Source organism: Amblyraja radiata, chromosome 3 (genome assembly GCF_010909765.2).
Source record: "Amblyraja radiata isolate CabotCenter1 chromosome 3, sAmbRad1.1.pri, whole genome shotgun sequence".
Taxonomy (NCBI): Eukaryota; Metazoa; Chordata; class Chondrichthyes; order Rajiformes; family Rajidae; genus Amblyraja; species Amblyraja radiata.
Genome location: NC_045958.1, coordinates 73,705,252 through 73,774,159, shown reverse-complemented (window position 1 = coordinate 73,774,159; position 68,908 = coordinate 73,705,252). Strand labels below are relative to the sequence as shown.

General features: G+C 44.3%; 2 protein-coding genes across 4 annotated transcripts; both read left to right on the top strand.

The window, feature by feature from the left end:
- Positions 1–8,403: 8,403 nt before the first annotated feature.
- Positions 8,404–35,013, top strand: fktn (fukutin). 2 transcript variants are annotated; one of them, XM_033018068.1, is made up of 10 exons: positions 8,404–8,482; positions 10,886–11,019; positions 15,442–15,501; positions 16,300–16,497; positions 20,741–21,018; positions 23,209–23,341; positions 25,787–25,916; positions 26,814–26,947; positions 29,583–29,707; positions 32,656–35,013. In XM_033018068.1, the coding sequence occupies exons 2-10, from the start codon at positions 10,915–10,917 to the stop codon at positions 32,867–32,869; spliced, it is 1,377 nt and encodes a 458-aa protein (XP_032873959.1). In that variant the 5' UTR covers positions 8,404–8,482; positions 10,886–10,914; the 3' UTR covers positions 32,870–35,013. The 2 variants fall into 2 exon arrangements, with proteins under 2 accessions (XP_032873959.1, XP_032873960.1); XM_033018069.1 differs by lacking the exon at positions 8,404–8,482 and adding an exon at positions 9,528–9,623 and having other exon boundaries at positions 32,656–33,605.
- A 23,926-nt stretch (positions 35,014–58,939) lies between these two features.
- tal2 (TAL bHLH transcription factor 2) lies at positions 58,940–63,088 on the top strand. Of its 2 annotated transcripts, none has more exons than XM_033018066.1 (2): positions 58,940–59,072; positions 60,867–63,088. In XM_033018066.1, exon 2 carries the CDS (start codon positions 60,881–60,883, stop codon positions 61,328–61,330), a length of 450 nt encoding a protein of 149 aa, XP_032873957.1. In that variant the 5' UTR covers positions 58,940–59,072; positions 60,867–60,880; the 3' UTR covers positions 61,331–63,088. The 2 variants fall into 2 exon arrangements, with proteins under 2 accessions (XP_032873957.1, XP_032873958.1); XM_033018067.1 differs by having other exon boundaries at positions 60,848–63,088.
- Positions 63,089–68,908: the final 5,820 nt, after the last annotated feature.

Below are 68,908 nucleotides of genomic sequence, written 5' to 3'. Positions count from 1 at the left end.
TAACCCTCCATTCCCTTCTCATCCATATGCCTATCCAATTTATTTTTAAATGATACCAACGAACCTGCCTCCACCACTTCCACTGGAAGCTCATTCCACACCGCTACCACTCTCTGAGTAAAGAAGTTCCCCCTCATGTTACCCCTAAACTTCTGTCCCTTAATTCTGAAGTCATGTCCTCTTGTTTGAATCTTCCCTTTTCTCAAAGGGAAAAGCTGATCCACATCAACTCTGTCTATCCCTCTCATCATTTTAAAGACCTCTATCATGTCCCCCCTTAACCTTCTGCGCTCGAGAATAAAGACCTAACTTATTCAACCTTTCTCTGTAACTTAGTTGTTGCCATGTTACCATGGTTGTTACAGGCTTAACTGACAGCTCATTGTGTTTAAATGAGCTATGTGTTTATATGAGATCTACTAAATGGGTCTGAAGAAGGGTCTCGCCTGAAAACGTCACCTATTCCTTCTCTCCAGAGATACGGCCTGTCCCGCTGAGTTAAGGGCCTGTCCCACTTGGGCGTCATTTGCGCATCACGCAGGTGGCGCACGAAGATTTTGTGAATCCCAAAATCCTGGGGCGCCGCACGCGACCGCGCTTCACTGCCTACGTCACCACGCACCATGCGCACGTAATGCACGCCATGCGCGCATCATGTGCGAGTCACGACGCACGCGTCGTGATGCATAAATGACGCGCAAATGACACCCAAGTGGGACAGGCCCTTTACTCCAGCTTTTTGTGTCTATCTTCGTGTTTTAATAGCCTGCAGGTATGCACCCAGTAATCAACACGGATAATTGAAACTTGGAAAAGCAGTTAGCAACAAGTGTCTGCATTTTCAGATGAGCTAGTAAAGAACGTAAAGAACGTGATGTTTTTAAGACCAGATATTATGCAATTGACATTTCCTGCCCTTAATTACTTGCTCTGACGTCCTATTGTGAAGTTGCTCCAAATGAATTACCTTTCTAAGCAAAGAAAAAAGATAGTTCCATTGACAATTGGCTCGAGTCAGTGAACAATAAAACCTGTGCCACATCCTGTCTTCTCTGTGCACAGAACTCTTTTAAAAGTTCATTCTCAGAGAAGCAAGTAGGCTTATGTAACTTGAACTTCTCTTCTGAATAACATTCCTCACCTTTACAAAATCAACTCTGAGCTTTCAGCACTTTTTGTCTGTTCTGAATTATTCACCTATCAGCCTGGATTGCTGATAATAATTGACGATAAATGAGGCAGTTCAAAAACATTCATATTCGCAGATGGCAATTTAAGGAAAGCCTACTGTGCCAAATGGATTTTAATTTATTGTTCTATTATTTGGACCGAGTTGGTTCATGAAGTTACAAGCAATAGGTGAAAGCACTTGGGTTTACATCAAATGGACCACACATATTTAACTTGTTCTTGCCAAAGTTATTATATTCAATATACCTGTACCAAGAATACTGAGAATAAATGTACCAGGTGTGACAAGAAGCCTGAAATATTGAAAGATATAATTGATTTCTTCAACAACCTAAAATCTGATGATTGATCCCTATCACACCTCTACCTTCCAGTCTGTCAACATTGTATGTTTTTCTCTATTTTATGTAAGAATCATGATCAGAGTTGCTCTGAACTCTCTGTAGATACAAGGAACTGCAGATGTCGGTTTACTAAAAAAGACACAAAGTGCTGCAGTAACTCCGCGTGTAACAATTAATTTGGAGCAACTTTTCAATAGGACGTCAGCGCAAGTGATTTATGGCAAAAAATGTCAATTGCATAAGATCTGTTTTTTAAAACATAACTAGACCAAGTGCAGACCCGTTGGGTCTGCTCCCCCAACGCACCCGTTCCCTACCCGTAGCCCCCACGGAAGGCGTGGTTCTCCAACTCAATCTGTTCCCGAATGTAAGATTCCAGCACTCCCCTTGCCTTCCTCAGCAGTAATCTTAAAAACAAATTCCAAAGCGCGCCCACGGACAGAAAATCCAGGGTTTCTTCCAGGATGATACCAACACCAGGAACATGTGGGATGGCATCCGGGCCATAACAAACTACAAGGCCCCTCAGATGTCTTGTAAGAATGACACAGACTTTCTAAATGAACTAAATAATAATTTCGGCAGGTTTGAGGCACTGAACACCACTACAGTGAGGAAATTAGAGCCACAACCAGGAGAACAGACACTGTCTTTTGAAACTGCTGAAGTCCGCAAAATCCTGGAGGGTATTGACCAGCGAAAGGCAGCCGGACCGGATAACATACCGGGGCGTCTGCTTAGGGGATGTGCCGACCAGCTGGCTCTGGTTCTGACAGACATTTTTAACATCTCCCTGAACCAGGCCATTGTTCCATCATGTTTCAAGACAGCCACCATCATACCAGTTCCCAAAAAGTCTACAATAACCTGCCTGAATGATTACTGCCCCGTAGCACTCACACCAATAATAATGAAGTGCTTTGAGAGGCTTATTAAGCAGCACATGGTCTCTAAACTCCCCTCCAGTTTTGACCCGTTCCAGTTTGCTTATCGCCCGAACCGCTCCACAGAGGATGCTATTTCCTCTGCAGTCCACCTGAGCCTACAACACCTGGAGGAGAGGAACACCCACGTGCGGATGCTGTTTGTTGATTTCAGCTCAGCATTTAACACGATAATCCCCCAGCATCTGGTGAGCAAACTGGCACCCCTAGGTTTCAATACCATACTATGCAACTGGATCCTGGATTTCCTTTCTGAAAGACCCCAGTCTGTGCGGGTGGGGAAGAACACCTCCTCGGTCATCACACTGAGCACCGGCTCCCCTCAGGGCTGTGTCCTGAGTCCGCTGCTCTTTACATTGATGACACATGACTGTGTCGCCAGGTCCACTACTAACCATATCATCAAATACGCGGATGACACAACAGTAGTAATAATAATAATAAATTTTATTTAATGGGCGCCTTTCAAACATCTCAAGGACACCTTACATAGTATATCGGAATAACATATAATCGGAATAAAACAAGTAATAAAGACATCACAGAAACACAAATTAAAAACAGGATTCAATCCAAAAACAGAAAATCAAAAACACAGTGTGAAGAGGGAGCAGCGGCAGCCAAAGCGCGCCAGCGTTCACTCTCTCTTCACGGCAGCCATCTTGGACACAGACCTACAAGACTACAATTAGACAAAAAAAATCATCCCCCCACAGTGGGTAGCACTGTGGGGGAAGGCACAATGTCCAGTCCCCACCCCATGTTCACCCCAAAGTCAGGCCTATTGAGGCCACCGCAATTGCCTCTACGGAGGCCCGATGTCCCTGGCCGTTCTCACCGGGTGGTCTTGCCCCGGCGTCGGGAGAGTCCTTTCGGCAGCTGGGCCACCTGGAACGGCCGCTTCCTGGTTGGAGCCCGCGGCTGCCGAAGCCGACAAGGCCGCGCCGGTTTGGTGCTCCCAGGCTCCCGATGACAAAATCGGCGCCGCCTCTCCGCTCCGCAGACCCGCAGCCCGGAGTTGTTGCTCTCGGCGGTCCAGCTCGCCAAGCTCCAGCGCGTCGCTCCAGCGCGGCGACCCAGGCAAGGGATCGCCCGCTCCGCTCCAGCGCTCCAATGCTGTGCCGCCGCCGAGGCCGAGGTGCTGGGCGGTTCCCGCCAGGAAACGGCGCTCCAAGCCCGCAGGTAGGCCACGAGGACGTGTCGACGGGCAGCCCGGAGAAAAGGCTGCCTCACCGACCAGGTAGGGACCTAGAAATTAAGTTTACACCTACCCCCCACATTAAAAAGACCATATCCCCTACAAACAAAAAACAGGACTCACTAAAAACTATTAAAAAAAACGATTTAAAACGGACGGCTGCTGGCTAGCAGCCGTTCACCAAGATGGCTCCTCCTCCATAGTGGGCCTCATCCGCAATAACGACGACCAGGCATATAGAGAGGAGGTGGAACAGCTGGTGAGCTGGTGCAGCAGGAACAACCTTCTCCTAAATGTGAACAAAACCAAGGAGATTGTCGTCGATTTCAGAAGGAAAATTCAGCCCAGTCACACTCCACTTTGCATCAACAACTCAGCAGTGGAGCAGGTGAAAAGGATCATGTTCCTGGGGGTGCATATAACGGACACCTTAAACTGGTCCACAAACATTACATCTCTGGCAAAACGGGCACAGCAGCGGTTGTACTTCCTCCGCAGGTTGAGAAGTTTACACCTCCACCCTCCCATCCTCGCCACTTTCTACAGAAGCACAATTGAGTCGGTCATGACCAGCTGCATCTTTACGTGGTGTGGCAGCTGTACAGCTGCGGACTGGAAGTGCCTTCAGAGAGTGGTGAGGACAGCGGAAAAAATCCATAAGATTACTGAACAATCAACAAAACCGAGGCTAGAACTTTTTAAATATCGACACTTTTTAAAAAACTTTTAATATATATTTATTTTACTGAACCATGCACATGAGGCATTTTTATGGACGCACCTAGCACTTTTACTTTTACTATTTACCTGATTGGAGAGTCAAATGCAACGAAATTTCGTTCAAGGTGCACTGTGTCTAGGTGTATATCTGAATGCCAATAAAGTTTTCATTCATAAAGTTTTCATTCATTCATTCATTCAATTGCACTTGCCCTGCGTGTTGCAATAGCAATTTGCCCTCCCCCTGATAGTCGAGCCGTTGTGACGTCATCTGTTTGGTTTGAAATACAAAGACGTCATCATTTGAAGCTGGTCGGTTTGAAATTCAAGGTAATTAAACAGTAATGTCGAAAAATAAAGCATAAAATGTTCAGTGAAATTGACTCTCTGCCTCGAGGGGAAAAAAGTGAATCAGAATATGTAAATATCTTGTGAAAGTTTGCCTTTTTAAAGCTTTAATCGCGAATATCGTGTCAAATATAGGATGAAATCTTCATTGAGGCTTGTCTGCTAGCTGAGCCATTGTGACGTAATCATTTGAAGCTGGTGGTTTTAATTTCAAAGTCTTTTGACTTTTTTAGATTTTTAATCAGAATAGGTAGAGAAATAAAGCATGAAATGTACAGATAAGGTGATCCTGGCCTCGACGGGAAAAATGTCAACAAGAATGTGTAAAAATGTAATTGTTACCGCGTGGTGTTTTAGCGAAGATGTAAAGACATCCACATATACACAAACATATACACATATAGACACTAACAAGATCAAAGTTTAAATAAGTACTAGACCAAGTGCAGACCCATTGGGTCTGCTCCCCCAATGCACCCATTCCCTACCCGTAGCCCCCACGGGAAGCGTGGTCCTCCAACTCAACCCGTTACAGAACGTAAGATTCCAGCACTCCCCTTGCCCAAGCTACCCCACCCCAGGTTCTTTCCCCTGCAACTGCAGGAGATGCAACATAAAACATGCAAAAAGAGGTATCATAATTATGCAAGGCAGACAAAAATTCTGGAGAAACTCAGCGGGTGAGGCAGCATCAATGGAGCGAAGGAATAGGTGACGCTTCGGGTCGAGACTCTTCTTCAGACTTCATAATTATGCTATGATTTTCAAGCAATACATTAAAAGTACATCTCAATTACTTTTTCTAAATTTCAATGGGAAAATATTTATAAAGACAGATACCAACACAGCTGCAAGTTCACATTGCTTTATTAAATATCATCAGTTCTCCCTACTCAGCTACAGAAATATCCACTCAGACTCTGGAGTGAAAAACAGTTAATGTTACCGATGCTCCCTAATCTGCTGAGTATTTGAATGATTATCTAATTTTGCTCACTTCCTGGTAAAATAATGCAAAAAACAATTTATGTACTCCTCCCGGTCTAGCGTTCTACATTTACTACTCACTGTGTTATCCCCTAAACTCTGGGGAAGGCTAAAGCAGAAAGATCTGACCAATTTGCAGAGAACCCTCCATTTCATCTGCAAGCAAAACACTGATCTTTCTGTCCTCAACCTCCACACTGTGATAGTTCCCTATTATTGAATTGAATACTTTATTGTCATATGTGACAAGTCACAGTGAAATTCTTTGCTTGCATACATAGTTGGCGCTTGGTTACAAATTCCTCCCCCGTGCCAGGTCCCCCTTTGTTTCCCCTCTCCCCCGATGGTCCCCCCCCCCCCCCCCACACTGGGTCCTTCATTGTCCTCCCTCCCTCACAGCGGTCTCCCCACGCTGGGTTCTCCTTTGTTCCTCGGCAGCGGCGTCCTCACTTCCACGTGTCCATCCTCGTCCGTCGGTGAGCGCCATCATCGACCTCCGCAATAACCTCTCCACTAACGCTGCCGGGTCCTCTCCAGGAACAGCACCTCATCTTCTGACCAGGCATATTACTGCCTTTCAAACCTGGCATTGAGTTCCACATTTCAGATAGTTACCATTTCTAGCACATTCATTTCATCTTTTCATCGTTCAGTTTTTTCTGGTAATTTCAGATAATTAACCTGCTCCTCACATTTATACCACCAGACTGACTTTTATTCCCTTGATCAATTGCCATCTTATACATTGGACTATATTATTCCTTCTGTCATTTGATTGCTCCTGCTTTCCACCGAACACAGACTTCCCACCTCTTCTCTGTAAGTTAAAACATTTTTCTCTAACTTTTTTAATTTCTTAGGAAAGGACATTAATCAGAAAAGTTTCTCACTACACATTGTTCAATAGACAATAGACAATAGGTGCAGGAGTAGGCCATTTGGCCCTACGAGCCAGCACCACCATTCAATGAGATCATGGCTGATCATCCACAATCAGTACCCCGTTCCTGCCTTCTCTCCACATCCGCTAACCCTAAGAGCTCTATCTAACTCTCTCTTGAAAGCATCCAGAGAACCAGCCTCCACCGCTCTCTGAGGCAGAGAATTCCACAGGACACTCTGTGTGAAAAAGACCATTAGCCACTCCAAACATCTCCAAGCTCCAAGATTCAGACCTCTGTACCTACATTTGCAACTGGATCATTGACTTATTCATCAACAGACTTTAGTCTCCTCCTCATTGATCATAGGGGGGTTGCACACAAGGTCATCGGGTCAAAGGGCGTGACACAATGAGCAACTCAATCCTTCTGGAGGACATGGCAGCTTCCGGCATACACTGTTAACATACGAAACGGGTACTTTCTTACCTGTTAACAAGTGCCGAAATGGTCAATTTTTGCACTGTAAATAATTGTGACGGGTGACTGAGCGCTCTGAACCAAATGCTCTAGTATCTTTGCTCTGAACCCGAGCACCAAGGTGTAAGCGGCCGAAGGAGCTCTCCCCCTGAGGTCAGCGCTGTCCGGCCACGGCCGCCCTCCGCTTCGTCTCCCCGTGCGGCTGCACTATCACGGGCTGTGGGTCGGCAGCGCACACACACAGGGCTGGGTGGAACGGGGACGAAAACACACGGGGCAGCGGACACATGGGGACGAAAATCCGGCAACGCCCCGTCAGCTGCAGCAGAGTTGGGGACAGTATGGTCCCTCCGCCCACCCAGTCACTGACCGCACTGCACCGGCGCCCCTCCCCCCCCCCACTAGCACCCCAATCCCCCCCGACCACCCCCTCCCCACTGACAACCTCCGACCAGATGGTGGGGATGCTTGAAAATTAATGCCACTTTCTTGGGGCAGCACCTCATGTAGGTACTTTCTCTGGTGTGGTGGACTGCGCCCATGATGTACCAGGCTGAGTCCACCACTCTTTGCAGCCTCTTACCATATATGGAATTACCATACCAAGCCATGATGCAATGTCAGGGTACTTTCTACAGTGCATCTGCAGAATTTTGTCAGAGCATTCAGCAATTTGTCGAATTATTTTAAACTTCTAAGAAAGTAGAGGCACCAGTGCTCCGCCTTCTTGATTGCATCTGCTGGGCCCAGGACTGATTATCTGAGATGTTAATGCCCATAAATTTCATAGTTCACGTTCTTAAGTGATAGGAGCAGAATTAGGTCATTCGGCACATCAATTCTAATCTGCCACAGTGAATGGTAGGGCTCAGGGTGGTGTTTTAGAGCAGAGAGATCGTGGAGCGCAGGTGCATCGCTCCCTGAAGGTGGGAGTCGTAGGTAGATCGGGTGGTCAAAAAGCCTTTTGGCACGTTGGCTTTCATCAGTACGGGTGTCAGGGGTTATGGGGAGAAGGCAGGAGAATGAGGTTAGGAGGGAGAGATAGATCAGCCATGGTTGAATGGCAGAGTAGACTTGGTGGGCCGAATGGCCTAATTCTGCTCCTATCACTTATAACCTTAAGGCTTAGAGTAGAGTTGGGTGCGGCTGGAGGAAGCTGCCCCCCTCCCCCCGATAAACAATGAGCTGGAGGATCGAGGCAGTAGATGGTCTGGAGCAAAGATCATGGAGCGGAGCCTAGAGCATCTTTGGCCTGGAGTCACGGCCCAGCCTCGCGTCAACGTCTGCGTCAACGTCAACGTCTGCGTCAGCGTCAACGTCAACGTCAACGTCAGCGCCGGGCCTGTTGCCGGGCAACGGGCGGCGGAGGCTGGTGCTGGGCGACAGAAGGTAAGACATGGCGAGGGGAAGTTGTGTGTGGGCCGGTGGTGGCCTAGTGGACAGGACACGGCTCGGGGTGAGCTTGGCCGCAATGCGGGCGTGAAACGGCCAAACGCCGCGTTGGAGAAAAGCCGGGGGGCGGCGGCAGCAGCAGCAGTGTCCCAGCATGTCCGCAGGCCCACTCCCTCCCACTCTACCCCCCTCATCCCTCCCTCCACACCCCTCCCTCTCCCTTTCTCCTTCCCTCTCCCTCCCTCCCCCTCTCTCTCTCTCCCCCTCTCTCTCCCTCTCCTCTCCCTCCCCTCTCCTCTCCCTCCCTTCCATCCCTCCATCTCTACCCTCCCTCCTCTCTCTACCCCCCCCTCCCTCCCCCTCTCTACCCCCTCCCTCCCTCTCTACCCCTCTCCCCCCTCCCACCCTCTCTACTTCCCCCCTCCCTCTCTCTACTCCCCCCTCCCTCCTCACTCCTCTCTCTACCCCCCCCTCCCTCCCCCTCTCTACCCCCTCCCTCCCTCTCTACCCCTCTCCCCCCTCCCGCCCTCTCTACTCCCCCCTCCCTCTCTCTACTCCCCCCTCCCTCCTCCCTCCCTCTCTACTCCCCCCCCTCCCTCTTTACTCCCCCCTCCCTCTCTCTACTCCCCCCTCCCGCCCTCTCTACTCCCCCCCCCCTCTCTACTCCCCCTCCCTCTCTCTACTCCCCCCTCCCTCCTCCCTCCCTCTCTACATCCCCCCCTCCCACCCGGCCCTCCATCCCTCTCCACCCCCCCCCCCCCCTCCGTCCCCCTTCCCCTCCCTCCGCATCTTTGTCCCAAACATGATGGAGGACACTGTATGTGCCTATCTAAAAGCCCCTTAAATTCCACCATCATAATATTTGTTTCCACTACTTTCAAGCACCATCACTCTCTGTAAAAAATCTTACCTTCCACATCTCTTTCACACATTGCCCATCTCACATGAAAGCAATAAGTTTATGTTGGCTCAACAAATTTACAATTATACCAATCCAATTTACCTACACACCTGTACGTCTTTGGAATGTGTGAGGAAACCGAAGATCTCGGAGAAAACCCACGCGGTCACAGGGAGAACGTACAAACTTGAAGGATGTGATTGCACTGGAGTCAGCGCAAAGAGGATTTTCCAGAAGGTTGCCTGGGATGGAGTATTTCTGTTCAAAGAGAGACTGGATAGACTGAGTTTATTTTTCTTGGAGCAGAAGGAGTGGAAGAGTGCATACCATAGCTGTAAAGAGAATTATGAACAGAATAGGGGGAATAGTAGGAAATGTTTCCACACAGCAGAACTATCTAAAACTAGAAGGCTCTTCCTTACTCTTAGTGCATTTCCAATTTTTTCCAATTTATTTGTTATAGCTATATCTAAATCGTCGACACATATACCTAAAAACTATTAGATTTTCACCAGGCCAAGCATAACCACAGGAGTTTCTGTTTGCAGGATATTAATGCAATATAATTTTGGTTTGTATTTGGTGATTGAAGGCTAAGGATGGTATTCAAAGTCAGAGAACTAAGATTGTTCAGGGTAAGAGGTTTAGAGTAAATTGTTCAGGGTAAGAGGTTTAGAGTAAATCTGAGAGGAAAGTTAGTTCACCAGAAAATATTAGAAATTGGAATTTGATGGGGTGGTAGAGGCATGAATTCTCTACATTTAATTATCTTGACCAGCACTTGAACTGCTGAGAAATGGAAGGCTGTGGGCCAAGTGCTGGGTCAGTAGAATTAATGTAGATGTTTATTTATGGTCAGTAAGCATTGTGAGCAGAAAGGCTTCTTTCTGTTCTATCTGACTCCATGTCACATCTGAGCCCCCTCAAGGTCCTTGATGCCTTTTATAAACACATAACTCATTATTTCACTACTGGGAGAAACAATGTTTATTAAGATTTTGTCAGGTTCCTTGCTTTTGTGCTTAGTACCTAATGCTTTTATACATCCTGGAATTCCAGCTTTTTTAACAGTTGCATCAATTTATCCTCCTTTGTGCATCCCTGTGCCTTTTTCCATACTTTTGGAAAGAAATCCCTTAATTCAGTTCTCTTCATTTTTCTTTTCAGAATGTATTTTGCAGATAAGTTTATCTGCCACATGCCGCCCTTTTCAGCAATTGGTCCTCCCGAAGTCGGTTGCTATTTTTCCTTACTCTTAGTGCATTTCCAATTTTTTCCAATTTATTTGTTATAGCTATATTTAAATCGTCGACACATATACCTAAAAACTATTAGATTTTCACCAGGCCAAGCATAACCACAGGAGTTTCTGTTTGCAGGATATTAATGCAATATAATTTTGGTTTGTATTTGGTGATTGAAGGCCAAGGATGGTATTCAAAGTCAGAGAACTAAGATTGTTGGAATTGTTGTCATCATTGAATGTTATATTTTTCCAGGGACTGGAAGACAGCACAAACGGTGACCAATGCCTCGAATTAGTAGAACTGTAATATTGATTCTGCTCTCTGTGACGAGTTCAATCTTTCTGTTGTTTCAACTGTATTATTACAAAAAATACTTTTCATCAAAAGTAAGTATATCATATTTCCTTTTCTGGTTATTTTCACTCTATTATTGTTGTGAAATATATACACTGAATTTTCACACAGGAATCTTCCAACAATTTTAGATTCATAATTTTGTTCCCCGTCCCATATTTTTTGGTACATAATCTACAAATCTTATTAAATTTTTCATCACATATTTCAAACAATCTGTGGTTATACAAACAGATTTATTGTCCTTGGAAAAATAGTTTGACCATTTTACGAACTTTAAAAAAAAAACTCTTGCTGAGATATATACTTACACATCAATAATGTTGATTAATTATATTAAAAACAAACTGGAATCTCCTCAAATCATGTTTAACCATTATACCAATTTTTTTTTAAGCAAATACCTTATTCTTAAAGTTCTCATCCTTGTTTTCCGTTTCCTCCATTGGCGCACATCCTTCTCAAAATCCTCAGTCATGTTGGAAATTGTCGTGTTTCCTCTCAAATTCCTCTTAGTCATGTTTCTTAATTTCTGACCCTTTGATCATTTCATCCTACTTGCTTTACTTTGCAATTGGCAGCCACATCTTTAGTTGGGTGGGTCCTCACCGACAAATCACTGATAATGTTAACACCATTACCAGTGGAATTCCCTCCAAACTTCCGTGCTTCTCTATGTCTTCAAAGTCTATTTATTTTGTCAAAACCGAGTCTGCTGGCTTATTACTATCTCCGGTGGTTCCCCTGAAGTGCATTGGATCTTCTTACAATATTAAAGTTATACTAAACTAATGGAAGTGGAGATCATTTGAGGAAAAAAAAGAACTTTTATGTTGATGTACCTAGGAATCACCAACAATCACTGCCACTGGTTCCTTGATTTTCTGACCCATAGACCTCTATCAGGGAGAATAGGTGACAACACCTCCACCACAACAATTCTCATCATCAATGACCCACAAGGATGTGTTTTCAGTCTCCTTCTATACATTCATGACTGGATGGCCAAATTTGGCTCTAATTCCATCTACAACTATGCAGATGCCACCACTGTGGTCGGCTAAATCACAAACAATGACGAGATAGTTGAGGAAAGAGATAGAGAATTTAGTGATATGGTGTGAGGACAATAACATCTCCCTCAATGTCAGCAAGGAGCCTGGTGGAAGCAGGAAACATGGAGTACATGCCCCAATCAATGGTGTGGAAATGATTGTGCGCTTCAAGATCCTAGGCGTTAATATTACCAGTGATTTGTCGTAGACTAACCACATTGATGTGGCAACCAAGAAGGCACATCCAGGTCTAGTTCCTTAGGAGGCTGAGGAAATCCGGCATGTCTCCAGTGACAGTTGCAAATTTGTACAGATGCATCTTAGAAAGCATACTGTCAGGTTGCATCACAACTTGGTTTGGGAACAGCTCTGTCCAAGACTGCAAGAAAGTGCAGGGAGGTGTAGTTGTAGCCCAGCCCACCACACATACCAGACTTTTAACCATTAACTCCATCCACATTTCATGCTGCCTCGGAAAAGCAGCCAACATAATCAAAGACTAGCCCTGCCCGATAATTTCTTCTCCCTGCTCCCATCTGGCAGAAAGTACAGAAGCTTGAAAGCAGGCTCCACCAGACTCAGGAATAGCTTCTTCCCCTCTGTTATTAGGCTTTTGAACGGCCCTTCCAAAAGCTAGGGTATCATCTGATTCACCTTTACCCTGTTGAAGACATTGGACTTTGTGGAACTGATGCGCTACAATGCTGAGAACTACATTCAGCATTTTGTCTCTTCCCCTTTGCTCTACCTATTGTACTTGAGTTTGATTTGATTGTATTTGTATATCTGATCTGGTTGGATAGCATACAAATCAAAGCTTTTCACTGTATCTCAGTGCACATGACGTTAAGAAACCCAAACCTATTAAAATTGCTTTTTATATTTATGGTTCAATCATTAATGCAGATAGAGTTACGAATGAGTCTGCTGCATGCACTGCCATAAAATGCCTTGAATGAGAACTAGCTAGAAACCCCAAATAGTGTGTCCACAGATATAGTTTATCAGATTGGCTTGCAGAATATGTATTCTAATATTTAATATACCTTTCATTTCCTTGGACCAACAAAAGTGACTATAATTTTCACATCTAGATATACAAGGGACTAAATTTCTGATAATTTAGCAAGTTATGCTGATCAGAGTAAAATATTTATGAAGGACAGTTATGTAAGAAATTAGCTTACAGATTGGATGAAAAAACAAGGCTCCTTTGTAATATTTGGTAAAAATGAAAGCTGCCACTAGAGGTCGCAGTGGTTAAGCTGAACAATGAAAGTCAAATATTGTAAAAGAGCTGGAGGTACACAAAATTTCTGGGGAAACTCAGCGGGTGCAACAGCATCTATGGAGCGAAGGAAATAGGCGACGTTTCGGGCCGAAACCCTTCTTCAGACTGATGGGGGGTGGGGGGGGGAGAAAGAAGGAAAAGGGGAGGAGGAGGAGGAGCCCGAGGGCGGGCGGATGGGAGGGTGGGAGGAGACAGCTAGAGGGTTAAGGAAGGGGAGGAGACAGCAAGGGCTAGCAAAATTGGGAGAATTCAATGTTAATGCCATACGGACGCAAGGTCCCCAGACGGAATATGAGGTGCTGTTCCTCCAATTTCCGCTGTTGCTCACTCTGGCAATGGAGGAGACCCAGGACAGAGAGGTCGGATTGGGAATGGGAGGGGGAGTTGAAGTCCTGAGTCACCGGGAGTTCAGGTAGGTTATTGCGGACTGAGCGGAGGTGTTCGGCGAAACGATCGCCCAACCTACGCTTGGTCTCCCCGATGTAAATCAGCTGACATCTAGAGCAGCGGATGCAGTAGATGAGGTTGGAGGAGATACAGGTGAACCTTTGTCGCACCTGGAACGACTGCTTGGGTCCTTGAATGGAGTCGAGGGGGGAGGTGAAGGGACAGGTGTTGCATTTCTTGCAGAGCTTGTGTATTTTGATTCTGAGCCATACTACAATGTAGAGTCCTGTCCAATAAGCTTTCTATATTTGTAATTAGGGGTTTCTGTTGCATCAAATTGTATTCACGTTGTATACAACACATGGAATCACTATTTTAACTTCTCTTCCCATTCTCTTATTGACCTTTCTGTCCTGGGCTGCCTCCATTGCCAGAATGAGGCCACACACAAACTGGAGGAACAGAACTTCATGTTCCGCTTGGGTAGCATACAATTAAATGGTATAAACTTTGAATTCTCCAATTTTAGGAGACCACTAACTGACCTCCACCCCCCTCCTCTCCTCTTCTCCTCCACACCCCATGTTTCTCCACTCCCCTGTGTCTCACCTGGACTCCCACCTAATTATGGAGCATGGAGAACCAGCTGGGAATAGACTTCGCAACCTCCTCAATTCACTGTTGCACCAAACACCACAGCCCCACCCGGCTCGGACCTGCCCCGCAAAGAGTGGGTCGCCCTGAACCGGCTCCATACAGGGGTCGGCCGGTTCAACGGTAACATACATCGCTGGGGGCTACGTTCATCAGCAGCCTGCGTGTGTGGAGCAGACAAGCAAACTGCGCAGCACATCATTTTCGACTGCGCTGTCTTCTGCCCCCCTTGTGGCGGAGCAGACCTCACGGCTCTCGACAACAGCACATTGAATTGGCTACAGCGCTTGGAAGGCATTATATAACTTCTGCTGCCTTAAACGCAAGAAGAAGATCCCCTCCTTTCTGCTACTCTCTTTCCTCTGAATCATAATTTGCAACAATTCAATCCTGTCTCATACATCTGCTTTTAGCTCTGACCTTTGTTCCAACCATCTGCCAATCAAAAAATACCCCTCACATTTGTCCAGCTATTACCTGCCCTACTTAGTCCTGCCCTTCCCCTATTCCAGCTTTCTTCTCTCCCCCTACAATCTGTCTGAAGAAGGGTCTTGGCCTGAAATGTCATGTATCCTTATTCTCCGGAGATGCTGCCTGATCCACTGAGTTACTCTAGCACTTGTGTCCTTACATGGAATTGATATTTCATTCTTACTTTCAAATCTCTCAGTGGGTTTCCCTCTCCCTGTATCTGTAATCGCTACCGCTCTTCAACCTTACAAGATTTCTGCAGTACCTCTTGCGCTTCCCTAACTTTCAATCTTAGCACTATAATTTTTCAAATTCCAAGACCCCAAAAATCTGGATTTCTCTCCTTTCTCTTATTATTGAATTTTTTTAAACTACCTCTTTAAACATGATTTTGGTTACCTCTTATTATACTTCCTTGTAACACATTGTTAAGTTTCTGGTTAACACGTCTATAGTGCATCTTGAGAGTGTTTTGGTATATAAACGTGCTGTGTAAATACAAGTTATTTACAAGTTGTAATACAGTGACATCCACATGGATGTGGATGTGCTTGTCATTGTTTTTTACAAGATTGTTTTGTTTTGGCTTATTTCAGAATGAAGCCGACATTTCTGATTTCAAAGGAAGTTATTCCTTGGAAGACAGTGTGCCCTGGGTATGTATGTTATTGGGACAAGCCACTATTACATTTCATGATTGTGTACTGTCAGTCTGTACCAATGTTTTATCACTTCAGAAAACCTGTTATTTGTGGGAACGTGCATTCTTTGGTCAGCATTTTCCTATTTTAAAGACCAATCTTAAGACTTTGTTGGCTGGAAAGTGGTGATAAATTGAAATTGAATTAAATTGCAATTGAAATGAAAATATTTGAGGACATTTGGAAAGATTTGATTCTGTAAAGCAAAATATTAAAATGAATACTGTTTAAGAAGGAACTGCAGATGCTGGAAAATCGAAGGTACACAAAAATGCTGGAGAAACTCAGCGGGTGCAGCAGCATCTATGGAGCAAAGGAAATAGGCAACGTTTCGGCCCAAACCCGAATATGGTCAGTCTGAAGAAGGGTTATGGCCCGAAACATTGCCTATTTCCTTCGCTCCATAGATGCTGCTGCACCCGCTGAGTTTCTCCAGCTTTTTTGTGTACCTTATTAAAATGAATACATCTGATTGTTAAAATCTGATTCCTTATTCTGAAATGGCTGCCAGTCTTGATGCTTGTCTGTCTCAGTGCTTGCTAGTTGTTGAACTTGGCAGTAAAATGCACTATCTTTAATTGGGCATAAATATCAAGTTTCTCTTAAATTCACACCAGGTGGAGTATGAGCTAGTTGTTTAATGGACATTAGTTTGTTCAAGGAAGTTGACTTTGATGTGCAGAAATGTGCTTTAGTTTCTATGGCTGGTGGGCTGTTATATTGCTATTAATGCAGATATCTGTTTTATCCTAGAAAGTGGTCAAACAATTTCTTGGTTTGGTATCGGCCCACAACATTCCTTTGTATCTCATCGATCCTTTGGTTTTGGGACAAATGAATGAGAATATCCATCAGGACACAAGTACAGCCAGAGCATTGAACTGCCAATATTTGTGTGCTCCCAGGGAGTTTACCACTTTTGCACTGTTGGGCAAATTCTGGAAAAATGAAGTGAGTGCTGGTAGATAATATAATAAGAACAATGCTAAAACATCTTTAATGGGCTTCTTGGGATAATCAGCTACAAGAAGAGATTTTTGCCTCATTTTTATAAGGTTTCAAATACAGAATTTGCAAATAGGCGGCGGCTTAGAATTCTAGGGATTTATTTTGATATTTCTCATTGGAAGCTCTTATTTATCTTCATAATTGGGAGGGGGAGGTAATGGTCACTCGGTGAAATTTTGAGTTAATAAAGGAGTACACTTGGATTTAACAAAATAGATTGAATTTTGTGGTGAGGAAATGGAGAAGATTGAAGGGAGTGTAGTAGATGTTGTGGCGGATTTTTAGAAATTGTTCAAGAAAGCCCCACACTAAAGATTAGCAACATTTTTGGCCCATGGAATTATAGTTGTGCAGCAGCATGGATAAGAACTTGGCACAAAAGATGAAAATACACTCATACCTTGCGAACCTTCATTGGTACATACACCTGCTACTTTGGGATAGGTATAGAAATAGAAATATAGAAATTAGGTGCAGGAGTAGGCCATTCGGCCCTTCGAGCCTGCACCGCCATTCAATATGATCATGGCTGATCATCCAACTCAGTATCCCGTACCTGCCTTCTCTCCATACCCTCTGATCCCCTTAGCCACAAGGGCCACATCTAACTCCCTCTTAAATATAGCCAATGAACTGGCCTCGACTACCCTCTGTGGCAGAGAGTTCCAGAGATTCACCACTCTCTGTGTGAAAAAAGTTCTTCTCATCTCGGTTTTAAAGGATTTCCCCCTTATCCTTAAGCTGTGACCCCTTGTCCTGGACTTCCCCAACATCGGGAGCAATCTTCCTGCATCTAGCCTGTCCAACCCCTTAAGAATTTTATAAGTTTCTATAAGATCCCCTCTCACTCTCCTAAATTCTAGAGAGTATAAACCAAGTCTATCCAGTCTTTCTTCATAAGACAGTCCTGACATCCCAGGAATCAGTCTGTTGAACCTTCTCTGCAGTCCCTCTATGGCAATAATGTCCTTCCTCAGATTTGGAGACCAAAACTGTACGCAATACTCCAGGTGTGGTCTCACCAAGACCCTGTACAACTGCAGTAGAACCTCCCTGCTCCTATACTCAAATCCTTTTGCTATGAAAGCTAACATACCATTCGCTTTCTTCACTGCCTGCTGCACCTGCATGCCTACTTTCAATGACTGGTGTACCATGACACCCAGGTCTCGCTGCATCTCCCCTTTTCCTAGTCGGCCACCATTTAGATAATAGTCTGCTTTCCTGTTTTTGCCACCAAAATGGATAACCTCACATTTATCCACATTATACTGCATCTGCCAAACATTTGCCCACTCACCCAGCCTATCCAAGTCACCTTGCAGTCTCCTAGCATCCTCCTCACAGCTAACCCTGCCCCCCAGCTTAGTGTCATCCGCAAACTTGGAGATATTGCCTTCAATTCCCTCATCCAGATCATTAATATATATTGTAAATAGCTGGGGTCCCAGCACTGAGCCTTGCGGTACCCCACTAGTCACTGCCTGCCATTGTGAAAAGGACCCGTTTACTCCTACTCTTTGCTTCCTGTTTGCCAGCCAGTTCTCTATCCACATCAATACTGAACCCCCAATGTCGTGTGCTTTAAGTTTGTATACTAATCTCTTATGTGGGACCTTGTCGAAAGCCTTCTGGAAGTCCAGATACACCACATCCACTGGTTCTCCCCTATCCACGCTACTAGTTACATCCTCGAAGAATTCTATAAGATTCGTCAGACATGATTTACCTTTTGTAAATCCATGCTGACTTTGTCCAATGATTTCACCACTTTCCAAATGTGCTGCTATCCCATCTTTAATAACTGACTCTAGCAGTTTCCCCACTACTGATGTTAGTCTAACTGGTCTGTAATTCCCCGTTTTCTCTCTCCCTCCCTTCTTAAAAAGTGGGGTTACGTTTGCTACCCGCCAATCCTCAGGAACTACTCCAGAATCTAAAGAGTTTTGAAAGATTATTACTAATGCATCCACTATTTCTGGAGCTACTTCCTTAAGTACTCTGGGATGCAGCCTATCTGGCCCTGGGGATTTATCGGCCTTTAATCCATTCAATTTACCCAACACCACTTCCCGGCTAACCTGGATTTCACTCAATTCCTCCAACTCCTTTGACCCACGGTCCCCTGCTATTTCCGGCAGATTATTTATGTCTTCCTTAGTGAAGACGGAACCAAAGTAGTTATTCAATTGGTCCGCCATATCCTTGTTCCCCATGATCAACTCACCTGTTTCTGACTGCAAGGGACCTAAATTTGTTTTAACTAATCTCTTTCTTTTCACATATCTATACTATCATTCTTTCACGTATCTGCTTAGGCTATATGGTCTGCTGGGATTCTGGATGCCAGGAGCCCATACTCTCCCTGTTGATACAGTGCTGGGAACTTGGCATTCTTGTAGCAACGAATTACCCACACTAAGTGTAGGGGCTGCCTGTGAGAGCCAATGATGAGTGGGCTTTGGCAAATCATGTGGTTGCTTAACATTAAGACATGGGGCTAGGAGCTGTAGCCTGGCCTTTCCACTGAATGCATGGAAGCTGCTGTTTCTTGGAAAACTGTGCTGAGCTAATTGCTGTTGTTTTTGTTACATTAATGACTTAGGCATTGGGTATGCAGGATAAAACTTCCAAATTTGCAGATGAAGCAGCTTGAAAATCTGATAAACAGAGAGGAAGATGGCTGTTGACTTCAGAAGACCTAATGGGGAGATGTACGGTCAGTCAGATTTGTGAAGAGAAATACAGAAAAATGTGAAAAGATATACATTAGGAGAAAGAACATAGACTAAATGGCACAGTTCCATAGTATGCCCATGAAGAGTATGATCTGGGGGTACATGCGCATATATTTGATGATGGTTAGTAAAGGTTATGGAATTTAGATATATAGCAAGGACGATCATTTGAACGTATAAAACATTGGTTCGTCCACAACTGAAGTCTACACCTAACTTTAAGATAGAGGGGTATTTTGATGGGACAAAATATATTTCTAGACATTTCTAGTAATTGCAAGACTAAAGCAGTTCAGCTTTTAGGAAGTTCAGCTTTTAGCTGTAAGATATGTCAGAATTGTAGCTACCTGACCTGCAACGCCACCCCCCCCGCCCCCCCACCCCCCCCCCCCCCCCCTACCCTGTGCCCCAGCTGGATGCCCACACATCTCTCCCCTTCCACCTATATCTCTTCCTCTAGCCTCACAATTCGCACTTCTTTATACTTATCTCACACATTTTGACTTTTCATCTCTGACCTTTGTCCAACCACCTGCAAATTGACCCCCTCACCTGCATCCACCTATCACTGGCCATGCTTTGTCATTCCCATCTTCTGATCCAGCCTTCTCATTCTCTCTTGTCTGAGTATTTTAAGGGCCTATCCCACTTGGCGATTTTTTTCGGCGACCGTCGGCATTATTAACTGACGTATCAGGTCACCAAAAAAGTCACGCCGTGATGCAGCTTGACGACGTATTGACACGTGGTGTCTCCTCAAGTATTGCAACTTTTTTTTTGTAGCCGCTGGATTTTGAAATGTTCAAAATCTGTCAGTGATTTGATACGTCAGTCAATGACGCCGGCAGTCGCCGAAAAAAATCGGCAATTGGGACAGGCCCTTTAGGGCATTTTATTTCCCCCCCCCCCCCCCCACCTGGCAAGAAATTCCTGTTTGCTTCAAGGTGAACCAATTGCCTGAACTAAATATGTGGGTAGGAACTGCAGAGGCTGGTTTAAACCGAAGATGGACACAAAAAGCAGGAGTAACTCAGCGGGACAGGCAGCAGATGCCGCCTGTCCCGCTGAGTTACTCCAGCTTTTAGTGTCTATCTTTGACCTGAACTAAATATATTGCTTGGCAGTCTTCAGTTCACTTGGGCTTTGGGGAAAATATAAACTTTGAGTAACTATAACTTGCTGAAATTATTTGGCAAATTGGTTTCTGATCTAGTTTATACTGGTCAACTTATTTACATTTTTTTACTTCTGTATAATTTTGTTTATGAAATATTTAAGTTTCCGTGAAAACATTTTGTTTAATGGTAATCTCTGTGGATTTTGTGAATGAGCCAGAATCCCTTGCACGTGTTTTTTGGCATTCCCTCTCACATGGTGTTTGAAAAATCTCTTTAGAGAGTTGGACCGTTACTGTCATTATTAAAAAACGTTTCTTTCAATTCGTTGAGATGTTCCTGAAGAGAGAGGCTGAGGAGCTGGGCTTCCAGTGGATGGAACTGAGTGGCAAAGACCCGCGACTGGCTGGAATGAATGGTCTTTCTGGCACCGAGATCCCACTACATTATATCTTCAAGCTTCAGAACCACGCCATCCACCTGGTGGTATTTTATGAGAGGAGTGGCAACTACCTTTGGCACGGGCAGCTGCGGCTCAAGCAAAACGTAGACAAAACGTTCATGCATTTCCGAAAATTGCATTTTGGGCGTTACGCTGGAGCCTATAACAAGTAAGAGAAACTATATGATCAAAGACTTGTACTATTCATCAAAATATAGATCCCCTGGTGAAATTCAGAGTAATTGCTGTGGCCTTGCGATTATTTTCCTCACAACTGAAAGAATGCACTTACATTTCTTTTACATCTTTCATGACCTGAGAATATCCCACAAGATTTTATAACTGCATTTTATTGAGAATTAGTTATAAGGTTACCAATGCAAGAGTGAATACAGCAGCAAAAGCAATCATTTGGAATGCTGTAGTTGAAGTAAAATATGAAGAGAAATCTCATCATACTATCCAATTAGATTTATTTGAGCTGTATATTTAAATATATATTTGCATGGATTGTGATCCAGTGGGCTTCAATGTAATCATCTGGAGCCTCATCTTCTAAACCTTTTTCATTGTGCAAAACCAGACCTGGTCATACCAGATAATATCAGTCGAGGAATCCTGTTGTCAGGCATGTCCATTATGTTAATTGTTATAATAATCACATGTACTGCATCCGGTGTTCCCGATGTGGCCTCTTGTACATTGGCGGGACAAAGCATAGACTTTGCAACCGTTTCACTGAGCACTTGTGCTCGGTCTGCCAAGGCCTGCTGGATCTCCAGTTTGCTAAACATTTAAACTTCCCTTCCCATTCCCATACTGAAATTTCTGGCCTGAGCCTCCACCATTAACAGTTATTTTCTTCCAGTTACCAGTCCACACGTAAACTGGAGGAACAGCAGTCCATATAAACGAGTTCAATATTCCGACTGCGCATTCCCAGGTCATAGGTCACTAGCTATAAAATAGTCTTGGCAACGGTGGTGCTGCATTGTGTGCAGGCTTGCGTTTCGTCCGTAGTCGGGTCGGGGTCGGCTCTCCGTCGCTGCTGGTGCTGTTGCGTTGCTATTGGGGCGTCCCCATCCCCTCCCCGGTGTCCCATCCCTGTTCGGAGGTGTCCAGGGTGGCCCTGGGCTGGCGGAGAATCCCCGGACTTGCAGCCGGCGCTGCAGCCGTTGGCTCCAGCTCGGTTCTGCCTATCCTGCCGGGTTGGTCCCGGCAGCCCTCCACCACCCCCTCAGCCCTGCTCGAGACTGGGCGACTCGGAGCCGCGGCTGCTGGAGTCGTCCTGGTCGGAGAGATAGTCTGGGTATGGGCTCCTGCTGGCCATGACGCATGCCGGGCACCTGCTGGAGCTGCGGGTTCTGTTGGTGATGGTGGTGCTGGCGGCAGCAGCAACCGCCCCCCCTTGCCCAGCCCCAAGCCCAGAGTCCAGGTCAGCTCCAGCTCCAGGTCAGGGCTGAAGGCAGCCCACAGCGCGACCCAGTCTAGCGCCAGGCCGGATGAGGCTGAGCCCAGGCGGGCGTTCTGGCGCAGGCGAGGCCGGGGCCATCACTCCTCCTCGGGGTTGTGGATAAAGGGGCAGCGGGTACCGTAGGGTCAGACGCTGGTGGTGTGCAAGGTACGGCTTGTACTTGGGGTGGAGGCTGAGGCCGTGGGCGAACTGGCACTTGTCGCGGTAGCGTCCCACCAGTGAGCGGGTTCCTCTGGAGCTGGAGTGGGGTTGGGCTGGAGTTGGCGCTGGCTGTGGGTCTGGGGCCGCTGGTGTTGGGGTTGGCACTTCCCCGCGCTGGGCCTGGGGGCCGGTGTCCCGTCGGTCCGGACGTCTCTAGTGGGGGGGGGGGTGAACCGGAAGCGCTTGCGGGTCTCCTCCCCGCCTGGTCTCTGCAGCCCTCCCCCCAGAATACTGAGCTTGTTTACTACCTTGGGTAATTTACAACCCAATGGTATGAACATTGGGTTGTAAACTGTGCCTCACCTGGAATTCCACCTGTATGTGGGCATATGTTAGGATATCACAATAATGCCACTGATGGTGATTGTGTTTCAGTTCCAAAGACCAAGGTTTTATTCACACATCAAGTTGGTCTCCAGAGCTTACACATTCTCCCTGTGATTGCATGGGTTTCCCCTGGGTGTGAACGGGCATGTTTGGAAGAATAAGTAGCAAGGAAATATGAAAATTGATGGGATTCCTCAAAGAGCTGGTGCAGACACAATGGACCAAATGCATAGCAAATAACAATTTGTATTTCCTTTTAATGGCAAAAGGAAAGATGAAATGATAAAAACTGTTTTAAATGGAAGAGAGAAATGAATCCAATTACTAAAAGTGAAAACATATTTCATTTTCTATTAGGCCTGAACTACATCTAGCTTTAATTGATGGACTGCAAATCAATGTGCCTAAGGAAATAACCCACTTTCTTGAGGAATTTTCTCACTCCAGATTTGTTGAATGTAGATACCAGGAAGCAAAGATGTTTTATCAGGTTTGTCCGATGAAAAATAATACAGTATACCCTCGTGATAACAGACCATAGGGGAGGGGAGGGGAATGGTGTCCATTATTGCCGATTGTCTGCTATAACTAAGTACTGTATTATTGCATTGTATGTAGTAGAAACAAAGAACTGCAGATTATGGTTAATAAGCAAAAGAACACAAAGTGCTGGAGTACCTCAGCGGATCAGGCAGCATCTATGGAGAATATTGAGTCTGTTGAGTAAAGGGCCTGTCCCACGAGCATGCGACTCCATGCGGCAAGCGTGACCTAACGTGGTCGCTTGAGCCGTACCGCCTCGCGGGGCCGGCCCTACTTCGATCGTCGGAGCCGTATGGAGTTGTGCGGAGCTGGTCCCGACATCGCGCGGGGCTCCGAAAAACTGACCGTGTTCAAAAATTCCGCGCGGCAACGGCCTGCCGGCCCGCAGCCGCCTCGACGTCGTACGCACCACCTCGACGGGCGTGCACAGCGTCTCGATGCCGTACGCGGCGTCTTGATGCCGTACGTCACGCGCAAACTTCCCGCGGACTTCGCTCGAACTTCACGTCACTCACTTGACCTCCGCGCGGCCCCCCGCTTCCGGTTTGGTCGCGCTCGCCACATGCTGGTGGGACCGGCCCTGTACGGGGATCACTCGACCTCCGCGCGGCCCCCGCTTCCGGTTTGGTCGCGCTTGCCGTATGCAGGTAGCATGCTCGTGGGACAGGCCCTTTACTCCAGCACTTTGTGTCGTTTCACCTAAAGACTGGGTATCGATGCCGCTCTTCTGTACCATCGAACCTTTCTGCACCAGCAACACCCAATCCGGTTAATGCGGTTGTTGTTGCAGCTCACATTGCAGCCCTTGGCCGTCAGCTCTCTCTTCGGGCCACTGCCAACGACAAGACGCGCTTGGTCACTATGGGACTCCCTCCCTTCTCACCAGCTGCCACTTCTTCCTGTCGGCCATCGCTTAGTCCAGTCCCCACTTGACTGCCGCCTCCTCCCTCTTCCTGCAGTCTCCGATGACTTCCAAAGGTGATGTCGGCGAATCTGGGTGGGGGTGGGGAGGAGGAGGAGGAAGAGGAAGAGGAAGTGGTGGTGGAAAGGGGAGCGGAGGCCAGGTAGACAGAACGACGGGAGAAGGAGGAGGAAGCGGGGAGTGGACAATCGACGGCCAATAGGAAGAAGCATCAGCTGGTGAGAGGAATGAGCCCCACAGTGACCGATCAATTTCTATTGGATACGACGGCTAGATGAAAGCACTGTCCCTAGGGGCTACAACGTGAGCTGCATTGTCCATTTAAAAAAAAAAGTCTTAATGGATTTCTTTTTGACCAGAAGGTATGAATTAAACCAATTAACTGTTTTTGTAATAGTAAATGAAAACTATTTAAATCAAATGTGCACTTTGAAATCTTTTGAGTAAAGTAGTTATTGAAAGCTTTGAGACTGGACATTTGAGATTTCTAAGCTCTTAACTTGGAAATGGGAATCAAATAATAAGTAAACATTAGTTTTCTACTTGCGTGCTTATTTGGATATTGGTGCACAGCTTTGTAAATTTATATGCTTGGGTGAGTCTTTGGAAAGTCACTGGGCAGACGTATCCAATCTACAAGGTGCAAGTCAAGGGAAGGATGTGCTTATCTCCATTTGCTTGGAGTGGCGCACTCGCCTGAATCTATCCATTATAAAGCATCTTACTTTTCCTTAATCTCAATTACTACCCTCACCATTTACTCCCTCCATTACCTACATCATTGCTGCAGCATATACAATATAGGTAAAATGCATTTACGGCTACTTTGTAACCACTTCCCAAAGTCGAAACTGTACCGCCAAGTACAAGAGTAGCAGTATTCCTCCAAGTGATATACCGTGTTGTAGAAATATATGGACATTTGATGAAAATCCTGGAGCTTCCCACATCCGTGACAGCACCTTTACCAGAATAAATCCAGCATTTCAAGAAAATGAGTTGCTATCACATTCTTTATTCCAGCTACGATGGACAGTTACTATTTTCCTTGCCAGCCCTAAACAAAATGAAGAAATGAACCAAGCTATTCAGAAATGTGTGTGAATTAGATCATTTTGACCATTGTACATTAGAAAAAAGAACAAAGTGTCAGGTTGGGGGAAAGGTGGTTACAATGCTATAAAGCAAAAATGTCAGTCATATTTCACGGAGCAGTATATTTTTCCTGTTCAGGTATAATTCCTTAATGTTTATTGTTTGTTGAATTTTGCTCTGTTGTGATTTAATTGCTATAATAATTGCCTTTAGTCAGTTTAATTATTGTTTATGTGTACATTGTATCAATTAGATTTTTGGGGGGGATGTCATGTTATGCAAAATAGTCTGAATTCTCAAGGGTACATCAGTTTTAAAAAGAGGAAAGTTCGGTTTTTCCTAGTGAGTATCCTACATGCAATTCATTCATAACAGGTATACCCTGAGGACACATCCCAAGATGCCATGGATTTTAAGAAAAAGGCAAAGCATTTGATTCATCTGGCTGCAAAGACATTAGATAAACAGAAGGTGCCATTCTGGCTCAGCAGTGGAACATGTCTAGGTAAATATCTTGTGCACATTTTGGAATAGCTTTCTGAAAATGTACTTGGGATTATACCAATGAAGTTAATTGTTATTGTGTATTAGTCTATTTTAGCGATAGGGCATGGAAACGGGCCCTTCGGCCCACCAAGTCCATGCCAACCATCGATCACCCATTCACAAAGCAGAGAGATTAGAAATAGATGTGTTTCTAGGGACTAGGGGAGAATAAGTGTTCGGCACGGACTAGAAGGGCCGAGATGGCCTGTTTCCGTGCTGTAATTGTTATATGGTTATATGGTTTAGCATGCCTACACTCTTAAGTTACGTGTTCTTGTGACTTTAACTTGGAGTCAATGGACTAGGTAAATCTCAGGAATGACTAAGCAACCATAAATTCCTTGACATTTCTGGTAATAATAAGGGGAATTCATAAATCAACCACCCAAAAGTTTGAGAAATGGATAACATTCACTCTCCTGGAATTCATGTGCAGGAAAGAAAATTAGCAACATTTTGATTTCAACTCTCGTTTTGTGATGCACATGCAGATGATCCACCTTTGCATTTATAGACAATTATGATATGGGCCGTTTTATAAGAAAGCAAAGCCCTTCCACACACTCCCCACCCCCAAGGGTGTATTAGTAGTGTCGGGTAGTACTGGTGGAACAAGAAACTAGTCATGTTTGGGGTCAGTGACATTTTCAGACATTTTTATGGTAGCTGCAATAGTGGAACGGTCCAATGAGATTTTGCTATTGCATTGAATCAAGTTTTACAAAGCAGTGCTAAATTGTTATTAATCCTTGATACCAAGTTAAAGTGCTGACTTTTGTTGATCTTTCATTTGTTATGTTTTAGACTTTGGACCGAGTATGTTGTTGCCTTGAATTTTGATTTCTGATTTTTCTAGGATGGTTCAGACAATGTAATATCATCCCATATAGTAAAGATGTGGATGTGGGAATAATGATAAAGGATCATAAGCCTGATATCATCACAGAGTTCCAGAAGTCAGGACTAACGCTGAAACACAAATTTGGCAAAGTGAGTTAACTGATAATTTGCTCTTTCACACATATTTTATATAATGAAACAATTTTGCTAAATAATTATTTACTTTAATAATATAATATCTTCTTTGACATCAGCATGAACCATTAACTCAAATATCTGCAAAATTGGTCACAGCATTGTTAAGTGAGTTATGCTAATTAAGACCATGCCAGCATTCATTATGGAGCCAAGAAAAAGAAAACAATCAAATGATATCAAGCAATAAAACACCAAATTACAATCACTATAATAACAATTAGTTGTACATGTTGCTTTTTTGTACTCCCTAATATCTGCAAATTAAACTAGTAGGGATCTTAAAAATAATATCACTCATGAACTTCTTGGGTGTGGTTCTGAAAGGTTCTGGATGGTATTAGTTTGCTCTGATCTGCTGCAAGGTTAATAATTCTGGTGTTCAAATTCTATTATGGGTTATGCAGCTTTGTTTCTTTTGGCAAGCTGAGTGAGCATTGGACAAGAACATTCCTCATAAAAGTTTTACGGTTTTGCCCCTCTTCTACCAAATGTTAGCTACTCTGAATTAGGACAATCCATGTTGCATTAGAGCCATGCAGATAACCCAACTACAAAATAAGATAGCAGGAGTAGTGGTAAAGGCGGATATATCACAATGAGTCATCAGTTTAAACCATTGAATGTGATGTTAGAAGTTTTTTGTGACATTAAGGGGAGCTGTTGCTGGAATTGGCAGAATGAATAGAAAATACATGATTATTCTGACTCATAAAAATACACAGTGCTGGAGTAACTCAGTGCGTCAGGCAGCATCTCTAGAAGACATGGATAGGTCACATTTCTCCAGACGAATTGTAAAAGAGGGGAGGAAGCTGGTAAAGAGATGGGAGGGACAAAGCCTGGCAAATGATCATTGAATACAGGTGAGGAGAATTGGCAGATGGGTGGAGAAAGGCCAGAGATGAAAAGAAGACAAAAGGTTGTAAGAGAAGAAGGGAAGCAGAGTTGCTTAAGCAAAGCAAGAATTTCATTGTCCTATACAGGGACACATGACAATAAACTAACTTGAACTTGAACTTGAAAATGTGAAGCTCGAGGAAGGGGCATAGGATGAAGGGGAGCAGTATAGTGGTGAAAAATGGATATACATCCTGTGACCCACCAGTAAGTTACATGTTTTCATGTGTTTGTAGTTTGCACAGTTCACTCTGGGATTGATATTGGCTTATTATTGTCATGTGCTGAGATACAATTAAAAGCTTTGTTTTGCTTGCGATTGAGGCAAATCACACAATAGGATTGTACAAAAGAGTACGGTGCAGATGAAAAAAAAATTCAAGGTGATTGTAAATTCAGCCTTAGTATTTGAGAGGAATGTGCAAAAGTCTGATAACACCAGAGAAGAAGCTGTTCTTGAATCTGTTGGGTATGTGCTTTCACGTTTTTGCATCATGCAGAGGGGCGGTGAGAAAATGACCAGGGCAGGAGTGGTCTTTGACTGTTGCCTGCTTACCCAAGGCACCATGAATGTAGATGGAGTTGACGCGGGTGGGGGGAAGGGGACGGATGGATGGGAAAGATGGACTGGGCTGTGGTGGAATGGATGGATTTCCCTGATAGACTGGGCTGTGTCCACAATTTTCTGCGATTTCTTGCCACCTTGAGCAAAGTACCTGCCATATCATGTTCTGGTGCATTTGGGTAGGATGTTTTCTATGGTGCAGCACAATGTGGTGCACAGTGATAAAGTTGCTGCCTTACAGCACCAGAGACTGGGGTTCAATACTGAGTATGTTCAAGAAGAAACTGCAGATGCTGGAAAATCGAAGGTAGACAAAAATGCTGGAGAAACTCAGCGGGTGCGGCAGCATCTATGGAGCGAAGGAAATAAGCAATGTTTCGGGCCGACACCCTTCTTCAGACTGAGTACGGGTGCTGTCTTTACAAAGTTTTTACGTTTTCCCTATGACCACATGTTTTTGCTCCGGTTGCCTCACACACTCCAAAGAAGTACAGGTTTGTAGGTTAATTAGCTTCAGTAAACTTGTTCCTAGTGTGTAGGATAGTGTTAGTGTACCAGTCGGCAAGGACTTGGTTGGCCAAAATGCCTGTTTCCATGCTGAGAAGTCTAAATCTGTAGAAATTAGTAATAGTCATTGGAGACATGCCAAATTTCATTTGTTTTCCGAGGAATTTTAGAGGTCCCTTGCTTTCTTGGAGACAGTATGGATGTCGGGGTCAAATTGTTGGTGATATATACATCTAGGAACCTCAAGTTCTTGGCCATTTCCACTTCAGCACCATTGATGCAGATTGGGATGTTTATTCAACCCTGCTACTTGAAATGGATGACCAGCTCCTTCGTTTTGCTCGCATTGATGAAGATGTTGTTGTCCTTACACTATGCTACTCAGCTCCTTTCTGTATACTGTCACATCATCACCTCCATTTTCCCCAGGTTCCCAAACCCTCGGGCCATATCTAGCAACCCCTTAAGTTCTGAAACGTCAAAGTTCTAATTAGGATTGGTTTCAACCAGACTCGACTGGGATAAAACTTTCTCATGTTCCTATTATTAAATTCTCATCAAAGTATTGCAAGAGTCTAATATTAATCAGCCTACTTTATATATTCTGCTTTGTTTTAGCAAGAAGACAGCCTCGAGCTTTCCTTTCAGTTGGCTGATATGAAGCTGGATATATTCTTTTTCTATGAGGAGAATGATTACATGTGGAATGGGGGAACCCAGGTCAAAACTGGCAAAAAGTTCAAGTATGTTCATTTATTGTTTACTGATTTCTCTTCTGAATTAATCCAACTGCAAATTATATTTTAGATTTCCAGCATCTGTACTAAAAGCACAAGATGCTACAAATACTCAGATCATCCAGCATCAGAAGAGAGAGAAACAGAATCAATGTTTTGGAAGGTCTGATGTAATGTTATTGATCTGAAATATTACCCCCTTGTGGATTCTCTATGAGCTGTTGAGTATTTCTAGCACTAAAAAAAATTCTAAATGGTTAATACCTTGCTATAAGAAGACACACAATGCAAAACAATCTCCATTGTCATGTTTCACCAAAATCAAGACTCCATTTACAAAAGTAAAATATGCATCATCCAATATCCACCTTGTGGCTTTGCAAGTATCACAAATGTACTACGAATATTCTTAATCTTAGAAAGGGAGGAATATGCTGTGTAATTACTGAGATTTTTTAAAAGGGGATCTTGATCATTTATTATGTTATTACGCATTCACTATTCTTTATGTGGCATTATACTGTATATGGGTCTTTGATTCAAATTGTTTGTGCACTGATTCCCACCGGACCATTGAGAACATCAATCAAAAATTGAGTTTGGTCACACATTAAGGCATTGCATTATCAAAGAAAGATGCTGCCTGACCTGCTAAGTTTCTGTTTTTATATAAGATCACAGCTGTTCTCTTGAACATAATGTTCAACAATGTTAGCCAACTATAATAAGAGCTAAAGTGGTTGGGGTCGCAATAATGAACAATGGGTTAAGACTAATCATGAGCCTTGGAAAAAATATGCAAGTGCACTGTGAATAATTGCACAATCAGTTTTATATCACTGGTTTTCTTATTCTTTTTAGGATTAATTCTTCCCTTTTGTTATAATGGGAGAAAGGGAGATTTTAAATTGAGAACAAAAACTAGCTTTAGCAAATGAGAGTTAATACTTTGCCTCAATCTTTGCAGTTGAGACAGTGAAACTGGTAGCCACTTCTATAAGATGCATGTGTGCATTTAATTCTGGAAACCTGAAACAAAACACCAAATATTGGAAATACTCAGCTGGTTAGATAGCATCCATGACCTTTCATCAGAATAGAAATCCTCAAATTATGATCAGGAATTAGCTTCTCCTAAATGGGGCATTTTTTGTATCCTTACCTGGTGTATTATTCAGAAACTGGTGCCTGCAAATTATATATTTTTAATGTTAAATGCATTAGGTTTTCCTCCACAAATGCTGCCTGACTCTGAGTTTCTCCAGCAGATAATTTTTTGCTCTAGATTCCAGTATCTGCAGTCTCTCCTGTGAGTGTTACACAAGTCTGGCACCTCCCAAGTTATCACAGTCAATATTTATCGCAGTTTTCCACATGTCAACAGTAGCACCACTTATTTAGTTAGTATAGTTTTGTGCACCTGAAATATTTGGTTCATTGTGTAAAGCATGAATGGAACTCAGCTGACCATTTAATCAGCCCTGAGCTATGACCACCTCCGTTTAAGTTACCTCATCATGAACAGCACTTCTTTCCAGATTTCCTGGGATTAAAACCAATTTGTCTGCTAACTGGTCCACGATTGTAGACTGAAGTTGGGTGATTGTTTTCCAGGAGTAGCACATAGTTTTATTTTTATCACCAACGAGGCTGGTGCATTTATATAGCACTTTTTACATGCTTAAGCATCCAAGTAGCTTCACAGAATCACTTTCATAGAAGAATACAGCACAGGAACAGGCCTATCGCCCAAGAATGTCTGTGCAGAAGACCGATGATTATTTGCTTGGACGTCAGGCATATCCCTCCATATCCATATGCCTGTTCAAAAAGCTGTTAAATGCCACTATAATATTTGCTTCAACCACCACCCCAGGTAGTGTGTTCCAGGCATTGCCACCCTCTGAGTTTAAAAAAAAAACATGCTCGTCACATTTCTTTTAAACTTTGCTCTTCTCATCTTAAAGCTCTGCCCACTAGTATTTGATTTTTTGCAATCCTGGGGAAAATATTCTGATTGTCTACTCTATCTATACCTCTCATAACTATACACTTCTATCAGGTCTCCCCGTAACCCCTGCCATTCTGCCTGTCCAATCTATCCTTGTAGTTAATACCTCCTAATCCAGGCATCATTCTGGTAAATCTTCTCTGTACCCTTTCCAAAGCGTCCATATCCTTCCTCTAATGAGGCAACCAGAACTGCATGCAATGATCCAAATGCGGACTAACTAAAATCCTATAAAGCTGCATCATGACATCCTGACCCGTATACTTTTATACTCACTCGAAAGACCTGGGTTCACTTCTGAGCTTTGCTGACTGTATGGAGTTTTCAAGTTCTCCTTGTGATTGCGTGGGTTTCCCCTGGATTATGCGGTGTCCATCCACATCCCGAAGATGTGTGGAGTGGTAGATCATTTGGCTGCTCCACATTGACCCTAGTGTGAAGGTGAGGGTTAGAATCGGTGGGCCTTGATGGGAATGTGGAAACAAGAAACTGGGATCAGTATAAAGAGGTGTTTCATGGTTGTCCCGACTATGACTCTATGAACCTTTGACACCAAATCACTAAAGGACATAGCAGGGTATGTTAAAAACAGGAGTTTTGAGGAAGATCTTAAACTGGGAATTGAAAATCTTTGAACTTGAAGAGCTCAAGGCACATCTCCAATAGGTAGGAGGGACAGAATTGAAGAAGCTCATGAATCTCAGGCAGAGGTTAAAATATGCAAAGTACAGAATCTTAAGTGATTAATACATAGGCTCGATTCTAAGTGGTTGATTCACGGAGATTAATGGCTACTGGATCAACATATAGTTCATGTGAAAGCTGGCTTTCAGAAATAAATGAAAACTGTGTTGGTTTTTATACTGTTGTATAATGTAGGTTCTTGCTATTACAAGATATGTTTATTCTATCTTCTTGCCTTTTTTAACAAATTGTTTTGTAGATACATATTTCCTAAATTTACTCTGTGCTGGACCGAATTCCTGGAGCTGAAAGTTCGAGTTCCCTGTAAAACACTCGCATACGTGGAAGCGAACTATGGCAAGAACTGGGAAATCCCTGTGACCAGTTGGGATTGGAAAAGTTCCCCGTCAAATGTTCAAGAAAATGGCCTGTGGCCTCCCAGCGACTGGGATGAAGTCATCCAGATACATTGATCCATAAATGAAAATTGATGCAATGACTGCGTCACAACAACTTAGAAAGTTGGTTAATTGTGGTAAATTATTTATGGTGCAATCAGTGGAAGTGGTTTTGCAGCACTTGAGATACAGCGATCAAGTGAGAGCCATCTGCTGACATCAGTGGCATTGAAAGTTTTCTTTTTATTTGTAAAGGAAGTCTCTTTGGACTTAGAAAGGCATTTGGATACTGGCGTTCACTAAAACTGAACTGACTAAATTTAGAGAAATTTCAGGATTTGGATAACCTCTCGCAGTAAATGTGTTTCTGAATTATTTTATGAAAGTTTTGCTACTGAAAAAATTCAGATTAAAATATTAATTTATTAAAGGTTTAAATGATATATTTATTAAGGAGCATAAACTTATACGTTTTGGAGAAATGGCACACATTGGATGTACATACCACGCACTAGGTGTCAAGATGATCTTGTATTTACTAAATGTAAGTTTGTATTTACTAAATTTAAGGAAATGATCCAGCTAAGAAAGCTTGATTTTACTTTTGAGTAAAAGACAAACTGCTGCAGGAACTCAGTGGATCAGGCAGAATGTGAAGTCTGAAGATGGCACCTGACCCAAAATGAAGTCTATAAAGCAGGAACTGCAGATGCTGGTTTACACCAAAGATAGACACAAAATGCTGGAGTAAATCAGCGGGGACAGGCAGCATCTCTGGATAGAAGGAATAGGTGACGTTTCGGGTGGAGAACCTTCTTCAGACCCTGTGTTCAAAAAGGAACTGCAGATGCTGGAATATCGAAGGTACACAAAATTGCTGGGGAAACTCAGCGGGTGCAGCAGCATATAGAATCTAGAGTCTGAAGAAGGGTTTCGGCCCGAAACGTCGCCTATTTCCTTCGCTCCATAGATGCTGCTGCACCCGCTGAGTTTCCTCAGCAATTTTGTGTACCTTCTTCAGACCCTTCTGGTCTCAACCCGAAATGTCACCTCTTCCTTCTATCTGGAGATGCTGCCTGTCCCTCTGAGTTACTCCAGCATTTTGTGTCTATCCAAAATGGTCAGTCTATTTCCCTTCACAGATGCTTCCTGACCCTGCTGAGTTTCTCCAACAGTTTGTTTTATGCTCAGGATTTCAGCATCCTCAGTCTTTTATGTCTCCTTATTTTTAGTCTTAAGTATAGACCAGAACACCAAGCAAACCTCTCAGTAAGTAGTTATACTAAAATCCTATTTTTGCATTTGAAGCAGAGAGATTTGGGTAGCGGTACAATTATCCTTTATATCAATGCTAGATTATGGGGCTAGTAGAATGTCCTGCTCTTGTATAAGGTCATTGACCTGGAAGCATTCATGGTTTCTCTCCACAGATGTTGCTTAACCTGCTGAGAGCTTCTAGTATTTCAAATTTATAATATTAAAAGCATTTTGTGTTTGTAATATTTTCTAACACTGTCATAACTAAAATAATGTTTTTTAAGGTGCTATTCCATTGACAGAAAGGCACTACAGTATATATGTGATGCCGCTGAATAATGTTTATATTCTGTAGCACAAACTGCAATCTGATTGTTAAATTTTGCTGTGAAATCTGTGCTGTGTGTACCTGTTGAAGATATATGTTTTTAATTTTTATTTTGCGTGGCAAATGGTACAGATTGATCGAAGCGTATGAAAATGAGATTGGAAATAAGTTTAATTAAACACATTTTTGTGCACTGTTGAAAAGTGAAAAATGCAGAAAACAAAATGTAATGCCAATTTTAAGTCATGACAGATCTGAAATGGAATCTCTATTACAACGACTTTTCAGCTGAGCCGAAATTGTTTTTCTTCCCCAGCAAAAACAAAATGTCTAAGATGGATACAAGAGAAAGTGCTAAAAGAAATGTAGGTTGTTCTGTTCTTTAACTCAGGACCTTAACTGCACCAGCGCAAACTTGTATTTTTACTACGGTGTGTTTATATTATAAAAAATGTATGTTTGTGTCGACACAGTTGAAAGTGCGTAATTGTCTAACTTAATTTAACACAAAGTTGTAGTTGAATAACAATGTATTGAATAAGCTGGAAAGCATTATGGTACAATAGTGGTTCTGCTTTTCTGTCTTATTGCTACCTTCAAGTTGAATGTGTAATAAATAACTTAAGATGGCAGCTGACCAGATATTTGTATTCTTTTGGATCCATGTGACAGTAGATTTCAAGGACATTTTTGCAGAGCAATAGGCCATAACCTCGCTACCTAGTAAATAATCATCTAAAATAGTGTGTTCTCACAATAAATTCCCACGATCCTACTATTAAAGTATGGAGAAATGAGCCATCTTAGGGAGCTGGCACTTGGCCTAAATGTCTTTCCTGTACATCAAGATTTAAATGTTTAAATGACATTTGAACAGTTAAGTGGACAAAAAAACGTTTAGAATATTACGGACCAAATGCAGGCAAATGCAAGTAGCTTGGTTATGGTTATTCTCTGGTGTCCAACATTGGAGGAAATAGAACTTCTCAATTTAAACTGTTCAACACCCTTTACAATCTCATGCCACCTCAATATTCTGAAAATCACTGCAGCATCATCAGTGGTTAATTATATGGAACGTTTGGTTAGCTTAATGGTTGCTCTCTTAACCCAACCCTACAATTCAATAACAAGATACCTATTTTCCAATTTCTCCTTTGTCTGACGTCATTCACAGAAGACAGAACCCTAACAAATGGGTCTTTTTCCTGCCTGAAAAGATATAACGTGGAAACCCCAAGGATCAGTTATTTGCAATTTGCATTAATGACCTGGAGAAAGTCGCTAATAAGTGTATAAGGGAACAGTGCACATGTTTGTCAAATTCAGAAAAGTAGATGGGTGGCCATGCTGTAAATGAGGATAATTGGATTCTGCAAGAGGATATAAATAGATTGAATAAGTGAGTGAAAACTTGACAATATTTTTAAATCCAAAACTCTGATCAAAGGCTATAGATGCTGATCTATCTTGCCAATTGGGCTCTTTACCTGAACAGACCAGATGCTTTAAATCCCTTTCAAATCTTGTTAAAAATAATATGGATATGTTGTGCATTTGGCTTTGTGCTATTTTGGATGACAAAATGAAAAACTGCAAATTGTCATACTGTGCTTATTCAGCACAGCTATTGAAGTAATTTAAGGAAATAATCTGTTCAATTTAAAGGTTCAAAGTATTTGTTTCCAATAAGGAAAGGTGATTTTGTTGCATCTTTTTTACAAAATAAATTCCTTCATCGATGAGATGTTTCTTTACTGACAAATTTGCATGTATCTTTTCTTTAAAGTTTGAGAGGCTAATCTATCGCAGGCTATGGGAATTGAATCTCAGTGGGTTGTATGTGGTGTACTGGTATCAAGCTCTCTGCATCCAATTGTGCTTGGATTAGCAACATTTACATTTGCCAAGCTATTTGGCAACTGCAAGCTCCTGGCTTCCGAGAAATATTGTCATCAGACAAATCTGTTACAACAACATTAAATAAACAGCACTTTGATCTGTGGTTCAAATGATTGGGAATTTCCATAATTATAAACAAGGTTTTCCCTCATGCAACCAGCCTCTGAGATTCAGATTCAGATTCAGATTCAGATTCAATTTTAATTGTCATTGTCAGTGTACAGTACAGAGACAACGAAATGCATTTAGCATCTCCCTGGAAGAGCGACATAGCAAATGATTTGGATAAATAATAATAAGTGTCTGGGGGGGGGGGGGGTGATTGGCAGTCACCCAGGTACGTTGTTGAGTAGAGTGACAGCCGCCGGGAAGAAGTTGTTCCTGGACTTGCTGGTTCGGCAACGGAGAGACCTGTAGCGCCTCCCGGATGGTAGGAGGGTAAACAGTCCATGGTTGGGGTGAGAGCAGTCCTTGGCGATGCTGAGCGCCCTCCGCAGACAACGCTTGCTTTGGACAGACTCAATGGAGGGGAGCGAGGAACCGGTGATGCGTTGGGCAATTTTCACCACCCTCTGCAATGCCTTCCGGTCGGAGACAGAGCAGTTGCCATACCATACTGTGATGCAGTTGGTAAGGATGCTCTCGATGGTGCAGCAGTAGAAGTTCACCAGGATCTGAGGAGACAGATGGACCTTCTTCAGTCTCCTCAGGAAGAAGAGACGCTGGTGAGCCTTCTTGATCAGAGTTGAGGTATTGTGGGTCCAAGAGAGGTCATCGGAGATGTTGACTCCCAGGAACCTGAAGCTAGAAACACATTCCACCTCCGTCCCGTTAATGTGGATGGGGGTCTGCGTGCCGCCTCTGGACTTCCTGAAGTCTACAATGAGCTCCTTGGTCTTCTTGGAGTTAAGGGCCAGGTTGTTGTCAGCGCACCATGCTGCTAAGTGCTGGACCTCCTCCCTGTAGGCCGACTCATCATTGTTGCTGATGAGGCCAATCATCGTTGTATCATCTGCATACTTGATGATGGTGTTAGTACCATGTACAGGTGTGCAGTCATAGGTGAAGAGGGAGTAGAGGAGGGGGCTCAGCACACAGCCCTGTGGAACGCCGGTGTTCAGGGTGAGGGTTGAAGAGATGTGCTTGTCTAACCTAACAGACTGGGGTCTGTTGGTTAGAAAGTCCAGTATCCAGTTGCAGAGGGAGGGGTCGATGCCCAGGTTACCGAGTTTGGTGATCAGTTTTGATGGTATAATGGTGTTGAATGCTGAGCTGTAATCGATGAACAGCATTCTTACGTAAGTGTCTCTGTTGTCGAGGTGGGAGAGGGCGGAGTGAAGTGCCGTTGAAATGGCATCCTCCGTACTCCTGTTCTTGCGGTAGGCAAACTGATAGGGGTCTAGTGTGGGGGGTAGGCTGCTTTTGAGGTGTGCCAGGACCAGCCTCTCGAAGCACTTGGTGATGATGGGGGTAAGTGCAACTGGGCGGAAGTCGTTGAGGCTTGCCGCAGTGGAGTGTTTTGGCACTGGCACGATGGAGGTGGTTTTAAGGCACATGGGGACAACTGCTTGGGCAAGTGACAGGTTGAAGATGTCAGTCCAGACGTCTGTCAGCTGCGCAGCACAGGCCCTGAGCACGCGCCCGGGGATGCCGTCAGGGCCAGCAGCTTTACGTGCATTAGTCCTACTCAGTGCCACGTACACGTCGTAGGGGGTGAGTGTGAGGGGTTGGTGATCGGCAGGGAGCACAGCCTTGATGGCTGTCTCTAGATTGTCCCTGTCGAAGCGGCCATAGAAGTGATTAAGCTCCTCAAGGAAGGAGGCGTCGCTGGATGTGGGGGTGGTGTTGGAGGGTCTGTAGTCCGTGATGGCCTGGATGCCTTGCCACATGCGTCGGGGGTCGGAGATGTTGTTGAAGTACTCCTCAATCCTGAGCTTATGGCAGTGCTTGGCCTTCTTGATGCCCCTCTTCAGGTTAGCCCTGGCTGAACTGTAGGCTCGAGCATCGCCTGACCTGAAAGCGGTGTCCCGTGCTTTCAGCAGTAGCCTGACCTCGCTGTCCATCCGTGGCTTCTGATTCGGGAATATGGTCACCTGTTTGAGGGAGGTGACACTATTGATGGTGGAGTTTATAAAGTCCAGAACAGAGGATGTGTAGGAATCAATGTCCGTGTGGGGGTCAAGGGTGGCCTGGGCTGCAAACGCCTTCCAGTCAGTGTTTCCAAAACACTGCTGAAGTGTGAAGTCCGCTTCCTCTGACCAGACTTTAACTGTCCTCACAGTTGGTTTAACCCGTCTGATGAGTGGGGAGTACTTAGGGAGCAGGAACAATGAGACGTGATCAGACTGACCAAGGTGGGGGAGGGGGATGGCTTTGTAAGCTTCAGCCATGTTGGTGTAGACTTTGTCCAGTGTCTTGTCTACTCTAGTGGGGAAGGAGACATGTTGGTGGAATTTGGGGAGTACAGTCTTCAGGTTAGAGTGATTGAAGTCACCCGCAACAATGAAGGCTGCCTCGGGGTTGTGCGTCTGTTGATTGCTAATGGCAGTATGCAGCTCTTTCATTGCAAGCTTGGCATTAGCATCAGGAGTCACAACAGTGGAGGTGAACTCTCTGGGCAGATAGAACGGTCTGCATCTAACCAAGAGGAACTCAAGGTTAGCTGAGCAGTGACTCTCGATGATGGTGGAGTCCGTGCACCATGCTTTATTTACATAAATGCACAGACCCCCACCTCTGGTCTTACCGGAGCACTGCTTTGATGGAAGAATCTATATAGTGTATGAGCCAATTACCACATCAAGTCAAATTAGTGAGCCAATGAAGTTGTTGTTACAGTCAACCATTAGCATCACAGGATGGAAAAGGCATGGGTGTGACCCATTCGACCCCCAGTAGGGAAGAGAATTTTTCAATATTTAAAAAGAGAACGTTTATCTGCATTTGTCAAAGTGAGCATTGCAGTTTTCTATGGCAAGTGGCGATCTCAGTTTGGTAAAAAAATGTTCAGTTTAGTTTACAGTCACATGTACTGAGATTTTATTGTTAAACTGAAGTTAAACTTAACTTTAAGCTAAACTTAAAAAAAGTTTTATTGCATAAACTGAACATTTTGTTAGAGTGAGCATTGCAGTCTTCTAAGGTATGTGGCATTCTGGGATTCGCCATGCATTGATAATAATAATAATAATGGATGGGATTTATATAGCGCCTTTCTAATACTCAAGGCGCTTTACATCGCATTATTCATTCACTCCTCAGTCACACTCAGTGGTGGTAAGCTACTTCTGTAGCCACAGCTGCCCTGGGGCAGACTGACGGAAGCGTGGCTGCCAATCTGCGCCTGCGGCCCCTCCGACCACCACCAATCACTCACACACATTCACACACATTCACACACAGGCAAAGGTGGGTGAAGTGTCTTGCCCAAGGACACAACGACAGTATGCACTCCAAGCGGGATCCGAACCGGCTACCTTCCGGTTGCCAGCCGAACACTTAGCCCATTGTGCCATCTGTCGTCCCTTGATGAAATCATCCTCTCATCTCCCACCAGATGAAGGTACTACTAGAAAGAGTACTCCTGCATAACATGACTGGTTGCAATGAGTTACTCAGCCATCTGATCATTATTGTAGATTGAAAAGTTAATGTGCAAAATTATTGAACTTTAAAACATATTTATGTACAGATGTAATTTCTTCAAAATATTGGATGCAATATGTAGCTCCAGTCTCCCAGCTTGCCACTTTTATTCCTGTACAGATCATCTGTAGACTCGGGAACATAGAATATCCTGAAAGGGCAAGGTGCTTAGTGTTAATAAAGATATTGTGTGAGAAGCTCGACTGCCAATTTTCACACAATAAGACCACATAACTACCAATGAAATAAATGACAAAATAAACATTTTCATTTTGATGTAGGTTAAGGAATGAACATCGGCCTTGACACTGAGTTACATTCCTATATTCTCATCAAATTGATAGACAAGGGCTTAGAGAAGCAGGATTGAGTCCCTTCAAGTTTCACTTTTAAACTTTCTTAGCTCACACTGTCCTGCCCATCCCAAACACTAACAATTCCTTCACTGGGGTCCTCCTGAAACATTTTCCCTATGACTCAATTTTAATGTTGGTATTGCTTTTTAGCAATGTCCAGCAGCTCCTTTCTTGCACAGCCACCTCAAATCCTTGTATGATGTATAACTGTTATTGTTGCATCTTGGTCAGCCATCCAACTGAAGACGGCAAGAACAGACACAGATAGAGGAATACTCGTGGGACACCAAATAAAACTTACATTTGAGTTTTTATTGTGTAATCATTTAACATGTATTTATGCTAAGGTAGAAGAAATATAAGTGCAGCTTGCAATACCAATATCCACAAGTACTTGATTCTTGATGTGCAAAAAGATATCTAAGTTAGTAAAAGCTATGGGGCAAACTCCACAGGAAAAGAGTGAGAAGTCTCAATCCAATTCCAACAGCGCCAGAGGACAGTAACCCTATTCTAGCCATTTGATCCTTCAGCATTTGCCCAGTCTGCACTTGACTCTTCATATGTTTTCCAACAAATTTGACTTTAACTTGAGTTTTTAAACCATTGTCTCTTCATCAATGTAATTGCCTCCTTTCACTTCCAAAAGACTGCTGATTTCAGAATTTCTGTAATTTACATATAATTCATGTTTCTGTATATTCTGTGCTTTTGCCAGTGATGCTGCTGCAAGCAAGATTTTCATTGCATCTGTACCTCACTGCATTTGTTCATCTGAAAATAAACATGACTTCATCTCCATAACCACTGCTGACACTAATCTCCTTCAACACTTTTAGAGTTCCACCAGTTCTGTACATTACATTTTAATCACCCTACTGTAGGACTCATGCACTCACTGCTTGGGCCCTAAACTCTGAATCTCCCTCGCCAAATATCATTGCCCCTTTGCCTTTCTTCACTCAAGCCATATTGTACAACCAACCTCTCTTACAAAACGGTTCTTCATCAGGCCAAAGCATCCTTGTGTGAGCTAGTGTGCTACCTTTCACCATAATAAAGGTAGTCGGTAAATTCAAGTTATTGTTATACTAACAAGAACTGGTAGGAGAAGTGGTGGCAGGATTTTGGAAAAAATTATTGGAGTCTTCTTCCTTTTGCAACTCTCCACAGTTTAACCTTCACTTTAACATCTTCCAGCCCTTGCACTCTCAATTTGGCAGCTGTAACTACACTGAGTTTTGGAATCTCCTCATTAAACCCCTTTACCTTCCAATTCTAAGATGCTCATGCCATATATTATTTAGGAAATGAAGAGGATGATCTCATATTTCACTTGGGAAACTGTAGATGACATGTGCATGTACCTTTAATATAGTGACCTCACCGCTACTAACCACTCCCCACATCAGAAGTATAATTGCAACCTCCCCACCCATTGATCTCTCTGTAGTTCCCGTGACAGACCACGTACAGCTAGGGCAGTAACGTTTGTGTATTACCAATAAATAGTAGTAAAGACACAGTGTGTTTATGACACCTCTTTACATGGTGTCACAATCGTACCTCTGCGCCTCCTGTTTGTCGGGTTTTATTTACTTTTGACCCAGTTCCCTATCCCTTGTTCTATCTCCCGTGCCATGGCTACCTCTTGCCGCAAGCCCGATGTGCTTGTCTTCGACTCAGACATTGCCCATCGGTGGGGTTTCTTTAGACGCGATTTCCAGCACTACGTGACGATTGCCCATCCTGCTGCCACCGCTGAAATGCGGGCTTCTCTGCTCCTCAACCTGGCTGGCCCCGATGCCCTGGAACGATCTGAGTCGTTTGTCTATGGTGCAGATGAAGATGCTCGAGACTCGGTATGTCTTATGGCTAAGTTTACCGCGATGTGCGACATCCCCACTAACTGCATCTTAGAGCGTTTTAAAATGTTCAGCCGGCGTCAGATCCCTGGAGAGTCAATCGACAACTATATCGCCGCGTTGCGACACATGGCCAGGCGTTGTCGCCTGGACGCACTGACCCCCGATCAAGTGACCTGGGACATTCTAGTATATGGCCTTCTAGATGTAAAGCTAAGGGCTGAACTTCTGCGGAAGCCCGACCTGTCTCTGGACGAGGCTCTGCACGCCTCCCGCATGGCTGAGGCTGTCGCCTCGGCGCTGTCGCCTGCTGATCATGACATTAACTTTGCCAGTGCTGCTGGCCGCCGGCGGAACGCTGGCCCGCCACGGCAACGGGGTTCCCCTGCACCCGGGGGTGACAGCCCACAACGTTGCCCCATCAGCAAAGCTCAACCCAAAGAAGTGCCGCTTCCGCGTCCCGGAGGTCACTTACGTGGGCCATGTTTTTACTGCCTCGGGGCTGAAGCCTGAGCCGCAAAAAACGGCTGCTGTCTCCGGGATGTCCTCACCCACCGACGTGCCCAGCCTGCAGCGTTTCCTGGGCATGGTCATCCCCGACCTCAGCGAGCTGAGTGCGCCCCTGAGGGAGCTAATCAAGAAGGACACTGCCTGGGCCTGGTTCCCACATCACCAAAAAGCTTTTGAAGTCCTGACGTCTAGACTGGTCAGTACCCCCACTCTTAAGTTCTTCGATCTACAGCGTCCCATCGTTCTCACCTGCGACGCTTTAAAATTCGGTCTTGGTGCCGCCTGCCTGCAGCTCCACGATGGCCTGCAGCTGCCCGTTTCCTATGCGTCCCGCACTATGACCCCTGCCGAGCAGCGCTACGCTCAGATTGAGAAGGAACTGCTTGCCGTGGTATTTGCTTGCTCCAGGTTCAAGGACTACATTCTGGGCAACACCTTCACGATCGAGACCGACCACCAGCCATTGGTCACCATCCTAAACAAGCCAATCCACGTTGCCTCTTCCCGGTTGCAGCGCATGATGCTGCAGCTCCAGCGCTTCACTTTTTAAATTGTGTATCGCAAGGGCAAGGACATGTTCGTGGCTGACACGCTGTCCCGCACGCCACTATCGTCCACTGATCGCCACCCATACGAATCGTCTGACCTGATGGTGCTTAATGTTAACATTGTGCCTTCACAGCAGATGCAGTCCCTGGTCAAGCACACTGCCAAGGATCCTGCCCTGCAGCAGCTTGCCGACGTCATCCGGCAGGGCTGGCCAGACCGACGTTCATCCTTGCCGGCCGGTGCCGTGCCCTACTTCCTGGTCCGTGACGAGCTTGTCCTGCACGACGGCGTGGTGGTGAAAGGACACAAGGTGGTTGTGCCTGCTGCGCTGCGGGACCACTATTTTCAGTCCGCCCACCGCGGTCATCCTGGGGCCGAGGCCACTCTGTCCCACTCCCAGAGTCAGTTCTACTGGCCCGGCATGGCCCAAGACATCCGGGAGAGGGTCTCCGCCTGCTCTACCTGCAATAGCCTCTCTCCCCATCAGCAACGGCAGCCGCTTCTGCAACAGCCTGCCCCCGATCTGCCATGGATGGCTGTCGCCACTGACCTTTTCGAGTGGCGTGGCAAGCACTTCCTGGTCCTCGTTGACTCTTATTCCAGCTGGTTCGAGGTCGACCAGCTGCACTCCCTCACCTCTTCGGCCGTCATCGGGAAGCTGCTTTGCCACTTTCGGCTCCCCGGCGAGCCTCCAATCTGACAACGGCAGCCAGTTCACCAGTGCCGAGTTTCGGGGTTTCGCTGCCAGCTGGAACTTCCGACACTACACCAGCAGTCCAGAGTACCCGCAAAGCAACGGCCTGGCGGAGCGCGCTGTCCGCAGTGCTAACGACTTGCTGGAGCATTGCAGACTGTCCGACTCCGACTTTTACCTGGCCCTCCTCAATCTTCGAAACATCTCCCGCGACCCTGCCTTGGGCTCGCCAGCACAGCGGCTGATGTCTCGCACTACGAGATCTCCACTCCCTGTGAACCAGCGGTCCCTCGTGCCCTCTGTTCTCCGGCCCGCTGCTGTCCAGGAGCGCATTGCCCTCAAGCACGACATGCAAAAGCGCTCCCACGACCAGTCCTGCCGCCCCCTCCCGCGTCTGTTCCCCGGTCAAGTCGTCCGGATGCAGTCCCCCTCCGGTGACTCCAAGCTTGCCACCGTCGTCGGTGATGCTGGTTCGCCGCGGTCCTACCTGGTCGACCACGACGGTACCATCTACCCCCGGTCCCGCCAACATCTGCGGCTTGTCAACGAGCCACCACCACCTCCTGCCGCCCCTTTCTCCCCTCCGTTATCCGCCACACTGCCTGCCGCCCCACGCATGCTGGAACTTCCGACACTACTGCCTGCCATCTCAGCTCTTCCAGCCCCGCTCTCCATCTGCCAGCCCTCGTTCGCCTGCCCGTCCACCCGCTGCTGCGCCTGTGTCCCCTCCTCGGCCTCCGCCTCCTCTTTCTCCTCCAGGGTCCCCGGTTCGGTCGCCCGCTCCCGCTCCGGCCCCTGCTCTTCCTGCAGAGGGGGGAGATGGCGAGCTGCGTACACGGTCCGGGCGGCTGGTTAAGCCGCCTGTCCGCTATGGTGAATTTGCTTAGCTGCTTGCTCAACTGTTTGTTTAACTGTTTGCTTACCAGCTCGTAGCGTATGAGACGTGGTCGCCCCGTCACTACTGTATTGCTTTTTGTTTCCAAGGGGAAGGATGTAGATGACATGTGCATGTACCTTTAATATAGTGACCTTTTTTTTTTTTAATTTCAAAATATACTTTATTCAATTGGTAAATATATACAATTTCTGAACCATTCAAAACAAAATTCATCCGACATTTTCGGAGACTATACAAACTTTTTCCAGTACAATTTTTTACATTTGTCAAATTTCACCAAACAGTCCCCCACCAGTGCCACTCTGTGGCCCCTATTCAAGTAATAAATATATACAATGTGTACACAGTGCGAAAATTTCCATCTGACATTTCAAGTTCCACAAAAGATGTCCCCCACCTGTGCCACTCATGTGGCCCCCTGGTGTGGGATACCTTCCCTTAATTTAATTTGAGGGGCGTCTCCACCATACTGTGCCCCCCATGTCCAGCAGCAGAAGGACCCTAGACTGTGGCCCTCCCCCACCGAGCCTTGGCGTTGGCTGCACCAAGCTTCAGCGAGTCCCTTAGCACGTACTCCTGCAGTCTGCAGTGGGCCAGTCGGCAACATTCCCCGACGGACATCTCGCTCTGCTGGGTGGTGAGCAACGCTCGGGCAGACCAAAGAGCGTCTTTCACCGAGTTGATGACCCTCCAGCAGCACTCGATGTCAGTCTCTGAATGTGTCCCTGGGAACAGTCCGTAAATCACAGAGTCCTCTGTGACGGAGCTGTTCGGGATAAATCGTTCCAGGGACCCTTTCATACCTCTCCAGACTCGTTTTGCAAATCCACACTCTGCAAAGAGGTGGGCAACCGTCTCCTCTCCATAGCAACCGTCCCGGGGGCAGCGTGCGCTGGTAGTGAGGTTCCGACGGTGCAGGAAGGATCTAACTGAGAGGGCTCCCCTCACCGCCAGCCAAGCCAGGTCTTGGTGCTTGTTGGTCAGTTCTGGCGATGAGGCATTTTGCCAGACAAGCTGGGCAGTCTGCTCTGGGAACCACGCCACCGGATCCATCGAGTCCTTTCCCTGCAGTGCCTGCAGGACATTCCGTGCTGACCACTGCCCGATGGACTTGTGGTCAAAGGTGTTGGTCCGGAAGAACCTGTCAACAGACGTCAGATGGGGCGGCAATGTCCAGCTGACTGGTACATTGCGTGGCATCTGCGCCAGGCCCATCCTTCGCAACACCGGGGACAGGTAGAACCTCAGCAGGTAGTGGCACTTAGTGCCCACGTGCCTTGGCTCTACACTCCGCCTGATGCAGCCACACACAAAGGTGGCCATCAGGATGAGGGCGACGTTGGGCACGCTTTTGCCCCCGTTGTCTGCCGACTTGTACATGGTGACCCGTCGTACCCGGTCCATCCTCGACCCCCAGATGAACTGGAAGACGGCCCGGGTGATCCCCGTGGCGTAGGAGGGAGGGACAGGCCACACCTGTGCCAAGTACAGCAGACCCGAGAGCACCTCACACCTGATGACCAAATTTTTCCCGGTTATGGAGAGGGAGCGTTGCTTCCACAGCTCCAGCTTCCTCCCCACCTTGGCTATCCGCTCCAGCCAATTCTTGTTACTCGACTCAGCCCCCCCGAACCAGATTCCCAGCACCTTCAAGAAGTCAGGCTTGATGGTGAAGGGGATGGAAGATCGGTCGGGCCAGTTGCCAAAGAGCATGGCCTCGCTCTTCCTGCGGTTCACCCTGGCTCCCGTGGCCGACTCAAACTGGTCACAGATGCTGATCAATCTGCGGACCGACCTTGGATCCGAGCAGAAGACGGCGACATCGTCCATGTACAGGGAGGTCTTGACCTGAATGCCCCCACTGCCTGGCAATGTCACTCCTCTTATGCTCGCATCCTTCCTGATGGACTCGGCAAAAGGTTCAATACAGCAGACAAACAAGACAGGAGAGAGAGGGCAACCCTGCCTGACTCCAGACCTTACAGGGAAACTGTCTGATTCCCACCCATTGATTTGGACTGCACTACGGATGTCGGTGTAGAGCAGTTTGATCCAATTTCGGATTCCCTCCCCAAAACCCATTTTGGAGAGCACGTCCCTCATGTACGTGTGCGATATCCTGTCGAAGGCCTTCTCCTGGTCCAAGCTGACTAGGCAGGCATCCACCCGTCTGTCCTGCACGTAGGCGATGGTATCTCTCAGCAGCGCTAGGCTGTCTGAGATTTTCCTGCCAGGTACAGCACAGGTTTGGTCCGGGTGGATCACCCGTCCCAGAGCAGACTTGACCCGGTTGGCGATGGCCTTAGACAGGATCTTGTAGTCTACATTCAACAATGTTATGGGTCTCCAATTCTTTATATCTTTCATCTCCCCCTTCTGCTTGTAGATTAGGGTGATGCTGCCCTTCCTCATGGAGTCTGACATGCTGCCGGCTAGAAGCATGTCGTTGTACACTTCCAGCAGGTCCGGGCCCACCCAGTCCCACAGAGCCGAATACAACTCGGCCGGTAAGCCATCGCTTCCGGGAGTTTTACTCGAGTCAAAGGAGCGGATGGAGCCAGTCAGCTCCTCTAGGGTCAGTGGTTGGTCCAGACTCTCCTGCTTGCTGTCCTCCAAGACCTCCGTGATAGAGGACAGGAAGTTCTGGGAGGCGGTGCTGTCTGTGGCCTTTTGGTCATACAATTCCGAGTAAAAGGATTTGCAGACCCTCATCATGTCTGCCTGCGAGGATGCTACCGAGCCGTCCTCCTCCCTAAGGCTGTTGATCACAGAGCTCCTTTAATATAGTGACCTCACCACTACTAACCACTCCCCATATCAGAAGTATAATTGCAACCTCCCCACCCATTGATCTCTCTCTAGTTCCCGTGACAGACCACGTAGAGCTAGGGCAGTAACGTTTGTGTATTACCAATAAATAGTAGTAAAGACACAGTGTGTTTATGACACCTCTTTACAGAAACTTACACCCAGCGCTATGAAATTGACTTCTCTAAAACTTAAAGTAACCCTTTCTATTAATGCCACATTTTGAACTATGACTGAGATAGCAGTGGGTAACTGTCTGAGATAGCAGGAAGATGGGTAGAAATAGAATCAATACTAACTTTCTGAAGGCAATGATCAATAATAGTAAGATTAAACGAGAACTTACCAGTTTGAAGTTTGATCTTTATTTTATGAGGAGTTACGGCGAGGGACTACTTGAAGAAGGCCGTCCAGGCGCACGCGCGTCAAACTTCAAAGCAGCGGTGTGAAATCACAGATGATATACTCCGAAGCATAATAGTAAGCTACGTGATACACTTAACTTACCTTTGATCTTATTAGCGTGGGAGCGGAGGGCACGTTGTCCCTCAACGTAACTCCTCATAAAATAAAGATCAAACTTCAAACTGGTAAGTTCTCGTTTAATCTTACTATTTTACTTCGGAGTCACGTGAGTGACTACGTGAAGATTTTAAAGCTTCTGTGATTTCAGGCCGTAGATTGGGTTCCGGCGTATCACTGCATTTTGCTTGACTCTATGAGTGAAAAACAGTCAATAACATGCAAACCATCATACTTGTTTAATTAATTAATGGTTTATTTTATGGTAAAACATTATGTGTCCCATTTTAATCTCTAGAGACATTTAATACTGAATTCAAAATAGTACCACCAAATACACCAGGGTCTGCAATTTCTTTGTGATAACACTTGTGCAACATCCTTTCATTATCCCAACCTACGGCCGCAAGGATATGGTCTATTGGAACGTCCAAATCCTTTGCCGCCAATGTTGCCGCCGCCCTGGTGGAATGAGGTTTAAATTTGTCAGTATCAATTCCTGCATCCAATAGCACCTTCTTCAGCCATCTTGAAATTGTTTGTGTTGTCACTTTTTTGTGTGGCTTTTATGGCTGATGAATCATCCAGATTCTACACCTCTAAGATGTTTGGTAGTCTCAATGTAGTATTTTAAATATGTAACTTTGATCTGCAAGATATGCTGAAAATCAATTTACACCCCGAGATTCCTGGTCTGCTCTGTTTTAGCAGGTCATAGACATAGAATGTAATTTCCTCTGTTTTCATTCCCATTTTGTCTATCCTTAACTTGTGTAATGTTTGTACTCTTTGAGCTGATACTAAAGCCATTAACATGACTACTTTTATCGTAATTTTGTCTAACGACAAATTTGAGATGGGATCCCAATCCCTAAGTAGCATTAAAGATGTCCTTCATGTATCTACAAGTCAAAGGGTGTGATACTAGAACTTGATGTTCCGATGGTCTCGATAAGTATGCCGACAAAGCATTCCTTGCTGTGTTGATCACACTATAGCTTAAATTGTCATCAAAATGTAATTTTGACAAATTTCTACAACATCTGAAGCGTCTGCAGCGTGGTAAGAAATATTTTGTGTTGAAGAACTGTTTCCATTTCTTAATGTAAGAAATGTACTGCTTCTAGGTACTTTTTAGAATCTGCAAATCAATAAATCAAGGATGAAATTCACCAGTTACAGGGTGCACAAGTAGGTTTTCTTGTCTAAAGACATCCATAATGGGTTCAGTCACCATTTTTAACCCTAATGGATACCATGTTTGTGTGGGACAATCTGGAACCACCAACAATCCTGAAGCATAATCTTGTTTGATCTTCTGTAGACACCTATTGATGAGACAAAAGGGAGGAAATGCATACAAACATTCCACCCCAATTTAACGTAAACTCATCTTTTCCCAATTCTTTTCACAATTTTGTGGAAAATGTCACGATTTAACATCCATTCTGCGTTGTCATTTAAATTTCTTGACCTAGTATCTGCAATTATGTTGAATTTACCTGGTAGGTAAATTGCAGAAAGCCAAATATCTTTCTCAATGCACCAGTGCCAAATCATGTTTGCCAATCTGTCACATGCTTCTGACTTGATTCCACCCATGTGATTGACATGTGCCACTGCCGTAGTGTTGTCAATCTGAACCTGTACATGCAAATGTTGTACCTTTCGGCAAAGGGCTTTCAACCCATGCAATACACTTAGTAATTCAAGCTAATTAATGCCATGTGTCTCGAGCAAAGGTTCTTCCTCTGCATTCCATCTACCTCCACAGCTTGAGATGGCATCCGCAGCTCCCCATCCCAGTGCACTTGCATCTGTTTGTAAAATGGTAGCTGGTGATTTAATCAGAATTTTCCTGTAAGAGTAATCCACATTTTTAATCCACCATTTCATATCCTCAATTGCTGTGTTAGTTAGTTGCATTGGCCTATTGAAATGTCCAGCATGTCTTACCAATATTGATATCTTTGCTCACTGCAGCTGCTGATAATGCAGTGGTCCAAACTGAACAGTTGGAAATGAAGCAATTGACTTGCCAATTAGACTTGCTACTTGTTCAAAAGGGAACTGCGGGCCGCTCGTCCGCAATAACCTACCTGACCTCCCGGTGGCTCAGCACTTCAACTCCCCCTCCCATTCCCAATCCGACCTCTCTGTCCTGGGTCTCCTCCATTGCCAGAGTGAGCAATAGCGGAAATTGGAGGAACAGCACCTCATATTCCGTCTGGGGTCCTTGCGTCCTTATGGCATTAACATTGAATTCTCCCAATTTGGCTAGCCCGTGCTGTCTCCTCCCCTTCCTTAACCCTCTAGCTGTCTCCTCCCACCCTCCCATCCGCCCGCCCTCGGGCTCCTCCTCCTCCTCCCCTTTTCCTTCTTTCCCCACCCCCCATCAGTCTGAAGAAGGGTTTCGGCCCGAAACGTCGCCTATTTCCTTCGCTCCATAGATGCTGCTGCACCCGCTGAGTTTCCCCAGCAATTGTGTGTACCTTAGACTTGCTACTTGTCTGATTGATGGTTGTTTGCCTGCAATTAGCTCCTTACAACCCTTAATCACTTGCAACTTTTTGTCCTTGGGTAAGCTCACGGTCTTGTGTTCTGAATTAATAGTGAACCCCAAGTGATCAATTATTTTGTTGTGTGTCAGTCTGGATTTCTCTCGGTGAATCACAAAGCCCAGTTATTGAAATGTAAGTTTAACTTTTAAAACTGAGGCTTGTTGCCATATCTTCAGTGTCTCAACAATAACATGTCATCCAAATAAGCCATTATCAAATGGCCTTGAGCTCTTAACAATGCTAAGATTGGTTTCAGCAGTTCTGTAAACAATCTAGGAGCTGAAGTTAACACAATAGGCAATGCTTTGAATTGCCACAATTGAGTCATCCAGCCAAATTTGAAATATCTATGATCTTTATCTTGGAGATGTATGCTTGCCATATAGCATTCTGTTGAAATTAATTGCAAAGCATTAGTAAAATCTCCATTTTGAAATGTTTATACTGTACAAAAGTTTGAGATTTGTGAGGTTTTTATGTTGTTTTCTCTATTACCCCTTTTTTACTCAAAATATAAATTTCTATTTGAATTTTCCTAATCTCTTCTTTAGAGAAAATGGAATACTTTTTGGAATATGTTGAGTAGGGGATTTTCATTCTGTTCAATTCAATTCTAAACCTCATTATACTGCACAGTATATATATGCATCAGATGTTATTAGTTTCCATTCTTTTAAAAAGAATTGTAACCTACCCCTAATTTGTAAGTAGAACACATCTGATATGTTTCTTTCAGAACCAGAACCACCTACCTCAGAGTTTACCGGTATCACTTTTTGTACCTTGCCCCTTGTGGGAATACCATGTCCTCCACGTCCTGGGGTTGTATTCAGTTCCCCTTCGGTATGGATATTGCCTTCTAGCTGTGCTGCCAAACATCGGTGGCTTCATCATCCCGATGGTTATTGATTCTTTGTTGAGAACCTTCAGTTTTTTGGCAAGCACCACTCCAAAGAGTAAGTGTGGCAATTATATATTAGATGGTTTACAAAGCCCTGCAAACTTAGGATGTATATTAGGTCTTATCACAGACTTACTCCAAAATGTGCATTACACATCATTCCCATCACATCCTGTTGTGATGTTGTCACATTTCCTTCTTCCTGATCTCTGGCAAATGCCGTAATGCTTGACCCCATTAATTATAATACCCGCTGTAATCTCATTACTTGAGCTCTTACTGCAGTGCCCATATAATTCCACACTTCTTTATTAACAGCTGGAACTCCTAACCGAGCACAGTTCTGCGGGATTTTATATTTGTTCACAATTTCATCCATCGTTGGTTTTCCAACTGATGGGAAAGCAGGTAATTTATACTCTCTGCTATCTCCTTTGATAGAGGTTGTCCCTTGTTTCTGGGACTAGAGGACTTTTCGGCCAGCCCTGGCACTTTTCTTTTTTGCATTGGCTCTGGTCCTCAACTGGATCGTTATCAGAGTATTCTGGATATTCCTCCTCATAATGGGTTTCACCTGGATTTTCATATCAGGTATTACATGCGATGGCTCTATGATAGGCCTACGCTTTTTTGACCCTCTTTGGGGTACATCAAGCTCTTCCATTGAGCTGTATATTGGCAGCCCACTTTTGGGTGCTGCTCCATATTCTGGGTCTCCTGTAGACCAACGTCTGTATTGTCTTTCAGACATTTCTGGTGCTGCCTCCGTGTCAGGCCAGCCCTTTTTCCTCTTTGAGGTACATCAAGCTCTTACATTAAGCTGTATATTGGCAGCCCACTTTTGGGTGCTGCTCCATATTCTGGGTCTCCTGTAGACCAACGTCTGTATTGTCTTTCAGACATTTCTGGTGCTGCCTTCTGGTCAGGTCAGCCCATATATTTTTCTTTATCATCAGGCATTTCGGTCGCTGGCTCAAATCTGGGCCAACGTTTCCCAGAACCTCTTCTGGGTGTTCCATGCGGTTGCTCTTTAAGCCCGCGTTTTTTATACTCCTTCTGGAGTTAGTTTTACCCATGAGGAATTCCAGTTTATAAATTCTATAGTTCAGACTCCTCAGAGTCTTCCAGGCCTGTTATTTCTTTATGGCCTTGCTCCCTATGGGAGTTTTCCCCCCCGTGTAAAATAGTTATTTCTTTACAATCGACTTTTTAGTCGGGCGCCTGCTACTCTCAGACACTTTGTCTTATTGAGTCCTTACTGCGGTGCGCTTACTACTCTTCCTCCCACCTTTCTCCATACATAAGACTTGCTTGTGTCTCTGCACGCAGTCTCCGAAGAAAAGCAGCCTGAAAGTAAAAGTAGAAAATACTTACATTCAGGTTTTCTTTCAATTGGAGGTTCCACACCTCCTACCGCGGTCGCAGCGCAATGCGTCTGACGAGATGATGCGCGTGCGCCTGGACGACCTTCTTCACGTAGTCACTCACGTGACTCCGAAGTAAAATTTAAGGTCACATATTTACAGGTCTGGGCAAGAACTGGGATTTGGAACTCATTGGTATTCTGTCGAAGAACTAGCACAGTCATGCTAGGCTGGAGAAGGGCTCACAACTGGAAATATTGCCTTTGTTTCATACTCCATAGATGCTGCCTGACCTGCTGGGCATTTTCAACATTTTGATTTCATTTTAGATTTGCAACATCCACTGTTTTCCTTTTTTTTTTAAACCACACGCAATGTTTAGAGACACAGCATAGAAATGTGCCCTTCAGCCCATCGATCACCTGTTCACACTAGTTCTATGTTATCCCTATTTCCTACTCCCTACACACTAGACTTCAGAGATACAGCTCGGAAACAGGCCCTTTGGCCCACGGATCCATGCCAACCACCGATCCCCGTACACCAGCACCATCCTCCATACTGGGGACAATTTACGATTTTACCAAAGCCTACAAAACCCGTATGTCTTTGGAGTGTGGGAAGAAACCGGAGCACCAGGAGAAAACACATGCAGTCACGGGTAGAACATACAAACTCTGCAGACAGCACCCATACTCAGAATCAAAACCTGCAAGGCAGCAACTCTACCAATGCACCACCATGCCACCCTGGCCACGAGCAATTTACAGAGATGAGTTAACCCACAAACCGACATGTCTTTGGGATGTGGGATGAAACCGGAGCACCTGAACGAAACCCACGCGGTCACAGGGAGAATGGGAAAACTCCACACAAACGGCACCCAAGGTCAGGATCGAACCTGGTTCTCTGGCGCTTTGAAGCTACAGCTCTACTAACAGTCAATTTGATCAAAGGAAGCGGACGTTTGCATTTTTGCAACAGAAGGGCAAACGTTTTGCTTAAACATTTGTGTTCAAGGAGAAAATCAGTGGTTGTATTATATGGATTGAAAAAATCCAGAGTACTGAGATGGTGTTGGAGGACCTGCTTTAGAGGTCAAGTAATATTAGAAAAAGTGGAAAAAGCAGATAAAAAAGACATTTGGATAGATCTATGGATAGGAAGGTTTGAGTGGGATATGGGCCAAATGCAAGCAAATGGGACCAGCATAAAATGGCAACTTAGTTGGCTAAGGCAAGGTGGGCTGAAGGGCCTATTTCTATGCTGTAGAGCTCTATGACACTATAAAAACAAGTGCATGCGGATATGGAGGATAGACTGGGTACCAGCCTCGAATAGCTGACATCTAATCTGCAGTTTAGCGTAGAAAAAAGAAGAGTATAGAAAAATGATTTATAAATTGAACTCTTAAGAGGAAAATTTGGGTTGGGATACTGGCTAGCTTCTTCCAGCTTCGGATGATAGCTAAAATAAAACAATTCTTCCAGTTTGATGACCTCGAAAAGATCATCCACACATTTAACTCCTCCCGCCTCGATTACTGCAGCTCCCTTTACACTGGCATCAGCCAATCTTCCCTGTCCCGCCTGCAACTGGTCCAAAACGCCGCAGCGAGACTACTGACGGGCACCCGAAAAAGGGACCACATCACCCCGATCCTGGCCTCTCTCCACTGGCTCCCTGTGCGGTTCCGAATAAATTTCAAGATCCTTCTTTATGTTTACAAAGCCCTTAACGGGCTTGCCCCCACCTACATCAAAAGTCTGCTTACCCACCACACCTCCTCCAGATCCCTCAGATCAGCCAACTTGGGGTTACTGAACATCCCGCGGTCTAGGCATAAGCTCAGGGACGACCGCACCTTTGCGGTTGCAGCTCCTAGACTGTGGAACAGCATCCACCTTCCCATCAGAACTGCCCCCTCCATCGATTCTTTTAAGTCGAGACTTAAAACTCATCTTTACCCTCAGGCCTTTCATGACGTCCTCTGAAGGAAGGCTATATGTATGTATTTATGTATGTACTTAATCTATGAACCACTGTTGTATAACACCAATGTAAAGCACTTTGGTCAACGAGAGTTGTTTTTTAAATGTGCTATAGAAATAAAAGTGACTTGACTTGACTTTCTCTCTCTCTCCATCCCTTCCCCATCCTAGTTCTCGGACCAGTCTGACTGTTCCTGAATACATTTTATCTGTTTGCTTTGTTGTCACCTTCTCCTCGCTAACAATGATCAATTCTACATTTTCTTTTACCCTTATCTCTTTCGATGTCTCGTTTTCACACCTTATCTTTCCTTATCTCTGTGTCTCCCTCACCCCTGACTCTCAGTCTGAGGAAGGGTCTTGATCCAAAACGTCACCATTCCTTCTATTCAGAGATGCTGCCTGCCTCGCTATTACTACAGCATGTTGTGCCGATTTCAGGATGATCTTAGAGTTTGACATCGGAGACCCTTGGACTATCATTGATCGGACTTTACTGAAGCAAAAATTAAGCTGCTGGAGGAACTCAGTGGGTCTTGATTAGTACGGGTGTCAGATGTTATGGGGAGAAGGCAGGAGAATGGGGTTAGGAGGGAGAGATATATCAGCCATGATTGAATGGTGGAGTAGACTTGATGGGCCGAATGGCCTAATTCTCCTCCTACGTGATCTTACGCAACATCTGTGGGAGACATGGACTGATGACATTTCGGGTGGGGGCTCGACTTCATTCTGACCCGCTGAGATCCGCCAGAATATGTTGTCTGTTTGGCTTTGTATCTGTCTCCCTCTCTCTTTCACAAACCCTGCTGATCAATGGAAGTTGATAAGATAAGTTGAAATCATATGAGTTGGGTATTTAAATCAAGTTAAATAAATGTAGAATATAAATTTGGTGCTTTATTTGGCCTTACCCGTATGAACACCCAAGCAATATGTTTTTTTTTACTGAAGTAGTCCAGTAAGCATTTAGTTGATGAATAAATAGATCGAGGGTTATTATTGTCAGGTTACCGGGGTACAGGGATAAGCTTTGTTCTGCATGTTTTCCAATCAGATCATACAATACAGTACATCAATACAATCGAGTCAAACTCGTACAATGGGTAAAGCAAAGGGGAAGATATAGAGTGCAGAATATAGTCTCAGCATTGTAGCGCTAGTTCCATAGGCACGGGGTCATATCAAATTACGGGAAGTTATCGGGTACATGTGAGAGAGAGACTGCAGGGAAAATATGAGCGCTTGTTAAATTGATGGTTAGAACACGAGTTTTGTTTTGCACTTACGTGTCCATTGTCCTTGTTAAAATGAAAGTTATTTAACCCTTTTTTTGGGTGGGGGTGACGACGACCTCAGAACACATTTTAACAAATAATACATTTTATCCATTTCCGTGCGTTTGTTTTCCAGATTCATACGTTTATATTCAAAGGAAAATTCTGTCTCTGAGGCATGCCGAATGCGCTCATCCTTAAGAGCTGTTATTTGCAGTCCGAACGTCCAATCACTTGTGCATTTGATTTACAATGCAAAGCGGTGAAGTCCTGCAATTCAACTGATAAACCGCCCCTTGTATCTTTTTACTGATTGCGTAACAATTAATCCTTAATTAATAACTGCATCGTTTCCTTATCACTTCCTCCCAGGGCCCGTCGAATCCTTATCAGCAGAATGCAGCTTCTGTTCAGACAAGAACTGCTTCCTTCCCGCCGTTATCTGACTCTTGAACGGTTCTCTCAAACGCTAAACGAATCCTTAAAAACCTACCTACCTCGTTGCGGCCCTTACACTTTTTAATCGGCACTTTCTGTGCAGCCGTAACAGTTTATTTGCACTACCTTGATGTATGTATGTACTCATGTATAGTATGATCTGAACAGGGTTTTTTTTTTAGTAACAATGAACTGCAGATGCTGGTTTACACAAAAGGACATAAAATGCTGGAGTAACTCCGAGGGTCAGGAAACATCTCTGGAGAACATAGCCACATGGATAGGTGACGTTCCCGGTCGGGACCTTTTTCAGACTGTTTTTGTTACTGTAACCCGGTGCACGTGACAATAATATCAACCCTAAACCTAAAGTCTCGCTCACCTTCATCCCACTGATGAAGAATTTCACTGCAGCCTTCCACACACTTTCTCCTGAACCCTCCCACGTCTCCCCTCTCTGCTCTACGAGATTTCACTGAGCCAACCTGCAACTCGCCTTCGTCCCTCTGCCCTTCACAAAGAACTGACTGGAGTTTCAGCAGTGGTGGATTTGTTTGAATAGATTTATTGTGTGAAGCGCGCTGAATGACTGAAGTCACTTCGGACTGATTGCTGCCATTGCGTTAACACCCGGCAAAGTCACCTCGGAAAGTACTGAGGAACGATGCGAGTTGGCCTTTCTTAAAGCATCAGATGACCCCTTAGATAACACTAAACAGCCACAAACGTTCATTTTCAAGACTAATCCAGATGAATCAATTAAAGGCGAACCGGGTCCCCCCGTCCCCGTCCCCTGCAGCCCACTAAATATCGGAGCCTACTAGAGTCCTGGAAGTGTGTCGGCCAGAATTGCAGGTGCGGTCTTTTGCTGTGCAAAGTGCAATGAATAGTAAGGATCTTTTTTTATATAACTCGAACCCAAGGGGCAGTTTTTGCATCCCCACGATAATCGCTCTAATCGGATTATGTAAATTCCTACTCCACAAGGTAAAACGCCATAGCAGGCTGTCATTTTCAAACAAAGCACTTAAAGAGAGGGAGAGAATTAATAGTATACATTAGAAACAAGTAAAGCTCGCGGCAAAGGATGAGAATTGCTGATTTATTTTACTGAATAAAGTACAGTTTTTGCCTGATGCGTGTTTTTAACCACAACCGTGAATGATATGGACTATCCTTGGTTGTACTAAGGACTTCTGGTTTATTTTTGCACTAGCATTGGCGTTATTAATTTATTGATCTTTTGTTTATTATCCAGTATCTGTGTATCGTGGTTACCGAACTGTTATGCTGCTGCAAGTAGGAGTTTCATTGCCTCGTTTTCGGTACATATGACAACTAAACACATTAAAAAGGACACAAAGTGCTGGAGCAATTCAGCTGGTCAGGCAGCATCCCTGGAGATCGTGAATAGGTGATATTTCGGATCGGGACCCTTTTATTTGTAAACCAGCATCTGCAATTCTATGTATCTGACAATTAAACGCATTTGACTTTAGCGGCAGTGTTGTTTTCCATGTGTATTCAAGTGGCGTTTATGTTAAACACAGTTTATGAAGTTAACATTCATCAGTATAACAAGAACATTTCCATTTGCGGATTCAAAACTCAGGAAACGCACAGAGTTCCGTACAACTGTTTCCTAAAGATAGACACAAAGTGTTGGAGTAACTCAGCGGGTCTCTGGAGAAATCCGAATAGGTGACGTTTCGGGTCGAAACCCTTCTCGACTCGAAACGTCACCTATTATTTTTCTCCAGAGACGCTGCCTGACCCGCTGAGTTACTCCAGCACTTTGTGTCTATCTTTGGTGTAAACCCGCAACTGCAGTTCTTTGTTTCTACATGTTTCTTCAAGATGCTTGAGGTGACAGGTACCAGAGGGTTCACACGTCAAGCCAGAAAACGATCTGAAATATGGCCCGTTTCCCCTGGTCAGATGCTGCAGATTTAAACAGAGCGGTTGTCACCTCAACGCGGGTTGGGCACAGTTTAGCGTTAGTACTCCAAACACAACATTACCCTAGCTTTTAAACTAATTGTCCCAGAAACACCATTCGCCTTCGAAAGCCCAGTGACACTCCTGTGAAGTTGTGAAGATGGAACGCCAATTTTGTTTTTAAACAGAGAATACGAGATGTCAAGGACCGAGCCTCTTCTAGCTGGTGGTCTCCAAGGAGACTGAAATACATTCACTTGTAGCGCCAAGCAGTGACACATGTCAAACAAAAGGACAGGCACACTATAAATGACAGGAGCCCTCCCATCGCACAACGCCCCCCACCCACTCTCCTCTCCCCGTGTTTCAGTCCTGCGGAGATCTGGGTATCACATCCACCGCAACACTCACACGGCGCAGGACGCAACGCCAACTCTTCCAGCCGTCACCGCCAGCCAGCATCTCCTGAAACAGGTAAGGGGTGAAACTGAGCTGTTAGGAACACATTGAACGGGGCAGCTTTACTGCAACGCAGCTAGATATAATTACCCCTCCCCGCCACCTCCCCTCTCAGTAACTTACTGCCGCTGTAACATTCATGTAACCAAGTGGTTTGAGTGTTTCGTCTTGTTTCCGCCACCTCCGTATTTTTGTTTAAATTTTTCCACGGATCGTTTACTTTGCATTTTATTAATTTGCATTGACTGAGGCGCGATGGGAACGATCGTTTTGGATGTCAGCATGGCAGCTCACATAATGATGCTAATGCAATACTTTGCTGTGGCGAAGGCGGGGATATTCGATCTCAGTCTGTTTGCAAACAATATAAACGTAAAACAACTACATAAACATCGTTAGCAATTTTGACATAATGAGCGTTAGGAATTGTTCCTTGTTTTTGTGACAGGTGTGTCAGAATGCCTTTTGGTCAAAGTGCCATGGATTTGCTATCGCCATCTATATAATTGATTCAAATGTTTTAAAAACGTGGGATCCGCGCCACAGTGGCGGTAAAATATTCGATTTCTATGAAAGGTGGGAATGAGCAGTCTTCCAGAATTAATTTAAGGCTGAAAAGGGTCTTTTAAATCTGAGGTCAAACTCTTCAATAATAATTTGAGGTATTCTATCAAATAACCTGCATTGTGGGTTGTATGCAAAACAAAGCATTTCACTGATCTAGGTACCTGTGACAATAAAGTATAGCTGAATACCTGAAACAATCGCTGAAAAACTAACAGTGTCAGACGACATCTCTCACCCTGCAAAAACCTGGCGTTACTCTCACAGCCACAGATCATCTGCAGTTGGAAACGTAACCTTATCCCTTCATTGGCACAGGGTCGAAATCCAGGAGCTCCCTCCTCCCTCCCTCATCACATGGACTCCAATGGTTCAAAATGGGGACTAGCCAACATCTTCTCTGGGGAAAACGAGGCCAGGCAGTGAACGATGGCTGTGGCAATCCTCAATTCACAAAATATTAAACAAAATCTCTGTTAAAATGAATAAATATTGCAAATTGGTCCAACATTTAAAATGTAGATGGAGTACAAATGCATGTGAGAAGGCTATTTTTCCTCTCTGACCTCACCAGCATACAGTCACTCTCTTTATACTCAACTAGATTCCTAACCCACTTCAGTAATTGTCTAACAAGGGTTGACCTCAGCTTCAAAACATTGAATGAATTTTTGCTGCAGTTGGGTTGTAGGTTTTCATTCAGGGTATAATTCCACATTCAACATCACCTTGTTTTCTTTGGCATGTCGGAGACCTGATAGAAATACTGTATATAAAATCATGAGATGCTTAGATAGGGGAGGCAGTCAGAACCTTTTCCCCATGGTGACCAAAGGGCTTCGCTTCCATGTGAGAGAGGCAAAATATAAAGCGGTTGTGCCGGGCAAGCTTTTTATACAGATGACAGCGAGTGCCTGCAATGTGCTGCCGAGGGTGGTGGTGGTGGAGTGGCGTTTAAGAGGCTTTTAGATAGGCAAATGGATATGCAGGGAATGGATGGGTGTGGATCATATACAGGCAGATGAGATTAGTTTAGCTTTGCATCATATTTGGCATGGTCATTGTAGGCCAAAGGGCCCATTACTGTGCTGTACTGTTCTATGTTCTATGATCCGGTCTTTATTGTGTTGCTAATTATGGGAGCTTGGTCTGTGCAATATGGCTGCTGTGTTTCCTCTATTACAACAGCCACCCCACTTAAATGATTTGGTGCTGAAATGTTTTAGTCGGCCTTATTATTTGCAGAGCTCCCCGACACGATGACCAGAAAGGTTTTTAGCAACACCAGGGAGAGATGGAGGCAACAAAACGTGAACAGTGCCTTCGCCGAGCTGCGAAAACTCGTCCCTACACATCCCCCGGATAAGAAGCTCAGCAAGAACGAAATTCTTCGTCTGGCGATGAAATACATCGATTTTCTGGTCAAGCTACTAAAAGATCAAGGAATTGGTGAAGAGAGCATGGGGTCAAGCAAAGTTGGTTCTTTCCCTGAATCTTGGCAGCTTGGGTCCCGTGGAGAAGGGAGCCCTGAGGTTGAGAGTAATGTCCCATCACCACCATCGGCCTGTTGCAGCAGTTGGATGGAGGGGTCTTTGAGTTCACCTGAGGGACATTCCCAATCAAATGATCACACAATGACCCCCAGCACTGCAATTTTGTACCTTAATCAGTTTGCCTTGTTCAAGAACCTGCAGGTTTTGACCCATTAGACACTAGCATGACCAGACCTGCTCATTGCTGGTTTGTTTGATCTCACTGATTAACCGTTTATTTACCAAGGTGAAACACTTGCCACATAAGCCCCCATTTAAAAATAAACAGATGAAAATCAAATACTGGAATAAATAATCTGAAAATTTAAATTCTGGTGTGAAATTCCTGTAATTAACACAATGTGTATATTTACATTTGTGGGTTGATCTAGTGATATATTAAACTGAAGGTTAATTTCCTTTTACATCTGTTATACGAAGCATTCATGATTATATTCGTATCATTGTCTCCTTTAACTTACTGCCTTCCATAGACTGATGGGGAGGTAGTGGATGTGTGGAGGAAGGGGGAGGGAGGGTGGAAAATACAGTTCTACGCAAGAGCAATGTTAATTGATCAACAAAAAATAAAATGAGATGATTTATATAAGGGACAATTAAAGGAGGAACGTTTTTATCACGTTTTCCACAAGTTACGTTCTGTGCTTTCTAACGTTAACTGGCAACGGATTGTAATTAGTGTGCAATATACTGTAAGAATACCTCTTGTTTTCTACAATTTTGTGGCTCTTCACATTTGACGCTGTTGATGTCTGAATCACATCTTTGATCACTGGAGGTATAGTCAATCCAAATGAAATTGTAACTAATCCCCAGAGTAAGTAGGGAGCTATTTAGAATAACAGGTCTGTGATAATGATGTGTTATTCTGCATTTGATATATTTTGGTTCTAATTATTACGAAAAATGTATTTTATTGTGATGTGGATGTTGTTTGTTAATATTTAAAAATGTGTTTGAAGGCACGATGCAAATAATAACATAATTTATTTTCTGCTAAATATGCTCCTGCAAGATTGTGGCACTATACTGATGTGGGCAGTAGGTGCTTTACAGTTCAACAGAGAAACACACCTCTTCTTCTTGTGTGCCACCATCATAGCCTTTCCGCTGGTAGGCACAAGGGTGTCAGCTTTCTCTGCAATTGATGACAGCAGCACCAGCAGACAAAAGGTCTTCCATTTCTCAAAAGGGTTGATAACCTTCCTTATTTTTCTTTCCAAATTAATTTATTGTTAATATTATTTAATTTAAAAAAAAGTATGTTCCTACTTAGAGAGGATGCAATGGATATTTATATATCGGTCCCAGTCATAAGGGACTTCAGTTTTGTGGATAGATATAGAAGCTCCCTGAAAAGTCCGAAATATTCTGGACAAAGTGAACAATGATAAAGTGGTTATATTGAGATAGGTGATTTTAAATCACGAGCAAAAGAACCAAAGGAGTAATTAAGATAAATGTCTTCACGCAATTAGTTGTGTTCTGAAATTCACTGGCTGAAGTGTGGTGGAAGTTGATTCAATTACAGGATTAAAAAAAGTCAAGGGACCGAATGGGCTCCATTTCTGCTGCAACCAATCAATAATTTCATTTAACTTTATGACAAGGTGAAAGTTTTGGTTGAACCAGCCAAAGAATCTACAAATGTACAAAATGCCTGAATTTTACTTTGGGAATGCTCAAATAAAGATGAACATAGAATGACGCATGGGGTTTGCAAACTGACAGCTCTGAGTTCAAGGCATTGATTCTTAAATAATCTTTAAACAATAATTCTGAAGCCTCATGATCAGCTGTGTTTTCAAATAAGTATGTATTTTGTGTAATATGATAAATGATATTTGATCACCTGTAACTATTTATACTGGATGTTGTAAATGCATGTGGAAATAAAGAAAAGATAGTCATGTTTCTCGATCTTTATTTTTAACCAGCCTTTTTACTTTATTCCTTGTTCATGGTCTCCTGGTTGCTTGTCATTTCCCAGCCAATTGAGTAGATAGGCTCGTTCTGAACAATGATTTAATGCTATTCTTGCTCTGGGCTTGGATAAGGAAGTAAACAGACCAAGCTCATAATAAAATCAGAAAATGCTGGAAATATGTAGCAGATTAGGAAGAGAAACAGAGTTCAGTTTTCAGGTTGAAGACCCTCATGAGCACTTGGGAGGAGACAAAAGAAGCTTGTTAAACTGCAGGGAGAGTAGGGTAGGGGATGTGTCTGAGGAGGATAAAGGATGTGTCCATGGGAATAAGCCATAAATAAGGTTGGTCAATGAGTGAATGGGAGCAGTTAAAGAATGAGAACTCAGATGAAAAAAGAACATAAACCAAATAATGCAGGAGTTGTGAAATGCAGAGCAGGAAGACATGGCCAACTGGTTAGTCTGGACATGTCCTCCACTCCTAGAGGAAAAGAAATGGAACAAAAAACAATGAACAAGCTGAGCCACGATCACAGAACAAGTTCACAATTCCTTTCACTTTCAAGTAAAAGCAGTTGTTCTTCAGTTTGCATCTTTTCCAGGGTTGTATTTGGGACTAAATAGTACCGTGGTTAACTTGCTGGGAGTGTTCATAGGGCTGGAATAGTGATCCAGGCAAAGGAGTCGGAATACCACCAGAGCATTCGGAGTAGGTTAAATTCAAATCGTTAAACAAATTTGGAATAAAAAACCTATAGTCAGTCATGATGAAGCAAAAAGGTTTAGGTTTATTATTGACATATGCACCGTGTACAGTGAAAAACTTTTGTTTGTGCTAGAGAAGTGAAGAGAAAGATACCAGAGAGCAGAATATAGTTCTCAGCATGGTGGCATAACAGTTCCAAGAAAAAGACCAATGTCTGCAATGGGGAAGGTTGGAGAATTGGGACTATACCCTAGCTTATGGAAGGACTATTCAGAAGTCTGATAACAGAGGGGAAGCTATCCCTGAGCCTGATGGAATGCGCATTCAAGCTTCAGTGTATTCTGCCTGGTTCAAGTCAAGAGTCATAGAAACATAGAAAATAGGTGCAGGAGTAGGCCATTCGGCCCTTCGAGCCTGCACCGCCATTCAATATGATCATGGCTGATCATCCAACTCAGTATCCTGTACCTGCCTTCTCTCCATACCCCCTGATCCCTTTAGCCACAAGGGCCACATCTAACACCCTCATAGTTCATAGCCAATGAACTGGCCTCAACTACCTTCTGTGGCAGAGAATTCCAGAGATTCACCACTCTCTGTGTGAAAAATGTTTTCCTCATCTCGGTCCTAAAAGATTTCCCCCTTATCCTTAAACTGTGACCCCTTGTTCTGGAACAACGTTTTATTGTTATATGTCCTGAAACGGAGCAATGAACTTTCTTACTTGCAGCAGCACGACAGGTTTGTAAACACAGCACTCAATAGATAATACAACAAACAGACATAAAAATAGTTCACAAAAAAACTCCAATATAATGCAAAAGCTAAAGATAGTTTGGAGTCCCTTGTGAAACCAAGGCAGTTCATAGGTTGGAGTTCCTAGTGTTCAATAGCCATTGGAAAGCACCTGTTCCTGAACCTGGACATTACAAATTTCAGACCTTTTTCCCAGTGGCAGGAGTGAAATGAGTGAGTGGCCAGGGTGATGTGGGTCCTTGTTGATGCTGGCTGTCTTTTGAGACAACACCTTCTATAGATCCCTTTGATGGTGGGCAATCACTACCCATGATGGACTGAGCAGAATCCATCACATTTTATAATCTCCTTCATTCAGGCAGGGAGAAGAAGGAATGGCCGGGATGGGAAAGATCTTTGATCATGTCGGCTGCTTTCCCAAGGCAGTGTGAATGTTGATGGAGTATCTGGTCTGTAAGAAGGACTGGGCTACGTCCACAACTCTCTGCAATTTCTTGTGAACTTCGGCACAGCTGTCCCCAAACCATGCTGTGATGCAACACAACAGTATGCTTTCTCTACTGCATCTGTAGACTTGTAACCCAACCCAGGTCACTAATGTCCTTCATCTTTACCAAGCCAGGTTATATGTGGCTCCAGGTAAGCAGTATCATTGACTACAAACTGCTTCATTTAAGGATGGGTATCACAGTGCCCTCCATAATGTTTGGGACAAAGACCAATCATTTATTTATTTGCCTCTGTTCTCCACAATGTGAGATTTGTAATAGCAAAAATCACATGCGGTTAAAGTGCACATTGTCAGATATTATGAAAAGGTATTTTTATGCATTTTGGTTTCACCATGTAGAAATTACAGCTGTGTTAATACTTAGCCACCCCATTTCAGGGCACCATATTGTTTGGGACACATGGCCTCACAGGTGATTTCAAATGCTCAATGTGTTTAAATGCCTCCTTAATGCAGGTATAAGAGAGCTCTCAGCACCTAGTCTTTCCTCCATCTCCTTTGGAAACCTTTATTGCTGTTTATCAACATGAGGACCAAAGTTGTGCCAATGAAAGTCAAATAAACCATTATGAGACTGAGAAACAATAATAAAACTGTTAGAGACATCAGTCAAACCTTAGGCTTACCAAAAGCAACTATTTGGAACATCATTAAGAAGAAAGAGAGCACTGGTAAGCTTACTAATCGCAAAGGGACTGGCAGGCCAAGGAAGACTTCCACAGCTGATGACAGAAGAATTCTCTCTCTAATAAAGAAACATCCCCAAACACCTGTCCGACAGATCAAAAATACTCTTCAGGAGTCGGGTGTGGATTTGTCAATGACCACTGTCCGCAGAAGACTTCATGAACAGAAATACAGAGGCTACACTGGAAGATGCAAACCACTGGTTAGCTGCAAAAATAGGATGGCCAGGTTACAGTTTGCCAAGAAGTACCTAAAAGAGCAACCACAGTTCTGGTCCTGTGGACAGATGAGACAAAGATTAACTTATATCAGAGTGATGGAGAAGAGCAAAGTATGGAGGAGAGAAGGAACTGCCCAAGATCCAAAGCATACCACCTCATCTGTGAAACGTGGTGGTGGGGGTGTTATGGCTTGGGCATGTATGGCTGCTGAAGGTACTGGTTTACTTATCTTCTTTGATGATACAACTGCTGATGGTTGTAGCATAATGAATTCTGAAGTGTATAGACACATCCTATCTGCTCAAGTTCAAACAAATGCCTCAAAATTCATTATCCGGCGGTTCATTCTATAGCAAGACAATGACCCCAAACATACTGCTAAAGCAACAAAGGTGTTTTTCAAAGCTAAAAAATTGTCAATTTTTGAGTGGCAAATTCAATCACCCGATCTGAACCCAATTGCGCATGCCTTTTATATGCTGAAGGAAAAACTGAAGAGGACTAGCCCCCAAAACAAGCACAATGGGTGCCAGGCTCCCACGATGCACCTAAACTTTGGAATTCATTACCCCCTCACATCCGCATAATGGAGTCCATGACAGAATTCTAAATCGCTCTTAAAACCCATCTTTTTAAACTAGCTTAATCATTTTAACTGCAACAACTGCATCTTATTTTATATCAATCTTAACTCGTTATGCTATGCTTTGTTGCTTATTGTATGTTTATTGTTGATTTTTTAATTACTGGTGCTTTGTTGCTTATTGTGTGTTTATTACTGATATTATGTGATGTAAGGTTACCTTGAGTGTCTTGAAAGGCGCCATTAAATAAAATGTATTATTATTATTATAAGCTAAAGATGGCTGCAATACAGGCCTGGCAGAGCTATCACCAGAGAAGACACCCAGCAACTGGTGATGTCCATGAATCGCAGGCTTCAAGCAGTCATTATATGCAAAGAATATGCAACAAAACACTAAACATGACTACTTTCATTTACATGACATTGCTGCGTCCCAAACATTATGGGGCCCTGAAGCAGGGGGACTATGTATAAACACTGCTGAAACTAAAATGTCTACAAATGGCCTTTATTAAAATCACTTTAACCACTTGTGATTTTGTCTATTACAAATCTCAAATTGTGGAGTACAGACAAATAAATAAATAATGGGTCTTTTTCTCAAACATTATGGAGGGCTGTGTAAATAGTAACCTTGCCTTTGATGTTCTCATCCTCTGAGTGCATAAAATAGGTAGGATGAAGATGGGGTTGGATGAAAATTATATATATATACTAGACTAAGTGGGACCCGTTGGGTCCCAGCATCACACGGGAGGGCTGGTCATCCAACGCAATATTCCACTTCTCCACTAATTCCAATATTGGTGGCCAGTGGGGGGAGGCAGGCTTTCTGGAGCGCTAGTATAGGTGTTGTGGACTGAAAGGACTGGTTTCCAGAGAGCTAGTATGGACATTGTGGGCCGAATGCATTCTTGGGCTGGTGGCTCAGTCACTCAATCCTGTTGTGCTGGCAGCTCACTCACTCACGGCTGGTGGGCTGGCAGTTGACTCACGGCTATTCCTCGAAATTCCATTTCAAGCAGGGTGCAAGGCCACCAAATTCAAGTGCAGTTTCTTACCAGTTCAAGCAGGGTGCAAGGCCACCAATTCAAGTGCAGTTTCATACCATTTCAAGCAGGGTGCAAGGCCACTAAAGACAGCGAGTCGTCACCTCTCCCTCCTCCATCTTGCAGCAACTGAGCCACGCCCACACTTCTGGGTTTTATAGTCCCTCCCCCCTCCCACCAGAAGGGGCATGGCCTTCATGGCGTGTGTGACAGGAGAGAGAATCTCAACATTTTTTTAACACTAATAACTCTTTTATTTTTCATCGATGGGAAAAATCCTAGGCATCTGATGAGCGGAGGGGGACTCTGAGTAAGACGGCCAAAAATCACAGCCGTACGTGGTAGCATTTTTTCTAAAATCAATATAAAGGGGCATACAGGAAGTGGTCAAGTTTAGACTTTTAATTAAATAGAAGGCAAGGCAACTTTAATTAGGCAAGGCAACTTTAATTAGCCAACACAGCTTTAGCATTTCCAAACCAAAGGCAATACAGCTTTAGCATTTCCAAACCAAAGGCAACACAGCTTTAGCATTTCCAAACCAAAGGCAACACGGCTTTAGCATTTCCAAACCAAAGGCAACACAGCTTTCGCATTTCTAAACCAAAGGCAACACAGCTTTAGCATTTCCAAACTATATTTTCAAACCACATTAAGGGCACGGACAGGTCAGTAAATCCACTCACAGTTTAGTAGACATGTGTTCGGTGTTATTCACAGCTCAGACAGAGAGACGTGACCCTCTCGCTCTCCCATCTTGCAGAGACTGACTGAGGCACTCAACACTTCTGGGTTTTATAGTCCCTCCAGAAGGGGCATGGCCTTCAGGAGAGAGAATTTCAACATTTTTTAAACACTAATAAATGTTCTCATCTATGGGAAAAATCCTCTTGTCCTGCACAGCGGAGGGGAACTCTGAGTAAGATGGCCAAAAAATCACAGCCGCAAGTGGCAGTGTTTTTTCTAAAGTCAATATACAGAACAACAGGAAGTGGTCAAGATCAGACTTTTAGTAATATAGATATTTATTTCTCAAACATTGTCAATAGCTCTCCTTTTCCATTTTCATTGAAACTCATCTCTGGAAGGTCAATGGGCTTTCAATTATGGCACATTGACATAGAGGCCTTGAGGACTCTATATTTTGTCGTTGGTCTGTGTTAAATTGGCTGGAGTTAGTCACAATTGCTGGAGCAACTCAGCTGATCAGGCAGCATCTCTGGAAAAAAGGAATAGGTAACGTTTCGGGTCAGGACCCTTCTTCAGACTGGTTCTGGGTTGGAGCTGGAAA

Bases quoted from the DNA above. Each gene is read 5' to 3' on its own strand.
- tal2 (XM_033018066.1), top strand. From the start codon at position 60,881: ATGACCAGAAAGGTTTTTAGCAACACCAGGGAGAGATGGAGGCAACAA.
- fktn (XM_033018068.1), top strand. From the start codon at position 10,915: ATGCCTCGAATTAGTAGAACTGTAATATTGATTCTGCTCTCTGTGACG. The intron at 21,019-23,208 runs GTAAGAGAAACT...ATTTTCTATTAG, and splicing joins TACGCTGGAGCCTATAACAA to GCCTGAACTACATCTAGCTT. The intron at 23,342-25,786 runs GTTTGTCCGATG...CATTCATAACAG, and splicing joins AAGCAAAGATGTTTTATCAG to GTATACCCTGAGGACACATC.